Genomic DNA, 63,086 nt, shown 5'->3' with positions numbered 1-63,086 from the left:
CTATTTTTAGGCGCATATGCGAGTAAAATGCTCGCACTGTACAGCCCTGCATCAGGCCAAGTGACAACTGTTTCTCTCTGTAACACTCATTGTGACCACAAGACGCTCACCTGCACCACTACTCATATACTGAATAAAATGAAAAGCATCCATGGTTGTCCAGTGGAGTTTTCATTTCTATCTGCACTCCAAACACAACCTGCATCTATTATATGTTAACAAGTTATGTAACATGACTGTCATGTTTCTTTTGGTGAGTAATATGTCAAACATGGCACCAGTCTGCCCTCAGTGTCACAGCTGGAGTTCTGGGTATTATCAGCAAGTCACATCAAGGATTTACATTTTATGATCTCATATGTATTATTATTCATATTCTGATATATGAGCATTTTGTTGTTACACAATAATTAATGGTCATAGTGTTCAGTGTCAGTTGCAGCAGTTAGAGTACAGTGTGTTTGTGTTTTCTCATGTTTTATGATCAAAATGCCAATTCAACATCAACAGTAGTAGTTACCAGCGGGCTCCAGCAGGGGGAGCATACAGCTGTTATAATAAGGGTTAATAGTAACCTGTGCTTTAGGAGAATGTGTATGATAATAAAAATAACATATACATAATTCAGAGTTATGATATAGAATTGGATGCTGTTTATACTGCAATTATAATACAATGCTTATTTAATCAGTCCCTCATTCAACAGCTGAACTGCTTACAGAGCGCGCACACCAATAGCGATAAATTCGCCTGTGGTCACTCACATTGCATCGCTGCAGTTGCCTGTGTGGCAGCGACTGCAGTGACTGAAGCGACCAAAAGCGACCGAAGGGCCGGCTCTTTCAAGCAGCAGGCATACGCCTATATAATAATCCATCCATCTATTACATCAGCTCCCTCTTTCACCATGGATCGCACTTTGGGCAGCCTTCTTTGTGTAGCATCGGCATACTTGTGATGGAAACGCAGGGCCCGTTGCCGTCGGTCCATCTGGGTCGATAAAGTTCTGAGAACCCGGCATCTCCACTGAGAATTTCACAGGCTGATTCAGGAGCTCCATTTTCCTCTCTTTGATTGGATTTTCCGCCCTTTTCTGCCTTCGGAATACAGATCAGCCCCCAATTGGCTGTCGCCGCGGTCGCGCTGCATCTCATTTGCACCAGACCAGGCTGAATAGGATCTTTCCCTCCGTCTCCGCTACCTGTGATGAATGCAAATCAGACGACGGGACTCTGGGTCACCTTTTCTGTTCCTGCCCTAAGCTTAGGATTTTTTGGCATGACACTTTCCACTTGTACAGTGTCATATACAGCAAACAGTTGACCCCTGACAGTCTCCTGATAATATTGGGCTGTTCTAAATGTTCTCTCACTCTTCCCTCATCACTACAACAAGCCCTCATGTTTGATATGTTCGTAGCAAAACAAGTTATTCTTAGAGACTGGAAATCAGCTTCTCCTCCTTGTTTTAAAAAATGGTTGAATGATATGGTTTCCTGTATTTACCTGGAAGAAATCCGATATACTTTGTCGGACACTCACCACAAGTTTCTTGAAATCTGGGGACCCGTTATTGAATACATTCGAAGTGATAAACTTGATCCCCTGGACTAGTTACACCGGACTATATTATTCTGTCTCATTTTGTTCTGTACCGATTGCATTGTGCTTTGTACATCCAAGCCTCTCCTTGAACTCTCTTGATCCTGGCTCTTTGGACTTTGTCTTGGACCTTAAAATCTACCTCTGTACTCTTGATTCAGTACGTGGACTGACTTGTATGACTGTATTTTTTTTTTTTTATGTTTATATTACTGTGGGCTGGCAGCTTGTCTTGTTTTGTTTTGTTTTGTCTCGTCTTGTTGTGCTCTGTGTATTTTGTTGTTCGCTTCTGTATGTTTTCTGTGTGGTTTAAACTTTAAAAACTTGACTTGTGTGTCCAACAGTTTCATCCTAGAGGTGTGAGGTCAGGCCTGGTGGCAGGATGACGTGACTGAGGGGCTGTTAAATATTCAGAGGGGCAATTTAGCTTTTTTTATTTACTGCTGCATCACAAACTCAGAAATCGAACACAGGAAACAATACTTGGTTTCAAGACTTGTTTCTCTTCGGCAGCCTAAAGTCTACATGAATGAACGTCACATAAATACCATCTAACGACATCAGCTTACAAATACAATACAACCATATTAACAGATGTATGTAATCTCCACATGACCTCTGAACAGTGGACTTGACCTTTCACATGTGTAGCACACAAGAACGGTGACGTCACATGACGTTTCAAACGGCAGTAAGTTAGTCAATCATAGCTAGCTAGCTAACGTTAGCTACACACTGATGGTGCTAACATGTTAGTGCTGGTTAATACACACAACAGCACATAAGGAGCTAATGTTAGCTACGTTGACTACATAACACAGAGTGATAAAACATTTCCTTAAATTAATAAAGCAGCTCATTACCTGTCCAACAGAGGAACAGCTATCACGGCGTTCGTCTTCAGGACTTCGATTCCATCAGTCGCCATCTTTGAACTCCAACATTGACTCTGGTTTCAGCTCTTGAGCCTCCAATGTCTTTTTGTCTGTATCTGCTCCAGCTCGTCTTTCTTTTCTTGCTCTGTTTGTCAGTAAGCTGCTGTAGCTACAGCTGCTAATGAAAAGTGTGTCTGTATTTTCTCTCTCATTCTGGTCCGTTAACGGCTGCAGCAGTGCGGTGAAGACACTCCGGTCACGCGCAGTGAGCGATGGGCGGAGTCAGCGCAGGGTGGGCGGGTCAGGACAGGATGATTGACAGGTAGTCTGTCCATACAATATCCTCGGGCCCTAAATTTGATTGGATGAAGTTCTAACAGACCTGTTGCTGTCAGAGAACATGGATTGTTTTTCTCCATATTATCTTATATTCTAACGGCTGTCTGGATGTTGAGAGATGTTATACAGATGACACCAAAAAACGCTTCTGAACAGAATTACCAACTCCAGCTTTCAGTAGATTTAGTTTCCCTCCAGTTAAAGTGTCAAACAGCTGAGTATCTTTCACAGGAGGCAGGTTTGTGTAGCTGGTATGAGGCCGTCCGGTGGAGCTGACTGGGAGCAAACAGGATAAACAGGTCATGATGTAATCAATAACACTGTAATGGAAGATAAAGGATCTCTGCTTGTCTCTGTTGTTGTTCCTGAAGACATCTAACATGAGAGTAAAATGAAGCCTCCTCAGCTGCAGTCATGTATTAATGTCAGCAGGTGGCTCCAATGGTTACCAACCTGTGACAACATGTGGCTCAGGTGCTGCTGCTGTTGCTGCTGCTGTAGAGAAGATCAGATACATCATCAGCTGTGAGCTTCAATTTGATTTACTCTCAGTCTGTGCAGGAAGAGGAGGATCAGTGAAACATAAAGAGTGTGTTGCTCTTGGTTTCTTCACCTTACTGACAGCTGACAATATCTTGGACTTTATTAAAGAGTCTTATAAAACATAACCTGTATTGTTTGTAGGCCTGTAGTTGATTTTCCAACACATTGCTTTGTGTTTCCAGTTTGACACAAAGTCTCTCTGAGTCTTCTTGAGAAAACATGAACTGAAGACACACTAAAACACACGGACTAAAGTTATTTATGATCCAGATGAGTCCAGACAACACAACAAAGCCAACGCAGCATAGTCTTTTGAAATGTGATTTATTTGACTCAGTCAGTGAATTTACGTCACAAAAAGACGTAAAATTTGAGAACGAAAAAAGTGTAAAAAAACAGTGTAACAACCTACTTTCATTCAATGCATTCCTTTCACATGTTTATTCATTGCTCATACAAAAACATAAATCACAAAAGAACACAAATCTTTGAATTTTTTTTAAAGTGCAAGTACATTTTTTTTTTAAATAAATGGATTAATACAAGGAAATATAAATATAACTCCAGTAGGAACAGCTGCCCTGCTCAAAGGTACTTTTCAACAGTTGTTAAAGGAGTGGAGAGTTCACACCCTGTTAATGTCGTCTCACATTTAGTCATTGTAATACCATAAAAAGGAGGACAGACCACAGATCAGTAGTCATCTTAACATTCTACCCCTCCGAAAAAACCACTTCTGTCTTCTTAACTACATCGTTTAATAGTATTAACTGTGATAATCAAAACAGGTGTGGAATTAATTACCAGTCACTTTTCCTCTTTAATTCATGTAACATTGGACCTTGAAATACAAAAAAAAAGAAGAAATTCCTCATATTCTAGTCTATTCAGTTAGAAGCAAGTCTGAACCTCAAGTTTCCAGCCTTGTTAACGATTAGTGAATCAGTAAATCAGATTTTAATAAATATCCTAGTACGACAAGGAATGTGTAAATCTGTTGCAAGGTAATGTCTACAGTTTGTCCCATAAAGAGCAATCAACACTGTCAACGGAAATTACTGTTGCATCATAAGTTAGGGTAATAAGTTAAGTAAAAAAATTCCGCTTTAGAGGCACAAAATATAACTTTATGCATCTTCAATAAATATATAAAAAAAGGTATTACTTTGTTTTTTATCTGAATACTTAAAGAGATACACTGCTCATGTCTCACTTTAAGTACTACGCAAGTAGTAATTTGATTATGCTAAAATAACGGATGTCTATGCAAATGTAGTTGAATGATATTGGTTAAAAAACATTATAAAATTTGAGCTACGTTGGTATGTTGTCCAACCAAGAGTAATCGACTATAAACAGGAAGTCACTGCAGCTAGCATATCTTATAAATTTTTTTTACAGTTTTACAGGCACAGAATACATCAAATTATATATATATATATATATATATATATATATATATATATATATATATATATATATATATATATATATATATATATATATATATATATATATATATATATATATATATATATATAATTTGATGTATTCTGTGCCTGTAAAACTGTAAAAAAATGTGTAAAAAATTGTGTAAATATCGTACTGTAGGTAAAACTATTTTCTGTCTGAATACATGAAGAATTACAGTACAGATGTTCACTTCTAAGTATCATGCAAAGCTACCTGATGTTATTTACTCAGTAAGTTAAATTTTACTGGCATGATGTTATGTAATTTGAGGTATTTTGTCTGATGCTTGTGAAATTAAATCTAAAAGTCAAACTGGCATGCTAACTTGGCCCAGTTAGCTACACAACAACATATTGGGTGTAAATACTTTGCAACAACTAGTTTCTTTATCAGGAATATATCCATATTTGTTCCTGAGGTAAGCACTGACGTGAGAACAAGGTTAAGTTTACTTAACTTACAGTTGCTACAATGAGCTTCTGATAACACTAAATGTAGGGGAGGTTTATGTCACTGAGGATCCCTGACGTAATTAAATAAAGTCTGTATTTCAGTTCACACTACAGGTCGCTCACAGTTACAGGTCGATGATGATGTTTGAAAACAAACTTTCTGTCGTCAATCGTGGGTCAAACGTGTAGCAGCCGTGTCTGTTCGCTCGCTGTAAGAGCTGAAAATGGCTGATGAGCTGCAAAATCTGATCAAACTAAAGTGCTGAATGTTCGGCATGTTTTCATAATGCCAAAAAATAATTAAAGTGTCATCCAGATCTGAAAGCGATCCTGCCGCTGATTATGTGTGGAGAGCTGCGATGAGGATTTACAGTTCTGACACAGCTCTTGCAGACTGAACTTCCCAATGTCAGAAACCAAATGTGTTGACGAAGAAAATCCATCCAGTTTTAAAAGTTTTTCCAAGAGGGTCATCCAGAAGCTTTAGGTGAGCTGTAAGAAAACACAAAGCAGAATACATAAGTTGTTGTTTCTATGGGAAGAATCTCAAAGTAAAAGTTCACTGAAAAATTAAAATTCAGTCAGTATCTACTCACCTCCATCCTGATGGAAAGTCCACTGAACATTTTTTGGAGCTTCACAATAAAAATCCCAAAAGTGACGCAGCATTCTCCTAAACAAGTGAAGTAACTGGGGTCATGATACTGATGGTTTGAATCACTGAACTGAAGAGAAAGATCCAAGAGAGGGAAGTATGGCACCCTCCTTTCCACTAACATCAACCCTTGAGCAAGGCACCTAGACTGGAGATAGTTTGCTTTGGTCGTCGTTCTGCAGAAACTGTAAGGACAAGTAACAGAATTTAGTCAGCCAGCTGTGATTTACACGACAAGAAACAACCATATATTTTGTTTTCTTCTGACTTACCTTTTGTTTTTGACACCCGTGTCTGTGCAAATATCTGGCGGCTACACCAACCGAGATTAGAAGGCCCAAGAAAACCACAGCTGCCACTATAAGGAGATGGGACCGACCACCTGATGTAAAAAAAACAAAACATTTTATTAACTGAAAAACAACAGATACACAAATACAAGCATGGTTCTGTATCTTGTATATAGGGCCAGGTGAACCGCCTTAAAAATAATATCACAATATAAATCCTGATATTCTGAAATCTTCAAACAACAAATTAAAAAAATCACATTATTTTGGGATATTGGATACCTCAATATCAATATACTGACAATACTGTGGGAATGACTATTGGTGCTTTCACAAAATATTAACACAATGAGAGTTTTGATGATTAATCAGAAATGGGGATATAATGACAACCTGGGTAAGGTATTAGAACAAGTGAAACAGTCACTTTAATCGAGCTCCGATTGGCTTTTGATACAGTGGACCACTCAATTGGAATCAACCCCCTCAAACATTAGGTTGCCATTAAGGGTTCAGCATTAAAATGGTTGCACAGTTTCTCTGTTTTAAATGGTGAAACCTGATCTTCTGTGGCGTCCCACAGTGGTCGATTCTGGGCCCCTTGTTATTTTCTATCTACTTGCTTCTTTGATCGTATTATCTCAAACATAACATTGAATTCCCGACCTGGCGATCTCAGACTACTACTTAAAACCAGGAGAGCAAGCAACAAGACGATAACGATTTAATATTGATATATTGACCTACACTGTGTTGAAATCCTTTATTTTAAAACATTTGCTCTACTCCTCACAGAGTCTTCTCACCTATAACAGTTGTGTTGTCTTTTGGTTCTGGAGTCAAGAAATCTCTGGGAAGCGGCTGTGTCTCCGTCGTTGTTTGAACAGAGTTTGGTTCTGAAAATATAAGATTTGTAATGATTTAGAACACAAGATTTTAAAAAGTGGTCACATCAGTTGTGAATAAAAAATGGTCCTCAAAGTTACTACTCACCAACAAAGAGCTCAACAACTGATTCCTTAATGTCGCTCTTTAACTTGGGGATGTAACATCTGTATCTGCCTCTGTCTTCCAGTGTCACATTCATGATCTTCAGAGATACGTTTCCATATTTCAGTTTGTCTGTGAACAGCTCCGTCCTCATCTCGTACGACTGGATCTTCATATCCGGGTCTTCTCGTCGGTCCCTGTAAAGGTGCACATACTCGACTCGGCTCAGTGGATCAGAGGGGTCCGGCTTGAGGTCGGGTTTCGACCACTCCACCGTCAGCCCCTCCACGTTAAACAAAGGCTCTATGTGGCATGGCAGGATGACATCATTGCCAAGAGCAACGACTATTGGCCGAGGAGACCCAATCACACGAGGCTGACCTGGAAAACAGAGCCAAAATATAAACCTTTTAATTTCCTGTATGAACTTTTTTCAGTGACGAAATTCAACAAAGTACATATACTGAAGTACTGCATAATTCTGAGGTATTTGTAGAGTATTTCAATTTTCTGCTACTTTCACTCGGTTTTGGAGGCAAAATTGTACTTTTCACTGGTTTCTAGAAAATTGCTGAGAAAGGCCAATTAGAATTGACTGTTACGTTTATGGTTCACCAAATATCTGAAGTGACAAAGAGGAAAAGCAGGTCACTAACTGGATCTACAACACGTCTGTACCGTTTGTGGTATGAATTGGTTGAATCATTCAAACCAGCAGCGGACTGATATGGAATCAGCAATTTCAAAGACAAATGTCTGATTAAAGTTCTGACACATCCTGCAAATAGCAGGAAGAGGATGTGAGTCAGTTACCCACTTCACTGTCTGTCGTATGAATCATGTCTGTATATCAAATTAAGGTACAGATTCCCACCATTGTAAAAAGCAGCCGAGGCAGACTTGAGTAAAACTAAAGCTGTTGTCTTAAAATATGACTTCTGTACGGGTGACACTGACTTCTACCAAAGTCTAATTATACACTGTGTACCATGAGTCCATTATGTTTATAGATGAAATAAATAGATATGCTACTTCGGCTCTGATACAACATGTAATCTACAAAGTAACTAGTAAGTAATCAAATAAGTGCAGTAAAGTAAAGAGTACAATATTTGGATACAAAATGTGTAAAGTAGTAGAAATATCACACACGAGTGAAATACAAGTACCTCGAAACTGTACTTGAGTAAATGTACTTAGTTACACTACTTCCTCTCTAATACCTGAGGAATTACACAGCAGATTCACACATGACACTGTATTAAATGGAATATGTTACAAAAAGAGTTCATTAACTCATTAAATCTACATTTCCCATTCAAGCTAAATCCACCAATGACAAAGACGTATTGTCAAAGATGTATAAATATTATAAATAAGACTTTGTTTTCTGTTACAGGATATTTGTTATTTTACATGCAACAGAACTTTAAAAGGCAAAAGATACATAATAATACAAAATAACTTTAGAAAACCTCAAGCTATCCGGAAACTATGGCAGGAAGCCTGACGTCACCTTACGTCCGTTACGTTAATAACGGTTTAACGGCTTTAACAGTTAAAACACTTTAACACAAACACATTAATGTTATGTTATATTAAACAGTACGTTGTCATAGAGTTCGTTATGAATACCACACTGTTAATAAACTCTGTTACTTCAGCCGGACATGTCTGGACACGACTGACTGATGTAAGCTGACAGCAACAGTTGAATGAATGAGTGACGAGCTAACTTAAGCTAATAGTAGCGTAACACGAATTTACCTTCAGCAGAAGTCCAAACAACCGTCAAAGTCAAGTGTAGGGTGATGGCGAAGACAGTAAGACACATGGAGTCCTCGAAGTGAACCACAAAAAACTGGAAAGCCAGACGAAAACTGGCGTGGGACGATGTTCAGACCGGTGCTGGAGAGTCGAGTGAGTCATGTTGGACACAACCTGACATCTTTATTTATCAGCGAGCATTAGAGTCCTCCTTCTTGTCTCTGATTGGTTACATTGTTAATCACTCAACAAGGAGAACCAACCAGAGACAGAGGGCGTGTCTTAAACAGGAAAGAAAACAGTTTTTTTCAGGAAATAAACAGTGAGTTCCATGGTAACGGCTCTGATTACGTTACGTAAATGACGTAATTACGCATGACGTAAAAATCATGTGACTTTTTTCCATATCTAGCACTCTATAGTATGATCTGGATGATGACTCACGTTTTTAACTGTGTCACTGCTGTATTAATATATGAATGAACTTGTGTTTCTGTATAAAGGTTTCATCTCAGTGTATTTACTCAACTCATAGACTTTATTTTCATCACTTTACAGCCACATTTTCACCTCTCAAATAACTTTTTGAGTCAGGTTATATAAACAATTACTGCTTCTTGGGCCATCAATGTTTCAATATATATATATATATATATATATATATATATATATATATATATATGTATATATATATATATATATATATATATATATATATATATATATATACATATATATATTCTAATCAATTATTTAATATTCAAAGCGCCACAGAATGTCCCCTCAGTCATGTTTAGAAGGAAAGTGTCCTATTTTGAGAACGATCATGTTTTTGTACCATTTAAAATGCAGTAATGTATATTAAAAAGTAAAATAAAGTGTTACTGCTGATGAAGATTACCTTTGACCTATTTTTTTCCTCATGACTTTTCACTTCTTTATCACATGAGCACTTAAAAGTAACAGTCATTGTTATTATTAGCTGACTGTGTTGTGTATGAGTCAGCAAGTTTAACAGAAGAATCCAGAAAAACAAGGAATCTCTTTTTAAAATCATGGTTTAAATATAATTATAATCATTTATTGTGATGTATCTTCACTCTCCAGTGACTGTTTCTTTCTTGTTTCTTGTTTCTTGTTCACTAAAATGAAAGTACGCACAATCCCTCTGGTGACTCCTGGTGAAGCCCACACAGAAAATGAAGTCTTCACTAATTAGAGGCTCTTTGTAACCGCACACTTAATAATCTGCTGTGTCATTACTGATGCACCCACACAGCTCAAATAGCATCACACTTCTTCATCAGTTCATCTTTTGGTTATCTCAGCAGTCGTGAGTCTGCAGGCTAAAGGTTAAAGGAGTAGTGACAAAACATTCAAGAATTAACTTCACGTCAAAGAACTTGTGTCCATTAAGTTTTCTACAACAATGAGCAGTTTTCTGTCCCAGTTTAAAAACCTTTTACGGCTGAAAAATGTAAAATTCAGGTCGTCAGGAAGGAAAACGGCTGCCGGGGTCACACACTTGACATTAAAGGTGTTAAAAAAAGAAGAACAGATTGAAGCAGGAAGCCGTGGCCTCCGTCACTAACTTTTATCAAAGGGTGTGAACCAGGCAGTCAGGCAGTCAGTCAGCAGCCGAGCAGCATGGAGATAACGACGCTCTGCACCGTCATCGGTGAGTTTCTAAGATTAAAAGTCAAACATCTGAGATAATTTTTTTGTGTTTTTTACGTTCAAGCAAAGTAGGAAGATGTTGATGAAGGTTATCAGTTCAGTTGTTTAGGAGAATTTTCCTTTAAGCGGCGGGAAAACTTTCTGCAGATGCCAATGATCAGGTAGAAAACTACAGACACTGAAACAGATGAACAGCTAGAAACAAGGAAAACAAAATACAAATTGATCAAATATGGTAAAGTTTTGGGAATTGTGAATATTCAGGACTGTACTCAATACAACACAACACAACGTAGAAGCGTTGAACGTAGAAACGGTTCAAAAATCGTGCAAGTAGTGCAAAGAAAGATGCTCCGATGTTCTGATGTTTTTGATTTTCGGAGTTCTGAGATCAATATCAGAAATCCAGTCATCAACTTTAAAATTATTTTTTTTCTTCGCGCGCCTCGAGTGTTTGTCCTCGTCTCCCTCCTGAGAATTCAGAGACACTACAACACGGCGTTATGTTTGACAGAACGACTGCTGACTGGAGCTCGATGTATTGATCATCCGATGGGCACTTCAGCTCTGCCGGATCGTACTTTGGACACAACAGGTTCAGTTTCTGTAAAGATTTCCATGCACTGCTCCCTTAGAAACCTTTGTCAGGTTACGATTCGATGCTGAGAAATCCCCTCTTTGACACTTTCATTTACACTCTGAACCCTCAAACTTTTTGTTTTGGGGGTTTATGTGACAATATAACATATTTTCGATGTGTCTGACCCCAAAATCACCAGAAATGATCTACTAATGCAACTTGACTTCATCCATCGACCACTGAGAGCGATTTTGTCTGAATAATTACCTCAGAGCTGACAAATAAATTAGTTTTACTGACATCTACATCGACTTCTGACTGTGACAAACGTATTAAAAAAAACACACTGCAACAGAACATCACCACAAAGACCATCTCTTTCCTGTCACAGTCAGATAATCGTCTGTGTCAGCAGACACAATCTGTAAGATGCAGCTTTATCTCCACACATGTTGGCGTCTCTCATTGTGGCTTCACACCGACACCAGCTGCTTCTTCATTAGTTTGGTCTTTGAAAGCAGCTTCTTTATGTACCGTTGCACCCTGCAGCTGCACATGTATCGACTTTGGTTCATGGACGGGCAGAGAGGACTCATTTCTTGTCTTGATTTATGTAATATAAACTATATAAACTCAACAAAATAACCTCAGAGCTTCACACCGCCCACGACACTGAATGTGGGGATTTTTTGCGGTGTAATGCTGTTGCGTTTTCTTATTGTTGAAAATAACATCCGGAGTGAAACAAGGAAGCAACATAAAAAAATTGAAGGTGACAAGCGTAAAAGGTCAGATGTTTTTTTTAGATTTTGTTGTGTGAGGTGGACTCATGATGAAAATCTCACTTTGCCTCCATCTGTTTGTGTCTTGCAGCCGTTCTCAGAGTCGTTCCCAACAGATCCCAGTTCTTCCAGTATGAGTCTGTTTCTCTGATCTGTGAGCCACAGGGAAACTCATCTGAGTGGACAATCAAGAGGAACACAACAAAAAACATTAATGAGGAGTGTCCCCCTTCTTTGCATAGAATAAATAAATCTTACTGCTACTTTGATGACGTCTACTCAGGAGACACTGGAGTGTACTGGTGTGAGTCTGCAGCAGGAGAGAGCAGCAACAGTGTCACCATCACTGTGACTGGTGGGTTTGAACATGACAAACTGCTGCACACAAGAGTCTTTACTGACTGTAGATGTTGAATTACATAATATAATGATGATCTGTCCCTCAGCTGGTGATGTGATCCTGGAGAGTCCTGTTCTTCCTGTGATGGAGGGAGATGATGTCACTCTGAGCTGCAGATCGAAGAAGACAGTTTCCTGTAATCACACTGCTGATTTCTATAAAGACGGACTTCTGATCGGGAGCAGCTCGACAGGAAACATGACGATCCACAGCGTCTCCAGATCTGATGAAGGACTCTACAGGTGTAACATCTCTGGAACTGGAGCATCAATAGAGAGCCGGCTGACTGTCAGAGGTGAGATTATGATATAATCGAGCTAGTTAATCAAAAGTATTTTATTTTTGCATCAGAAGTTGGCTAACAACGCTACTTAAACTTGCAAATGTTACAGCTCAGCCGAGAAGGATGCCATTAACTTTTAAATCCCGCGCTGAACGACAAGAAAAATAAACTTTTTACGTCACAAATAAAACAGTTTGCTCAGTTGCTAATGGGACAACGAATGTAGGTGATTCAAAATACAAATTTATTAAACCTTTTTATGAACTACTCTGACAAAAACTGATAAAACTGGATGGTTCAACACATCGAATAATATACTTACCTTGTAATGCTGTCCCGCATTGTCACTTTCAAAAACATCTTACCATAAACGACAAGAATATACATTTTACTTTCAAAGATAAAACATTTTAGTTATCTCACAGACAAAACGTATAAAACTAGACAGTTCAACACAAGCACTTATCCTGTGCAGCATCTGGATTTGCTAGAGTCAATAATCATGTGAGCTAGCAAATCCTTCTCACTAGGCTTAGCTGAGCGCTTGTGTGAACTACTGGCAGATACAGCCGTGGCTTGGATGTGACGACCGGCAAGAAAAGCTACTATTCGTTTAGAAACAACAATGGCGACTCCTAAAGACGTTAGCGTAGCAGCTATCACACCAGTTCTATCAGACCAGTAGAGTTTTTTCATTGAACGGCACTGAGGTTGATCTGATTGGTTGACGTTATCCTGTAGGAGACAAATAGTTCTACCAATTACCTGCCAAGCATTTTTTTGAAAGAACCTGCCCCCTTCTCCAGACAGTTTCTAGTGAAGCATTGCCAGATAGTTCTTTGTAACAAACATCTCGTACATTGGGTTAAAAACACTTTCAAGACACTCCCATCAACCCCAGCTATTTTTTGCTAGTTAGCTAATTTTAGCATTCTAGCTACATTTGGTGACTTTTCATCCTTGCTGGATGGTTCTGGTGTAAAAACCATCTGGCCCGTGCTCCCTTACTTCATTTTTTAGAACATTTTTATTTACGTCAACCCTGTGATCACATCTGTTTACTGTGGTGACTGCTTTAAACCTAAGTACATCAAAATGTTCTATTCCTATTATGTCTGTAAAGTTAAAACAAAGAGAAAGATCGAGGGCAGATTGAGACGGTATGACCACTGAATTCTGCTCAACACATAAAAAAAAGAGCATGCTCTACTTTAAAGGAACGCTTCAGCATTTTGAACAATGATGTTGAAGGTCGACTGAACACAGATGTTGACATCAATCACCATGTGGGAGGTGTGGTTTTCAAAACCTCTCCGAAAGTAGAAGACCTTGTTGTTTTGTTTGCATTCAGGCCAACCTGTGGTGTTTCTCTCTTGAAGCAGAGCGTCCTGATCCGCCTGACTTTACCCTCGTATACATTCTGCTTCCTGTGGTGGTCGTGTGCCTCTCGCTGGTCTCCGTGATGCTGCTCTGCCTCTGGAGAAGCCACAAAGGTCAGCCTGTTTTTACATCAGTTTAGTGGCATTTCGCAACCTGCTGTCTCAGTGTAACTTCCGTCCAATCGTGCAGTTACAGTGTGAAAGTTCAAAGTAGCTCTTAACTCACTCCACTGGGCTGTCTCTGTGACAACTGACCAGATTTACTCTGCTGACAAAGGCCAAGAGAAGCAGCCAGAGCCTCTAGAAGAAGACAGCGAATGTCTGATTTTGATCTTATTATCATCAAGTTGATCAAGACAGTGAAGCGACAACTGGGAGTGTCTCCACCTGCGTAACTATGTCTGAATTCAAAGCGAAAATGTTCTGGGAGGTGTTGATGAAGGTTCTCAGTCACCCAGGTCATGGTAAATCTATGTGCTGTATCCTAGGCAACTGGACTTGTTGAAGTGTGTTGAAGATGTTTCACCTCTCGTCCAAGAGGCTTCTTCAGTTCTAACTAACTGGAGGGGAACGCAGGCTTTTAAAATCTGTGTGGGAGTTTCCTTACAGAGTTGTTAAGGACACCTGTGAGCTCTGAGTTTCAAAGTCATTATGGCCACTTGTGGACTTCATGTGGTTTTCTCGTGTCAGGTGGGCCCAGCTGTGTAACTCAGTACAGCGTTGTAAGTGGGTTCAATGATCTTCGTCAAATCGCTAAAGATAAAAACAAGTCCAGGAGATTTTTGCGCATGGATTGTTTAAAAAAATTCACATTATATAACAGGTTGCAGGACTTTGCTGAATGTAAAAACAAAGAAAGTATAAAGTTTCATGATTCAACAGCAGCTTCAAAACACAGTTGGTTTATGGTCCAGAAGGTTCTTACTGTTTCTGTTTTACTGGAACTCACATAAAACATCTGGGTTTATGTGTTGAGATGCAGCTGATGTGTAACATTGAGGAGCGTTGTGTTGCAGGTAAAGATGATCCGGATGTGCCGTACACTGATGTCGTCGTCACACAGGAAGTGCAGCCACGGAGGTTTGGAGGTAAACAGAAGCTCACTCGAATAGATGCATGTTGAAACTTCACATTTCTTCCAACAATTTTCATTGATTTTAAAGTGTTACACTGTGACCATGATGTGCTTATAGGTCCTGTTAGGTTTAGACACAAAAACGACTTAGGTTTAAGAAAAGATCATGTTTTGGGTTAAAAAAAACCTGTGTTGGTCGCTACAAACACCACACAGAATATGTCCCAATGTCTTCTCAGAAATATTTGTTTTGTTCAACACAAACTCAGCTGTACACGTCTTGAAATCTTGTCAAAACACCGGAATTTGTCACCACAAATACGTCTCAAAATGTCTGAATGTCTCCTCAAAAACATTTAGTCTTTCACCACAAATACACCTGTAAATCTCCTGACGTCTCGTTTAAAAACAATTGTTTTTGCCACATCAGAAATAGCTAGAAGTATCCTGACACCTCGTCAAATATAGCACAAATTAGTCACCACAAACACAGCTTTAAGTATCCTGACGTCATTACAGTGCGTCTCAGTTAGAACTCTCCTCTGTGCCTGCCTGTCATTCCTTCCTACACAGTATGTTGTGCAACACTCGGCCATGTGCGTTTGTTATTGTCTGCCTGGAGAGGGAAGTCCCGCCCTCCTACAGAGCTCCTATTGGTCCATCACCAAGGTAACCAGTAAACAAACAGTTGGCAGATGCCAAAGCACCGCCCCCTGAACTTCAGCCTGCACTGCCACAGAAACTCATTACAGACGTCATGAGTTTACAGTTTTACAGCCGTTAGACTGACCGAGTTTCTATTTTTACCTTCAATGATTTGTAGACACGAATGAGATGAAAAAAAAAAACATAGATACAGAGCAAAATACGTCTAAATATTATGACTATAAAACAAACCAACAGCAGAATACAGCTACACTACAAAACTCTGCAACTCAAGGAGAAACCTTACAAATGTCTTCTTTGTTTGTTTCATTCAACCTTTATTTAAATCTCGAAAAATCATTTTCAATGATGTCGAAAGCACAAATAAAAAAACAGAATAGGTGCAGAAATGTGATAATAAACTGAAACAATGAGCATAATAACAGAGAGAATAAACAGAATGTGTACATACAAATAATAACAGATAATAGGTAATATGACAGAATACAAGTAAAACAGAGGTGTATAAAAGGTAAATGTCACACATAGTTAAAAACAGTTGAAATGCTGAGTAGTTTGAAATCAAAGTCTTAAACTGACCTATAGATGTAACTGTATCAAGTTTAATTCAATTCAATTCAATTGTATTTATTTATATAGCCCAAAATCACAATCACATTGCCTCAGTGGGCTTTACAATCTGTACAGTGAACAACATCCTCTGTCCTTAGACCCTCGATTTCAGTGCGGAAAAACTTCACGTTGATGGAAAAAAAACCTTTTAACAGGGTAAAAAAAAAAACAATGGAAGAAACCTCAGGAAGAGCAAGAAAAAAAAGCCCTGCAGCCAGTTTAAATGTATGTTGTAAAATGTTGTAAGTGTTTGGAGCACTGAGACTGAAAGCAATTTCCCCAAATGTAGTGTTTACCTTTGGAACTTGGATCTTTACACGATCACTAGTGGAGTAAGAGAGGAGACAGAGACTGTGTTTTCTGTAGGAACCTTCTCCGGCAATAATCAGTACTAATGGTTTGTATGTTTCCTTCCTCCACAGATTTGGAGGCTTCATCAACCTTCTACTCAACACTCAGGCTGGACTCCACCTGACAGAAAACAGCAGAAATGTTCTATGTGCTTTTTGAAGGAAACAGGAAAGACTATTAACTGTTGACCAAGAGTCACCCAGCTGGTTGAACCACAGAAAGACGTTGGACGGACGTTAGATTTGAGTTTGAAATTAAAATTGAGCTGATATCAAAACCCGATGTTTGCCATCAACATCAAACGCTGGAGAGATGTTGAACCTTGGTCACTTGACACCCAAATATCAACATCTAACGATGTGAGAGTTTGACATTATGAGGTTTAGCAGACGTTGGGTTTCTTGTATCAAAAAGACGTCAGCTCAAGAAGTCTTCAAGAATTTTGGTTGCTTAACATCACGACTTAAAACCAACCGAATATCAACATCAGCTGTTGTCAGTATACTGTAAGTCTTGACATTGAACTTTGGTAACCCAACGTCAAAGCCTCCAGTCAGATATCAGTGTCAGATCATGTTGGAGGCCATCATGGTGTGGACTGAGGTTTAACTGCCGTGACGTGGATCCTTTGAGTCCTGTATGTTGGGGGTTGGGCATACTTTGATCAAATTTCTTCTTGCATGTCCGAATTCTTGCATGCAGGAATTTAGAGGCCAGGTCGAGTCTTGTCACATCTCTCAAGGTATTTATGGTATGACAGGGCACATTATCGCTGTGAGGTCTCCTGTCATTACGCGTAGATGAACATTGCATTGTAATGTGATCAATGTTACTTACATCAGTGTCAGACTCATTAAATGATGACGAGCTAAGAGACGACAATGATGAGAGTGTGTCTGTTGGATGACGTGAGAAGATAATCTGTATGTCCAGGATCCTCTCTGTCGACAGATCTGTGTTTGTATATAAACTAATTACATTCAACAGCAACATCGACCTCATTCTTGTCTGTATCAAGGTGAAGACGTCCCATGAAACCAGACAGAGGAACCTCCCACCTGTCTGCACAGTGCTGAGAGGTTTCACAACCGGGCCGACAATGTTCTGGTTTCTGTACTGATATTAGAAGCACTCGTTTAGAAACAATCAGCCATTTATCTCAGATGCATCATTATAAAACTGCATGTCATCAGCGTATGAACACAACTCTGCACAATGAATACAGTTATGGTTTAGATCAGGACGTATTTGATCAAAGACAGCATCAACGAGACTGAGAAGTTTTTGGTACATGAAGCTAAAGTCAAGCATGGCATGAATTCTTTGTGGATGTTGCACTTTGATCCATTTAGAGAGAGTAGAGGGTGCAGCTTTCTCAGATTTAATCTCTGATGAGTCACTTAAAAGTTGGGTTCTCATGAATGAGTAGTGATTACCACTGATGACATCAGCCTCACATTGGAAAGTATTTGTGTGTCCTATTAATAGCCAACAAACAGGTATTTCTCCATTCCTTGTTGTTGGAAGTCTGCCACAGGGAACTCCTTCCTCTTATCTTAACACAATCAACATACCTAAACTAAACACTGAGTCACACCTATAACCTGTCAATGAATAGTTATCTAAAATCAGTTTCTGCCACACTGGCATCTCAAAAACTCAGTTAATCCAACCATGACGTCATCCTGGTTAAAGGACACTCATAACTGCCTCGAGCAAGCGTCAGCAAATTAACCACCAGAGGATAAACCAGTGTATAATAAAGATGTGTTCCCCTCAGTAAAATCCAGTTGTTCTCGAACATTTGGGACATTTTTATCTGTATTTGTGGCGACAAAGTCAGGATACTTTTAGCTGTGTTGGGGAAACAAAACTAAATATTTTGGGACAATACATTGGGACATTTTTAGTCATATTTGTGCTGGATTTTAATTTTATTTTTGACAAGATTTCAGGACATGTCTGTACTTTTAACGATTAATTCAGGATGTATTTAGCGAGACATCAAAACTTCTCCAGCCGTGGTTTTGCCAACAAAACCGAATATTTTTTAAGAGACTTTTTAAGAGATATTTCTTAAGAGACAGATTGAATGGCATTGACATATTAAAATAAAATCACCTTGCCTTGTCTCCTCCTTCCATGTCTCCCAGACTCTTTGTAATGGCTCAACAATGGCCATTATTTCTTTGTTCACCGATTCAGGGTCATTGAAACTGTACACAGAGTGACATCTGCTGGTAAAACTTCAGTATTGCATTTATATGGCAAGAATAAAAACACACTTTACACCATAACCATCATTAATACACCATAAATGTATAATTAATTAAACTTCAGTAAATATTAATTTCACTGTTAACAAACAATGACATACATGACCAACCACTAATTAACCAATTTATTGTAAAGTTGCAACCGAAGTTGATAACTGATTTATAAAATATTTAATTGTCTGTGAACAGTGACTATTAACTGAAGTTAACCATTAATAAATTATGTTTTTCATACTGAATCAAAGAAAACCATCAACATATAGATTAACTCAACAATGTCACCTAACATATTCTGTTAATTTAAAGGTTTTGATTTCAGTTTAAAGAAGTTTATAAGAATCTACAATGCAAAACACAAACAACGTCTGTGGATTCAGAACAAATACCGTGATAATTTATAGACGAATTGGCACATCTGGTCAATATATTCATGCTACTGGCTGCAGACTCTTGTTATGATCTTGTTATAAGTGCGCTGATGTTCCAGATTTCAGAGTAAAATCATAAATGAATTATAATTCAGCCAAACTGATTGTTTTTGTCTGAGACACAACCTTTCTGTCTGTAGAAACAAGCACTCTGGTGGAAATCAGCTCCTTAAAACAGACACTCTTTATGAAAACATCACATCCAGAAGGTCAAATTTATATATTTTGTCAGAATGTTTAAGTGCAGAAAAACAAAATATCACATGAAACATTTAAACATCAGTTTCATGTCAGCATTACACATAAGAGACGATAGACATACATTTTAACAACAGGATAAATAGGTAAAAAAGATATATATTAACATGTTGATGGTTATATTGATCAGCATATAAAAAGGTTGTTTAAAGGGAAAAGTTCACCCATTCACCAGTCACCATATCTTCACACGGGTTAAAATGGCTCCATACTGCTCGTCTTATGCTGTCAAGCTCCAGAAATGTCTATGTGTGATATTTTTGTTGTGACCTGTTCCTTTAATATAAGTCGTCCTTCATCCCAGCACCAGACGATGAGAAGCTTCCCCTGTTGGCTTCAGCTCGAACTGCAGGACAAACCAGAAAAGACAAAGTTTGGAGTCGTTGTTGGCCCCCCTGTCAGTCACCTCTACTAGCTGTCCTCTTGCTATTTTTTCACTTCCTAATTCCTGCCAGGGTAGTTGTTGCCGTGACAACTGCCTTTGGCCTTGTCGTCCACAATCAGGTCATGACATGTTTTTTAAATCTTGAAAAATCCCCTCTGAACATTTTTTAGGGCAATCGTTCTGAGTTGAGGGTAAAAGGGAAAGCTGATTTAGTAGGTGTGCTAGTAGCTTAGCTTCAGGGCTGTTGTTTAGACACTCACTTGGGCTTTTCACAGGGCTATCTTTAGCTCAAAGCTAACAGCTGACCCTAGACTGACTTGCACTGCTTAGCCCAGTGTTTAGTTGACTTTGTAGGTATAACTCCACAACCCTTACTTGGTCCGGGGCTAAATGCTGTGTGAAAAGCACAATAAGTTCCTTTGTATTGTCCCCAAAGCCCCCACGTGGCATCTGTTCTGTTCCTTAGCTGTTTCTTAGCTGGTTGCTAACGTGTAAACACAATTTATGAGTCATGGTGTTAGTCTGTTCAAACAGCACAAAGTTGGGAACATGCGTCCACTTGAAAACCTGGATATCAGTTAGCATGTTACCACTTAATGTGTGAAATTAGGTGTGTGGTTACCACAGGCTGAACATATTTACACGTTTTGTTCTCCAACATTATTAAACGTCCCAAAGTTTAATTACGAAGCTCTTCATGTGTTAAAAACAGTTAGCGGTTGTTAACAAGTGTCTGAATGAAACTACAGAGGTTGTCTGGGACATTAAACGTCCTCACAGTGAACACGGAGACTCATCTACTCACTAGTCCGTCTTTACAGGCCACTTTAGTTACACACTATTCTAACTCTGACTTTACAACTTGTACATTGATCAGTTTATAGAAAACCTGGATAGTAATTGTGCAGTAAGACTCTTAGTGACCGTGATGTCGTCTGTTTGTAGCCTAACATTAGCTTCTTACTGCTACACATTTAATTTAGCTTCAAACATCACAGAGTGGTGTTCATCTGTGGAGATTATCTGGATGAACAGAACCTGAAAGGATCAGAAATTTGAGATTATTTTCTTCAATAATCCAAAATACAGTTCAATAATCTAACAGAGGAAACCAGTGTGATGCTAAATTCCGTTAGCCACAAAATACATCACCGCTACACCATGAGCACAGCACATCCACCGCAAATATCAGATAATAGAGGTCAGTTTGATGATAACATCAACATTATGTGACTTCTTCACCACTTGAAGGTGATTTATACACATGAATAAACACACACAATGTACATTTTATTCTCAATATAAATGTATTTATTAGTTTGTTAGCAATAATATGACCATATTATGAAAAATTAGACTATAATTTGACAATTTCTGATATAATAATCATTATAAACACATAAACAGCACATTCTGACCAGTCATTTAGGCAAACAGTAAGCTGAGTGCAGACAGGAAGTGAAAGATGAAACTGTGAGCACTTCCTTTAGCTGTATGGGTCAGTACTCTAAAGGTCAGTACAGAGATGACTGTTTTCTGTTACAGGTTTTCTTACCTTGAGCCCACTTCCTGTAGGTGTATATAGCGAGGGTGAGGATGCCAGTGTAGAGGATGAAGAGCAGGATGGTGCAGAGCAGTTTGGGCTTAGACATGAGAGGAGGAGTCGCAGTCGAGTTGTTCTCAGGCTGATGGACTGTGAGAAGGACAATAAGAGTTTCAGGTGTTTGTCACCGCTTTCATTCAAATTTACAAAAGGACAAAACGCAGCTTTTAAAACCTTAAATTCCAACCATGTTTGTGTTCCTGAAGCTAACCAGACGGTAAATATGCAACATGTAAGACTTTTAGTTTAAAACATTATCAACAGAATGTGAAGAAATAACAGTTGTGATGTTACTTTAAAGCCATCTATGTGTTGCAGAGATGTTAGCATGCTAACCAGCTAGCCCCAGGCCTGAACACCTTGTTATCCCAGTGCTCCAAAGCTCCAACTACTTGGTTATCTTAGGAAAAGTTCATACTGGATTAATATAAATATTTCACAACAGTAAACATGTGTTATAAATGCTAACGTCTCTCCAAGCATAACTGTCCAGTCTTTTTACTGAAATAAAACCAATGTCACCTTTGACTGTCAGCAAACTCTGAAGTGACTTTCCATGTCTTGAGTGTCCACACTTGTAGGAGCCTTCGTGAGACTTAGACACGTCCCGGAGGATCATCTTTCCTGCAGGCTCAGTACCGATAAACACATCGTCTTTGTAGAACACCGCGCTGAAGTTTGTAGTAATCTCAACTTGGTCTTCCTCCTTGTATAAACAACTAAGGGCGACCATATCTCCCTCCATCACAGGAAGTATCGGGCTCTCCAGGATCAAAATATCATCTGAAATAAAGAACCACACCTGACAATTAGTTTACAGTCTGTTGATGTAAACACAGCGTTAGACACAAATGTGGATTTACCTGTCACTGTGAAGCTGACCGTGTTGCTGGACCCCCTCTGCTTAGACTCACACCAGTACACCCCAGTGTCTGATGGGTAGGCGCTCTCGATGATGCAGGAGGACTCACCTGGGATCCCCCAGCCAAACTTACACACGGCCGACGTCTCAGTCGAGGTGTTTCTTTTCACTTTCCAGCTGCCGGAGTTGTCTGGCGCTGTACATGTCAGAGTGATGTTCTCATACCGAAAGAACTGAGATCTGTCGGGAAACACTCTCAGCGTGGCTTCGACTGGAAAACCTGACAAACAGGAAGTAAAAAAAATGTAATCCAGTGATTACACAGCTGATTATTAGTGTTAAATCTAGACATTAACGTGGTGGTAAAATATGAAACTGATTAATCAAGACTGCACAAGTAAAAGACAAAAATAACAGGAAACGCAGCGTTGGTGATAAAAATATTCACATGGTAAGTCATAATCATCAGATGAAAGTCAAAATGATGACATCAAACTTTAAAATTACGAGAGAAAAAGTCATTGAGACGCTAAGTGTAACTCTGAGGTCAAAGGTCAACATTTTGGGACGAAATGTTGTAAAGATGAGATCAGTTGCGATTAAAGGATTAAAACTCTAAGTGATGAGAAATAAGTCACAATTATGAGAACAATGTGATTATGAAGTCATAAACTTGAGATAAAATTGCAAAATAATGACACCAAAAGTTAGAATCATGAGATAAAAAGCTGAAATTTATGATATGTTATATGTTATGATATAAAATGTCAATACAATGACATAATTGATCTAATTTGGCTTTTTATCACAAAGTTCTGATGTTCTTCCGATGATTTTGCCTTATTTTGAAAACCTCTTAACAGTAACTTTTTAATCTCACGGTTTGAAGAGAAAGATGAGTCAATGAAAGTAAAGTGCTTTAATGGTTGGTAGATGATGCAGAAGAATAAAGAGCAGTCGGCAAATAGTTTAAAAAAAGGTTAAATTACTTACAGAGCATCAGGCAGAGAAGTGCGATCTCCATCTTGTGTCACTTTGTCTTCCTCTTTGTCAAGTTTCACAGGGTTGTTAACCACATCCTGACAAACACAGGAAATCATGAAGGTAAGTTTTTTTTTCTGTCCTGAAAGTAACCCATGACGTGAACTTGCTCTAAGTTTTCAAAATATTTTTGTCCATCATCAGATTTTAAGGGGATGTCAGCAATTATTCAGTTACAAAAGCCTTCTTTGCAAAGTTATGTTGCAGTACCACTAAAAGCCTCCGCGGGAGATGTTTCACCGTTCGCTGATGATCTTTAATCATTTATCCCAAATTTCAATCCTTCTTCTCACCTGGACCACCTGATTCAAAATCTCAACCTCATTATACAACAGGTAATTCTCTTCAGCAGAAACCACTGAATTAAACCACAAGAGAGCCAACTTAAAGTCTCATTTCATTGAAACAGGATGTGGAACAACCACACGAACCCTTTCAAAAGAAACACTGACTAGAGACACAAACACAGACCTGAAATGAACTTAAGTTTACAGCTGATCCATATCTAAACAAATCATTCTGAACACATGTGAATACACAGGTTCTGAAGTATCTGTCTGTGCGACTTCTGAAGTGAATATTCCTACAGTGGCCTGCAACTTAAAGGAATAGTTCACCCAAAAATGAAGGTTTGGTCTGATGTGGGTGTATGAGCTCAACCACATTTCAAGGATGTGATAAAGCTCATGGAGTAGGCAGGCTTTTCTCTTTTTTTTTGTCAACAACTCTTTATGTGTGAACAACAGATAGTGTATTAGCCTTACCTAGCTTGGTAGCATCCAGCTAGGTGGGGTTGTTCAACTAACTAGGCTCACTTCAGCTTTAGCCGAGAGTTAGGTGGAGTCACTATTAATGTTTCATTTCCAGTTGTTTTTTCCATTTTAAATCAAGTCTCCAGCTGCTTCAGTTGTTTAGCGGAATGCTGCAACTCTGCTTTACTGTGAAGCTCCAGAAATGTTTTGTGGAAATTTCACCTGACTTTACATCAGCATTTAAATAAGTGAATATTTCCGTGTTTTGAGTGAACGGCCCCCTTAACAAAACACGTGCAAATAGACAAAGCACCTTCTGAGAACATTTGCACTAATTTCACAGCACAGACAGGATTCAGAAACAATAAACGGAGAAACCACGAGCAGATACAAGACGGCAACAGCAAATGTTTCCAGGGGACGCTAAGACTTTGAAAACACTTCCAAGAATCTCAGTTGCCTTCTTCAACCATAATGTGGTTAATATGGTAAATGGACACGCATTTCTATAACAAATATCTATATATATGTTCTAAATATGTTGTTCCATGCTGTAGGAGGAAATGAAACACTGCAGTTCACAGATCCAAGAACACCTGACCACAGGTCACCATGACAACACACCAGAAGACAGTGAAAAAAACCCCAAACACATCGTTCCTCTTAGTAATTTCTTTTCCCTGTTTGGGAAACAAAGATCTGGTGTCCACACTACATTGGACCACCTCCCTGTTACTTCATCCAACTTTAATATTGTTACAATTTTATTAATCCACTCAATCATTCGATAACATTCAGAAATGTTCCGTTTGAACTTTTCTGTGGTTTTGCAGAAACGTACACAGTTAACATTTATTCTGGCGACTGGGTTGCTGTTTCTTTTAAGTTTCTCCATAAATGTTAATGTGTCTGTGCCATGTAAACCACTTTGAATTGCCTGGTGTCTGATGAGCTGTCTAAAAATCTTGCCTAGCCTTAGGACGCCTTCTACTGGAGTGATGGAAGACCAGCAACTACCTGCTGTCAACTACCTTTACAGGATACACTCTTTGAATGGAGTTGAAAATGAACATCATTCATGAAAGCAAAGAAACTGTTTGATATTCACAATATTGAGTGACTCCTGTAGAAAAATCCATGTACACACTTATACTTCACAGCCTTTGTCGCTCTTTACTTTCTTCCTTTTGAAAATGAATGAAAGTCACGTCCATGTTGGCCAGAGCAAGAATCTACAGATTACATTTAGGACTATTCCACCACCTGCCCTGATAATAGGCCAGAATCAGTGTCAGTATGGAGGAATATGATGATGGATGCATGACGAACGCTGGGGAAAATTAAATTGACATCTATGGAGTCAAAGTCACTCCCCTTCCAGTTTCCCTTACTTCACAGAAACTTTGTCTGGTAGTGAATGAAGAGAGACAACTGTTCAAAAACTGCATAGTGCACCTTTAAGTTTCTTATCTGTCCACACCCCTTTCACACAAAGTGACGCAGGAATTTAAGCCAGTGCTATCAAAGAGAAAGTGAATGTAATATTGTAAATGTTGACGAGGCACACTGACGTAATCAAATCCACCATGTCACCACATTTCCATACTCATCACAAGTAAGATGGCGTTGCCAACACTCGTCGCGTTGTTGTCCTTCCTCGCCGTGGCGAGCGTCTTCGGTAAGATTTAGCCTCAGAAATCAGTCTTTCTATCTATCTTTTCTATCTTTTTTGGCATCTGCTGAGTTCATCATGTCATTATTTTGACCTCATATATGAACAAAAGAAAAGAAAAGAAAAACAAACACACCTAGTCTAAATGTTAACTCTTATCTTTTCTCTGTAGTCTCCTAAATCAGAGTGGATTTGTGATAACTTTTCCTGAGAGGTACAACAATAAAATCACATCATGTTCACAGCTCATAGTGGGCTTTAAATGCTGTTCTTCCTGTTTAGAGGATCTGATAAAACTCGTCGATGAGTCAGCTGGAATTTTCCATTGATGTGAGGTTTAAACAAGTCAGATAATAAAGAGATTTGGAGGAAGTGATTATCACTTTGATACATGTGTGTACAGCAGTAACTTAGAAGTGAGTTATCAGAAGTGAAACATCAAACTACACAGAGAGATGCCTGTTGTGTTCCCTCTGGAGCATTTAGCCATGCTAAATAACACGACCTGCTTCTGACCTGTTCTGTTCTGGCTCTGAGTCGGTGATGCATTTTATTTGCCAACATTTGTGCCCCTTTGGTGTGGTTGAAAATAAGTGACATATGTAGTGACAATAAGCAGTACTTATTTCAACTTCACAATCATCAAATTATTATGAGCACTATTGTCATTATGGTTGACAGTGTATTCAGGGACACAGTAAGAATACTTACTTTGATACTTAATTTGAGTGAACTTGATTGTTATGGCAGCTGCATCAGTGTGTTCAGTAACACAGTATGCAGCTGTGCAAACTTGTCAATACCATTTAAATTAAATAGTTTTGACTGGATTTGTTAATATAATGTGATGTGATGTATTAAGACTACTCAGATCGTACACAGCAAACTAGTATTTCAGCTCTGTTTCTTCTTTCTTATTTTGATATAATTGACTTCGACCAATGTATCATGATGCGTATCGTATTGAGAAGTCCTTGCGAGTTCCCTGCCCAACTCAACAGCAATGACTCCGGCTCGATGTTGTCTGCAGCTTTTTATGTAGTGAAGCTGCCACAAATGATGAAAAGTTAGTCTGTGAGTCTCTCGCTCGGTCACCGTCACCTTTCTTTACTTATCCGCAAATGTCTTCAGTCTCTTCACCTCTGTAATGGCTTCTGACAGAGACACATTCACCTGGTTAGAAGACACTGTACCATCAACTTGATGTAGAAGCTGTTATTTTGACGATGTTGCTGAATGTGATCTCTGTTTCCAAAGGACAGTCTGATGTGATTGGCTCAAACAAACCAGTTAATGTTACAATCGGTGATGATGCCATTCTGCCATGCCACCTGGAGCCTGAATTTGATTTGAAGACCCAAACGGTGGAGTGGAGACGTGATCAAACTATTGTGCATGTCTATCGAAATAGAGGTGATGATCCAGCTCTTCAGGACGAGAGCTTCAGAGGTAGAACTTCTCTCTTCCCAGATGAGATGATCAGAGGAAACATTTCACTGAAGCTGACCAACGTTACGGAACAGGATGCAGGAGAATACAGGTGCTTTGTTCCAAATCTGAAAGGTCAGATCAAGAAAGGCTACGTTACTCTCATCGTAGGTGAGCACAGATAAACAGAACAATTAGATTTCAAAAGTTTTGTCACATGCTAGAAGTATTTAAGTTCTTGAACAGTGTACAAAATTATAATTTACACATTTTCAGCAAAGCCAGGGGAGAAAGGAAACAAAGAAAAACAGAACGGTCATCCTCGTAAGTAAATATGTTACTTAAAAAGCTTAAATTAGCTCAACATCTACTCCAACTTTGAGTCAGAATTTATCACATATTTTGATATTTTATTTCATTTTTATCCACAGAACCACAACCAGCAAGTGATGGTAAGTTAAGAAAATCCAGTGTTTACTGTACATGCTGCTAAAAAATGTATCTTGACCTCCCTAGAAATGACTGCAAGAAATGTGATTGGTCTGCTTGGTAGGATCACGTTTTCCGGTATCCCTTTCAAGGCTTAGCGGTGGTGCAAATATCAGTGATTGCGACCTGTAGTTTCTCCAGTAAACACACCACCCTCTTCAGCTGTTGCAGTCCATTCTGACCAGCTGACATATGTCGAGCAGCAAATGCAAATTTAACGCAACCATAGTTTGCAGAAACATACATTGCTAACACTTTAGCCTGATGACTAGGATGAATATCTGATCATATTTTTCTCACCTGATTGTTCTGATACTTCAGGTTGATGTTCTTAATGATAATACTGTTGTGTAATGAAAGAGCGTGTAACAGTATTCATGGGACAGGCTGCCACTCCAAGTCTTCATTATGACCACGAACAGCAGAAGTGGGTGTAGAAAATGTATGGATGGATGTTATCCAAGAGCCCACAGTGAAGAAATAATGTTGACATATTTCCTCTCTACTTCCAGGTGCTATAATTGGCCTTGCAGCTTTCATTGCTACGACTGCTGTCATTGGATTTGCTATATTCTGGTGCCTGTATGGGGCAGAACACTAGATTACAATTTTCTTCTGTCTTAATTTTCCAACTCAGGTTTTATGCCTTTGTAGATGCAATAGTTGGCTCTTGTTTTCAATCTGTCTGCCCCATTCTGGCCAACGCAATATCTCAGCGACACCTTGAGGGAATTTCTCTTGGCACCATGGATGTGCTGATTAAAGTTATTGGTCAAAGGTCACTGTGACCTCACAATACACAATTTTAAGCTTAACTTCACTGTGACATGATAATGCACTGCAACATCACTTTTCTATTCCATTTTTTGTATACAATATGTGTTCTCATATGTCTGACTTCTGTATGTTTTTGTATATTTTGCTTTATAACTGTTTTATTGTAGTGTGGTACATTTTTTAAATGTGTTTTTATGTATGGTGCTCATGTGGTTATTTGATGTTTTTATGTACAACCCTGTGTGGGAAGCTTTCTGATATCAGGCTTCAATTAACTGTGATTTCAATTTGACTTGACTCGCAAAATGCTGAATTATTCTAGGATTTAACATTGATATTTATGGCACTTTATAAAGCTAATGCTATTATCAAAAGGCACCTACAATAATTCTAACATGTGGAACAAAAACAGCAATAGACAGCTCATGTTTATATATAAATACAACGTTATATCCGTCTAAATGATCAGATTCAGTAACCTTAACCTCGTCTCCGTGCTCATGTGTAACACAGTATAACCTTATAACATATATCACCTATAACATGTAGTTTTCATTGTTATTCTGTGTAAGGAGGCTTATGAGTGGCTTTGTTGGGTTCTGTACTACAGGTTCACTTCACTATGGGTACATTTGCATTGAAAATTCATTCAAATACACAAGCTACAAAAATAGATGCATGTGTTTTTTTTGTTTTTACATATCACACAGAGCAAGTTTGCATGTGATTTCTCCTACACTTCACTCCACACTGGAGTTTATAACCAACCTGAATTAGTCCAGCAAGGAGTGTATGCTCCCATACTAATAATAAGCAAGCAAGTTAACTGCTCCTTTGTCAACCCCATCATGGCTCAGTCAGCTGTTTTTGAGGAATCTGATGTTGAAAGGATAAAAAATGCCCCGTCACCTTCTTCAACAGGGACAAAGTGAAACTCTAGTCAATCTCTTCCTCATTTATGTTCCTCATCCAGCAGCAGTCCTGACACAGACTTCAGAGGAACTGACTGTATGACACTACTGTCTGTTCCCAGGGTTACCAGCAACCAGTGCATTTGTAATGACCTTATATGTAATTTCTTACTTTGTCTGTCAAAATTTAGACTTGTTATCTCACAGTTGTGACCAGTTATTACTCATTATTTTAACTAGTGATGTCATAATCATGACCATTCATCTGATCCATTTTTTTCTTTTCATCTAAAAAGTTTGATTTTTTATCACTGAGTCACAACGTAAATATTTTCCCATCAAGTTTAGCATTCAACCTTTTGGTTTTCTTTAACTGAAACCCCCTATAAGAGTTCAGATTAGAACTCAGACTCTGGCCACAGCTCAAATTTTGCTCATCAGAGCATAAAACAAATCATGTTATAAAAGTTAAACTGTTGGCAGTTATTCATTTCTTGCGTCACCGAGAAACAGAAAGTAAAGTTTCCAAAGTGTGTTTTTGACAACGCGCCACCGAGAACACGGAGGTATTTCCCGAACAATTGACTTGACATCATCTTCAGCGTGAGATCAGCTGTAGAGACACACACAGATCTGTTGCTGAGAAACGAGGATGAAGTTAGATGTCGTGGTGGTGCTGTCGTGTGTGTCTGTCTGCCTCACAGGTAGGTTCCGTCAGAACCGTGCAGGTAAACCTTATTCAGTCTTTCAGAAAACTGTGTGGTCAGTTCAAAATGTGTCGATCAACCAATCAGTTAAAAAGGTGAGCTTGACAATTTGTTAATTCCTAAATGTGTTGAAACTCTGGTGGATATATACTTTTGCTGCTCAGCTGATTTGATACTGGTTCTTCACGACTCACTGGATTTTCCACTCAAGTGGGAAGAGAGGACAGATAAGGGGAAGTGATCATGTGGGAAAAAAATGTAAACATAATTTTTTTTTTTTTCATGTACAACATTTGCCGAAATTAAAAGCAGGCCCAAATAAATAAGAATGTGTTGAAGACTGCGTTTCACAACGTTTGTACGGTTCCCTCGAACGTCACAAGTTTAAGAATTGAGCCTTTTTTTAAGGAAGTCCGGCGACGACAGACTTTTACAGCAATAATGTCGCGAAGAAACTGACACTTTTCACAAGGAATGACACATCTGAATGTTTTGTATTCAATGCCGAATTTACAAGAAGACACCAATGAGTTCAAATCTGCCGGAGTCGTTTTACAAAGTTGTTCACGTTTCTCCTTGTGATGCAATAACTGTTAAAGTCACTCGATTTATAAGGGAGTCTGGGAAAATGTTTCTTTTAACCTGCGTATCATTAATCAGTATTACTTGTGATATAAATAACGGTTGTTGGCGATGTATTATAGACCCCTAAAGATCTGTGATGAGACTACTTTAATGGGAGATCAGACCCTGCATTAAAAGGACAATTCACTCAAAAATATTTTTTGTTCTGTTTTAAAACACATCTCCAGCTACATTAGTTCCCTTAGCAAAAAGTAGTTTATTTAAGTGTACTAAAAGTATACTTATTTTATATTAAAACTGAGGCAGTATACTTGAAGTTTACTTTTTATATACTACATTTTATATACTTAAGAAAAGTATGGTGAAGTATAATTGGCTTATACTGAAAAGTATAAAGAATAGTCTAAAACTAAGTACATTAATACTTAGACTTATACTTTGATACTAAAGTTTATACTTGTACTTCAGTATACTGTGGACTATGGCGCAAAGACTCTTGGGTATTCTGTTGTTGTTGGTGTAATTATGGTTTGTGAATGTGTTTGTGAATAAGATGATGTGTAAGATGGTTGCTGTTTAATTGACATCCTTGTTCTGTGGTTACATTGTGTCGAATTAACAAAGATGATAACAATGTTGGCACCGTGAGTGAAGGGGTGTTTTCCGGGAGAGACTTCCTGTCTGTTAAGTAGTGAACATGTAAGATAATAGATGGTAAATCTCTTGCTTGTGTGTACTAATACTTATAATATCTTGATGTAAGTACAGAAAAGGGTTGAGTCATTGAGTGATGCTTACATTTAATTTAGCAGAATAAAAATGTTTTTCACTACACACATTTGCTTTGAGGTATCACCCTTGTTGTATACTTTCATGTTACTAAACTAAAATGTGGACTAGAAGTATATACTTAGTACACTAGTAGTATATAGATGAGTGTACTTGATGTATACTTGAAAGTGTACTTCTGTAAACTTAAAATGACCTTATAAAGTATACATAAAGTATACTTTTATAATGTAAAATGTTCCAATTTAGTCCGAAGAAGTATCAAATTAATATACTTTCTAATATGCTACAAGTACATGGTCCATAGTGTACTTGCTATACTTATACTTATACTCAAGCATTCTTGAGTATGAACTTCAAGTATACTACTTTTTGCCAAGGGTTGTTTTGTTGTGAAGCTCAAGAAATGTTTTGTGCACTGTTCTCTTATATATTTTCCCAATATACGTTTTTTCATTATGTTGATACTCACTTTATCAATGAAATTTTGCCCAGCTTCATTTAGTCAAACTGGATTCTTTAGTTTATGTAAAACAAAACACAACACAAAAACCAGGTCAACAAAACCACAACTGAATTGAGGGTTGAAAAAAAAATTAGATTGAAAGGGCACCAGCATGCAGAAAGTTATGAGTCAGTGGTGCAACATTTCTAAACCCTGGTAAATATTAAAGCTGTGGCCGATAACATTATAGAAACCAGCAGAAAACAAGTTAAATTCAGCCAACCAAGACTCCTAACAACAAAGCACTTCCCCATACAACACGATTATAAAACCACATTTCCAAGACTGAAACCTCCAACTGCAAACAAGGGCAATTTTTAATTTCTGTTTTATAAACTTTTCATCCATGACGGTTTTATGTTTGTTAAACGTTACTCAAGCCGAGGAAGGCAATTTAAAATCACAAGTTATCACAATGCAAAGTCTGAGGGCTGCGAGGGAACCTTTGCATAACCAGGAAGCAAATCCAATAGACTGTTAAATGCTACAGTCATCTTAACAAGAGCAAAATAGCCGTCAAGAATGTACATAAGTTTGAAAATGTTGCTTCCACAGCATCTCTTTTTAGTGATCAGCAGCTGTGTGCTTTGTGGCACTTAGGTGGCTGAACGACAGTTGCTGCAACTGCTGCTCACCTGTTCTTTTGGTCATGGACTGTGTGTTTTGTGCTACTGAGTTAGATAGCTGCTTAGTGACATGCTGAAAGGCTGTGAGTTGTGACTTTAGCACATCATTGTCATCATGAACTGTATTCAACTACCTCAAGTCTCACTCACATGTAAAAAACCACCATATATTATCTGATGAACATAAACAGTGAACATGGCAGTAATTAGTACTCAATACTAATAATAATTATTATTATTGTTATAATATTTTTTTTTCCCCACAGGCCAATCGGATCCTAAACAGGATGAAGGCAAGTAAAACATAGTTGTCTTTTCCACACTGTATTATGTTCATGCAGGTATCCACCCAATCGCGTTCTTTTACGTTGTTGTAAAAAGGAAATGCACTATGGTGAGGTAAAATGATGAAAAGATTTATGTTGTGTCTCGTTAAAGAAAACCACCATATAATTTGCCCAAAGAGCCGGGTTGAAGCTACAGTAGGCGAGGATGTCACTTTGGACTGCTACCTCCATCCTCAACGAGATGTGACTACAGAACAATTTGAATGGAAGTTTAACAAGAAAGAACGTGCCCTCGTCTACAGAAGTAAAGGTTTTTCTGCAACCGATCAGGCAAAAAAATTCAAAAACAGAGCGTCTCTTGGGAGCAATGGGAGTCGAACAGAGGGGAAAATTCCACTGATAATCAAAAACATTACGAAGGCTGATGAGGGAACGTACAGCTGTTCGGTTGGAAAAAGGCGAAGATCCTGCGAGATTCGACTCATTATTGGTAAGTAGTGCAGTGTATCTTATACTTGATGTGTTGATGAAACACAGTACAAATACTGTAAATTAATCACACAACTACTGTGAACATCTTTTTAGACCAATCTCATCTTCTGTATATTTATCAGATATCTACTATGTATATATATATATATATATATATATATATATATATATATATACACATACTGCACCTTTGACTGCAGACCAGCTTTTTGTTGGTCTTGTTGGTTTTGTAGATGAAACCCTTAGCCTTGATCAAATATGTGATGATGAAGATGTGTTCAGTGACACAGTGTACTTCTGCCCCGGTTGGCTGGATGTAATTGGTTAACATGAACCAATTAAAGTATTCATGATGCAATTGTTCTTTCTTCCTTTTTTCCCCCTGACAGAGCTGCCAAAGAAATCTGGTAAGTAGTTAAGTTTGTTCAACAGTTTGCATCAGTTTTGTCTTTATCATTGTTACAGGTTTAAATATTCATTTAACGTTTGCATAACCAGGAAGTCAATTCTTACAACCCAGATTACCTATTTGCGTGTTGGATGGTTCAATCACTGCGTCCTTCATTAATCTTTTCATTCTGGACTCCTTGAAGAGCATTATCCTGCTTATACTACAGTCACTTACCAACCCCCCCCCCCCCAAAAAAAAACAAAACAAAAACAAAACAACCATTAATATATTTCCGATTATTTTTATGTGTTTTGCCCTTAAGATAAAAGTTTTTCCCCAAGCACTAACTCCCTGGCAACACATGAGACTAAAAGGACCAATAAAATAAAATCCCATAAGTTTATTATGTAAAGTAAATAGGACAGACCTTAGATATGACTTCACAATTCATCCACTAGGCACTGATTGACAAGATGGGTCACAGGTGATACCATCAGACAGTTTGAGTCCATGCTGCTAAAACATTTTCAGAATGATGATGAAATAAAGTGAAATTCTATACAGTTTATCTCTTCTTTCCTGGGTAACTTTGTCAACTTTTGTCAACAGTTGATAAAGAAGAAGTGGTTCAATTCCCCAGCATGACACCCAAATGTAAGTAAATAATTTCAAAATGTTCTAAAACTGCTCATGTAGAGCACATTTTATAAGATACTGGAGTCAAGCCTGAATGAGAGGAAATTACAATGTTACAACTAAGGTACAGTATTTGTCAGATGTACAGTCTGCAGGCTACCAGCTTTATCTCAGCTACCTTTATTTCAAAACATTTGAATAGAAACCTGGCCATAGTTTTAGCTCTGCCTTCATACTGTGTACTCAGAGAAAACTTGTTTTTTCTGTCATTCTGTCCCCCAATTTCTCTGTAGCGACAGATCCACCAAAGGACAACAGTAAGTGCTTGAGTTTGTTCAGCTGGAAAAATTTTGCCTTTATCAGTGTGGTCTGACATAACAGATGAGGTCATTATTTGTAAGGATGCTCCAAATGAATGGCCACCATCCCGGTGTTGACGGTGTGACGAAAGAGAGCTTCTGCTCAGAGTGGCATGAAGGGCTAAACAGTGAACTGCAGTTTAATGTGACAACACAACAAGTTAGGACTGTATATATTTACTGAAACACATGCTGAGTGCAGTTTGGAGGTGAAAGTACACTACTCAAAATGAGTTAAGGATATTGTCATGTTTCACATAATTGTTTATCTGTGACATATCTGATTTTATATTTTGTGGTATGAGAATATTTTTGGTCATCTCCCCCCCAGACAAAGAAATATTCCACTATCCAACTCTGGAAATATGCTGTTGGGCATGATAAATGCACCCATACTTCAAAATCCCTAACTCATTTTGAGTAGTTTACTCGGAATTTATAGTTATAGGCGATTTACATGTTTTTACCAAACTTACGCAACGGAAACAGCAAATTCCCAGATTCTGTAGATAACTTTGAATATTTTGAATCAATAACAAAAAAGCTTTTTTATTTGCTCTATATTTTAATGGATAATTAACAACTAAGATGGCAATATAGACACATCCTTTCTTTTGGTAATCAGTAATTGACCTAAAAAAATCCTGATCGGCACACACTGAATCATCTGTCAAACTGGCTTTCAGTCTTGTGGATTAACTTTAGAATTTCTCTTATTACTTTCGGGTTTGAGACACATTTCGAGACTAATTGGTGAACATAGTGCCGCATTTAACAGCTAAAGAGACAGACAATTCCCTCAGCGGATGGTGGAGAACAAAAAAATTAAAATCATTTAGATATTGGAATTCATCAGGTGACACAATTATGATCATTTTATTGTGTTGCTCTGATATTTCAGGAATATTCTAAATGGTATTATTGTTCAGGAAGAGATACTAATAATTTTGGCAACACAGACTCATGCCTATCTCTGTGTGCATTGTGATCCCTGAGCAGAAGAAGTGGGTGGAAAAAATTGATGAATAAACGTTGCACAGTGTGAAGAACAAATCTTGACATATTTCCTCTGTACTTTCAGTGCTCACCATAATTCTTGCTGTTGGTATTCCTACTACGCTCATAGCAACTGCCAGTGCCGCCATTTTGTGGCATTATTGTGGAAAGACCAGTAAGTCTTTTTGTTAATTTTGGGGTGGGCTCACATGTTTTAAGTCTGTCTTAAAACAATAGTCAAGTGCTCACTTAGTGTAACACATTTGTCATGTTTGGCACTGATAAAGACAACTTGAAATAACTGTGAACATATCCTCTAACATGAAACCTACAATTTTCCATAATCAAAGCTGCACTAGAATCAGTTACAGTGTCCTAAATGAATGTTTTTTTCACAGTTTTGCGCAAATGTATTGATTTATTAAATATCACTTGTTCTTCTGTAGTCATAACACACAATATGTTTTTTGGAGGGTATTACTTTCACAAACACAGAGCAAAAAAATGATAAGGGTGAGCAAAAAACTTTAGTCATAACATTTGTTATACAGGCACACTGTTCATCAGTTGTTTTTGTGTATTTATAACACAATGGAACACTATTTTATTTTCCACAGACACTACACCAGAGCAAAATGATCCTGGTGAATGAAACAAGTGATGCCTTACTGTATCCTTTGATATAAGCCTATTATGACTCCCGTATCATTTGTCTGGACAGTAACACAGTTTATTCATAATAATAAACAAATTCAGCTTTATACTAAGCAGCTGTTTCAACTTAAAGATGAATTAGATAAGACCAGATCATTTTAAGTCAATAAAGTGTCAGTTTGTTGTAATTAAGGTAAAACCTCATGTAGTTTTGTGTTAAAGCACTAGTCAAGGAATCAAGTTGAGGAACTGTGTTGTGTTTTGGTGTATAACCTGTGTGATATGAAGTGCTTTGCAAGTGTGAGACACTTTGTCTTGTAGCCCCTGAGGAGTGGCCGCTGAACAGGGGAGGAAAGCCAAGCGGCAGTCAGACGTCCCCATCACCAGAGCAGTCAGGTAGGATTGTTCAGCCAGCGTTAATATCATAAAGAGTACGGTCTGGCCTTTGATGATTAAAACACTCCAGATTGAGGTCTTTGATAAAGTAGTTTTACTCATCCCGACTTGACGAGGCTAATAACAGAAATTAGCTATTTTGAATGATTAATAATCTGTTTGTGCCATTTAGGTACACTAGAAAGGAGAAGAGGCAACAGGTCATCGAATGAGAACAAGTCTGGGACAATCGAAGTGAAGAACATGTGAAACACCAGCGAAAGTAAAACTTGAACCCAACTATTGTTTGTTTGACACCAACAAAATGTAGAGAGGTTTTATTCCATCCAAATATTTTCTCATCAGGGGCCTCTACTAAAACAGCACATTTGATGGACTTTATAAGGGCCTGCCACCCATTATCAGCAGTGTTTACTTGTGTTGAATGTTTTCTACACTATGAAAATGCAAAAGCAATCAACAAACAAACAAGCTAGCCAATTCCACAATAAGTTGACTATGTGTTTTAGTAGTGCATCAAACGGCAACAAAAACTGCCATATTAATCTGAAATGTCCACCATATCCATTTCAAAAACACGTTAAGGCCAAAATACAGTATTCCATGATTGAACGGTGAAAAAACGGCAAAAATAACAGAAATCATGGGTGCTTTTTTTTCATGCTATTATTGCAAAAAAGAGATGATAGGTGCTTCTGTGTCCATCCATGCTTCAACAGCCAATGGGTGATCATGTAGACAAGTAAATAAATAACTTTGATTAATTTTTGCTATTGTTACTCTCAAGCATAAGTAACATGTGGACCCATTACCCAGAGGTCAATTTTCTATATATTTTTTAATTATTTTTTAGTGTTTGTAATATTTTCAGCATGATGATGATTAGTTTTTCTTTAATGCTGTGATATTATTAACATTAACATTAACTGGTGGAGACATTATGTGTCTCATTGAGTTATAACATAAATCTTTAAATGTATAATATAAACAACATATTCAAAATGTATTACAGCAAGTTTGCATCTCTTGTTTTCTTTAAACTATGAAACTAAGTCCTCTCCGGAGAAATTAACTCTCAACAATGCATGCTTGGAAGTATGTGATCATTAGAGATGGGCAGTAGTGACGGGAAACGGCAGTTCTTTTTACTTTACTGAATCTCTAGAATCCGTTCATCAAAATGATTCGTTCAAAAGATTCATTCACCAAATCGTTCAGTGCTTTCCAACTCCCTGAACTGACAAGCAGCCAAACGATCCGTCATTCAGTTCATGATTCAGCCCAGAGGTTCACGTTCACTTAATGAGGGACGGTGCGTTCAAGGACTATAGTACACAATCATTCGCGGGAGACGCAGCGCTGCTTTGAGTGGTATACATGCACTGAAATTATTACACAGTGAAAGTGTCCTCTGTGCACAGTAAAATGTGACGGCAGGCTGAGGACGTGAGTTACGTTACCTGCTGAGAATCAAGTTCACGAAAATCACTTAACATGATGCTACACGGATGTTAGCAACACAGTGCTAATTTTAGCCGTACGGTTACTGAATGTGAATCAACTCCTCTGCCCTGAGTGAGTGAGTGACACATCACCACTTTCAGCACAGTACGTGAACGAGAATCACGTCCTCAGCAACAGTTCTCTGTGTGCAGTAGGTTCGCGAATCATGAACGAATCATGTCCTCACAGTTCTCTGTGTGAGCGCAGCAGTTCCACTCCCTGCCGGCATGCTTGCAGCTGAGCTCAACTGAACTGAGAAAGGAACAAATCCGTTCATGAAGTGATTCCATTCACTTCGTTCACTCAAAAGATTTGTTCGTTTGAATGACACGTTCGCGACCGACACAACACTAATGGGCAGATGATACGGAAACCGTGAGACACAGTCACTGTTTCAACACGCTCTGCCAGAGCTTGTATGAAGAATAACAGTCAACTGATGATGTCTGAAGCTTCAAACGTGATAATTTTGAGAGTTTGTCGGCTAAACGATGCTGTTGGCACATCAGTGGATCTGAAAGGGGGAAACTTAGAAATGTCACGATGGTTATTAGAAATACATAGTCATATGTAACATTATTCTTCATATCAGGTAATGATTTAATAAAAATAAGGGTAAGTTAATATATATTTCTCTCTGAACCTGTGTGACTCATATGAAATATCCCATAAATATAAACATTTAAATGAAAAACATGAGCTCACAGTGACAATATTTCATGTCAACAAAAATATTATATATCTAATCTTGTTAGAACATATTGAGGTCCATTTTACTGTAATGTATTGCGCTACAACATCTATATTAATGCAGCATTTCTAAACAAATCCTACTGTTGGGACTCACAGATAAAGTCGTTCACTGTGGATTTCAAAATGGACGCTGAACTGAACTCAGTTTCCCAGAATTCCCCAGTATTCACACCTAGGCACAAATTCAGCTTTGGGCTACTATTGGTCAGGGCGACAGACCATTACTAGCTGTTATGGTAATTTTGGTTGTAGTTTTTATGTTAGTTATTAATCAGAACTATAAACAGTTTAGTTCCTTTTTCTGAGACTGATTTGGTGAACTGGCCAGCTTTTCCCTTCTTCAAGGTGCCTTGAAGTGATCGAATGTAAACTGGATCTTATTATTTATCCTAATTGATAATTATCCGCGATAATCATGAATTATTATTGATAGCCAAATTTAACCAAAAACTCCCTATTAATGTTGCACAACGCACTACATATGGTACCCCATGTGAGGAAGTGTATATTACACTACATAATCAATTAATAAACAACACAAAGGTTTCTTGAACTGTACACGTTCAGCCTCAGTCTTTAATGGCTGCTTTACGCCACCAGATGTCACTTCATCTGCCCATCACTTATGATCATATCTCATCGTCGCTAAAAATATGTTATTATTTTCTATCAAAGACAGACAAAATAGTTGGCAATCTGAGAAGAAAGCAATGTTTATAGGTAAACAATGTAAATGCTGTTTTTCATTATTCTTTAATTACACTGTGCAATCAACGTTTACTTCATAGTGACAGCTCACCTCTAAACCGAGCCACATACTACCTAAGGAATATGTTATACCACCATCAAACTATCAGTAACAGCAAAATGTACTTAATGTAAAAAGTAAAAGTATTCATAGTGCAGTAAATTGATATTGTGTGTTTGTGGATTAATATTCCTGCTGCATTAATGTGTATGTGTCATTTTACTGCTGTAGATGTTTAATGTCACGTTCCTTTACACCCAGCTGAGTAGTTTAACGTACAGCGGTGCATCTTCTTCATCTTATGTCTTCGTCTTCATCAATGTTGTTGAAATGTATAAAAATATAAATGTTTTTCACTGCACAGGAAAAGTTATTATCGTATAAATAACAGGTGAAAATCATTTGTACTGACACAAAGTTCTGCTATATCAAAACCTGCTGTGAAAGGTGATTGTAGTCAGTAACAAAGTACATTCACTCAAGTACTGTACTTCAGTACAGTTTTGAGGTTGTTATACTTTACATGAGTATTTTTATTTTCTGCTACTTTTTACTTCCACTCCGTATTTTGAAGGCAAATGTTGTACTTTATGCTCCACTATATTTATCTGATAACTTTAGTTATTTTGTGGATTACACTCTGCATCTGTGGGACATCAATACGCTTATTTATCAACAATCAAATAAGAAAACACACTGACTCTGTTCATCAGAAAGAAAAAAACGGCAATAATCAGTCAATTAACAATCATCAGTTAAATTACTTTTGATACTTAGTGACATTTAATTGCAGATACTTTTACTACTTTTACTTGAGTCCTATCTATACGTGTCGCTTTTCACTTTACTGTTGGGCCTGTACTGGTTGTTTTCTTTCTCCTGTAGTTTCTGGGCTTTCCTCCTCAAAAGTGTCGGCGTGTAGTTTGATGATAAAAGAATTCTGCGGAGGCAAGCCTGGGTGGAATGATAGAGCAATCTTTATTGAAACAGAATCTGAGCCCTGGATCAGTCTGGATCAGAAGTGGCCGCTTTCTGATATTATCAATTCTGTGGAAAAAGCAATGCCAAAATGCTCCGCCCTCTGCCCTATCAGAACTCTTATCTGCCTTTCGTTCTTAGGAGATCTACCAAGTGCCACCCCCTCTATCTTCCTGTGAGGGCCTTTTTAGAGTCCCTTCTCAAGTACACCCACTTCTTCTGATTGGTCCCTTTGCCAATTTATCCAATAGACTAAAAGAGGAGTTGACCTGTTTCAGGCATCACCCACCATTTGGCATGCAGGTCAAACTTAGTTAAACACTTTATGATCTGTTAACCTCTGACCCCCTCACGGTTGGAAGCCAACCCCTGGACCTTCACTCACACAATGAAAATAAATTAGTCATGATTGAATCTAGACTGAGTACATAAGAATGTATTGCCCTCCAGATACCTCACTCCCTCTGCCAGTTCTGTCTCTGTCTCTCTCCCTTTGTTGCTCTCTACTGCCTTCTCTTCCTTTGTCTGTTTGTTTACCTTCCAGGATGACACACTTATACAGGTGTTATTCTGGATGACAGCATTTAAGGAGGATTAAGTGGAAGTCTCACTCTCTCCGGAGCCACTGCCCAGCTCACATTAGAAGGGGATGTTTTTCCCTTTGTCTGCTTTTTGCCTTTTCCCCCTACTTCTTTTTCAGTGATGGGGTTTTGTTTTGTTAGTTTGTTTGTAGTGTAGTTTGGAGATCACAGTAATCCAGTTTAGAGTCGATAGTTGGGTGCAATGGCACACTGTGTGGCTGGTTCGATGATTTCCCCTTTTGTTTATTTCAGCTGGGATCTCCAACCTTTTTTTGTAAATACTTTGCTTGAGCTTCTTTGATTTCAAAATAAACTTTGGTTCCATTTTTTCGACGTCTGAGCATCCTTTTAAATAGTTACACCCTCTCTGCAAGTATTTTGGTTAACATTACCAAAATACTATTTTAACTAATATCTTTACTTCTACTCAGTCATGACTTTTGGGTACTTTTTGCAACACTGGCTGAAGTGAAAGTTGTGTTTTGCTTTGTTGCTGTCAGCCTGGTTGTTGAGACTCAAACCTTGAACAGGATCCAACATTTTTTATGTAGACAGTACTCCTCACAGCTGCTGTATCTGTGAAGAGAGCTGACACCGTGAAAAAACAAAAGTGTCCAATAACAGAGTGAGGATGATCTGATAACAAAGAGCAGACCTGATGGAGTAACACTGTGTATCCTGACATGTTGGGGAAATCTTTGATTTTATTTCTTTGAAACAGAACAGAATACTCCTAGTGACATGGGTTAGGGTTAGGGAACAGATCAACCAGCAACACTGATGAGGTTATACTATCTGCATTAGTTTGAATCGAAACAGAGAAATGCAAACTGTAAAATCGCATCTGCACAGCAGTGAAGTCTGGACATTTTGATGGCCTGAAGTATGACAACACAGGAACCTATTGTAGATATTGAAACCCCCTATAGTCCAATTATGTATTTAATGAAGCTTTTTTATATATATATCATGATTATTGCCTTTCCAAGTTATTTTGAAGTGTCTATAAATTTGTTCCTTGCACTGATTTATTTAATTTTCATGTTGTTGGGTAGGTTTAAACAGAGACTTTGGATTATTTGCCAAACTCAAACACTAACACAGGGTGTATATTCCTTCCTCTAGGATGTGAGCCTAAATAAACAATGCGAGTCCAGTCATTATTCCACACTGCCATGATGCTGAACTCCTCCACAGTAAGGTAAAGCTGTTCATCCACTTTGAATGGTTCCATGAAGTACCATGAAGTGTAGAGGATGATGGAGTCAATGTTTCTGGCTTTGCTGTTCACCTGTCTGAACCTAACAGGTAGGTTTTTATTACTCACACAGACAGTTGTTCATTCTGAAGGTAAACTGCTACACTTCTGTAGCTGCAGATCCACTCTGAGCATTTATATTGACCTGTAATAATGTGATGAAAATGGCAGAGCTTAAATTTAAAATGATGTTGCTCTAAAGCTAAAAGCAGCCTGTTTTCTTGTCTGTGAGAGAAGAAAATTTAATCAGAAAACTGATTTCTTTTTATCCGTGTATTGTAATCCTCAACACTGGTGTGCAACACAGAAACAGGAATTTTCCGTTCAGTCTGCATCAACTGCAGTCAAGTTTAGGTTCAGTGTATAAACCAATACAACAACTGATCTGCAGTTTCATGATGTCCAATGAAACATGTTATATAGAATATTAAGAAGGTATTGTATCTTTGTAATTCCCATTGTGAAATACAGGAAGCCAGAACATAACAGTAGCTTGTTCAGTCAGTCTCTGTGTACCCAACAATCTTTTCCAATACCAAGTTGTTGCTGTGTTTACAGTCATCACAATGATGATAACTTATGGTGATAATTACTTATAATTTATGGCTCCATATTAAAGTACATATGTATGAATTGCTGTATAATGCTCAATTAAGGGCCTGAGTGTTGAATACATTGAGCAGATTTGCCTTTTGGATTCACAATTATTTTGAGACATCATACATTTTCTGATGTGAATTATGCTGATCATGTGTTGGAATATACTTTGTTGAGACTTCTGTTTTGTTGGTGTTATTATGATAGTTATGATGATCGGATGTCTGATAGTGTGACGTGATCTGTAGGAGTGGTATGCCCTTTCATTTATGACAGGTGAACAGGTGCTCACCGGAGCACCGGGCAAACAATTTTCAGCCGCACAACAGAAAAACCTTCGTCTGAGGCCAAATTCATTTATGATCATTCTGTTATTGTCCTTCAATTAAGGCCAAATGTGGCACTGAGAACAACAACGTTAATCTACATGGACAGTAAGCTGCTGTTTGTTTGATGAGTGTGTGTCAGAGTCTTGACATGGAGAATTTAAAGTAAACTACCTCAAAACTGACACATCCAACCTGCACCACCCTCTCATCAGACGCCTCCGTCACACCTGCTCTGAATCATCGTCTTCTGCTCAGCCGGAGGAGATAACAGCTGACAAAATGCTGCGTACCTTTTGTGTTTTAGATTACCTGCCCCAGGCTCTTCCCAGCCTGTTGTCACACCTATTTCTGCACACGAGTGCTGGCGACTGTTTCCTGCTTTTTAAATGAATACCTGTGCTGCTGTTCGACCCACCTATGTCCAATGAGTGTGTGTGATCAGGAAACTTTTTCAGAATGACAAACTGAATTCATTGTCTTTGATAACATGTATAATAAAGTGCTCCTGTCTGTTTGTTCTTCAGTTTTATGTGTGGCTCACACACTGCTGATTGGTTCACATCAACCAATCGTAGCCCTGGTTGGTGATGACGTCCTTCTTCCATGTCACCTGGAGCCTCCACTGGATGTAACAACACTATCAGTGGAGTGGAGACGTGGTCCAGCCCTGGTCCACGTCTATAGAAGTAGGGGGGATGATCCAGCTTCTCAGGACCAGAACTTCAAAGGTAGAACTTCTCTCTTCCAAGATGAGATGACCAGAGGAAACATTTCTCTAAAACTGACAGACGTCACTGAGCAGGATGCAGGAAATTACACCTGCTCTGTTCCCAAACTGCAAAGAAGCTATGTTACACTCGTTGTTGGTGAGTACAGATAAACTGAAGCATATTGAAATGAAATGAGAGAAAATATTACATTACATTTTCAATGTTTCTGTTGTTAAAACTCTGCATATGTTTGGGTTCAGTCAGGGTTCAGAAAACAAAAACACCTGTTTTGGTTGCTACAAACAAGCTGCAGATGGCCTGACTTACCATAAACTTACAGAAGATGATTAGGCCTTATGTAAAAAAAAAAAAAAAAAAAAATAGGAATTGAGACACTTCTAACAAAAAGTTGGAATTCTGAGATTAAAGTCTCTCTGTTTCTTTCTGGCACTAAATCCTGCACAATGGACCTTTAAGATAATTTTTTTTTGTTTCCTCAACAGAAACTCTTCTTGTTGGCTCTGATGTTATCTCACACATTTTAACATTTCATTTCATTTTTCATCCACAGAGCCACAACCAGGCCGTGAACGTGGTAAGTAGATACAGTGATGTGTTTCCTGTACACAGATATCATCAGTGTGTCATTAAACAGGTGAATTCTTCAGCAGTCAGGTGTAAAAGCAACATCTGCTGGACGGCTGTTGACCCTGTTCACGAATCAGTTCACTATTAAACTGGCACTATTAAATGCCAGTCAAATCAAAATACTGTTATCACGTGAAAACAGTCTGCCTCTTAAAGTAAGTTCCTGAACAGATGATCCATATTTGAAAATGGATGAATGTTATCTTTGAAGCCCAAAGTGAAGAACAAATCCTGACTTGTTTCTCTGTTCTTTCAGGTTTTTACGCCACTTTTATAATTATCATTGCTGCCATTGCTGTGATTGTACTTGTTGTTATTGGCGCATGTCTGAAGAACAAAAAGATCGGTAAGTCACAAATTTCTCCTCTTTTTATTTCCCGTCTGTCTTAAAACACTGCTGCATCTGATAACATTTAAACATTATATATATTATTATATAGAGATACATATATATATATTTCTTATTTGGACACCACTGTCATGAAAACAAATCCCAGCTTTCTTTAACAATTTATCAGATGTAACGTTACATTAAGTACAGTGTACAGTGCTCAGACTGTCGAGGTTATATAAAACTCTAACACTCTCTGAAACAGAGTCAATAACTTCAGGCAGCAACATGCTAACAGCTAACACTCTGTCTAAATGGATAAATGTTTTGATCAAAAACTGGCTCTATCAGGCATTACTGTGAGAAATAACAGCACTTTGGTTGTTTTTACACAGTAGAAAGACATTTTTTTTCGGAAGACCAGGCAGTCCTCTAAAAATGTCTTGTGAGTGATGATGAAGAGAAACAGTTCCTGAGGGTCAAGTCAAAGCTTCATGAGAAAGAGGAGAAGATCCTGCTACAACAGAACATCAACATGTTTCCATAGCAGCCCTGCCATTTACACTGTCAGTGGTCTCACTATGGCACTATGACCAGTCCACTGCAGCCTCAACTAACAGCAGTCCAACATCTGGAAAATTCCTCTAGAGCAAGGATCCAAACGATGGCAGGCTTAGGCGTCGACATTTCACACCCTGCACACTGGACCTGGAGTTCAGTTCAGTTGTTGAGTAAATATTCTAAGTTCCTTTATGTCTTTCTACTCTGCACTCTTTACTGGCTATATAGACAATTTGACGAGCAGTGACAATAAGAAGTACTTAAAAAGCTCATTATTTCTGGGTGGCATTCTCTGAATTTATGCTTTAATTTCCTAGATCAACATGAATGTCTTTACTGTTCAGTTTCTATATTTTTTGTTTTTATTTTGTGCCACTTAAGAAAATGGTGTTTTTGCTCCATTTCATATAAATATTATCTTAGAAAACAACACCGAAATGTATTAAAGTTTCCAAGTTAATGTTGGAAAAACAAAGGAACTTATTTAAACCAGCAAACCCAGTCTCATCAGTGATACTGAGTGATCAAACTGTTTGATTATGTGAGAACTCACACAGATGACAAACTGAGTTTTTTTTGGTTTTATATGTAAGAGAGTCAGTCAGAGACTGTTTTAATCAGGAAACTGGAGAGGTTTAGAGTCAGTGTTGACCTCTTTATAATATGTTCAACAAAACCACACAAGTTTCCGATCACACTTCAAAACACGAGCTGATTGAATGAAACTAAACCTGTTAAAGTGAACAGTCCTGCTTGCTTACCTGTTTGCAGTATTCTAACATTTTTCTTCTTTTTCACAGATTTTTGTGTCATTTTGAAATAGTTTCATTTAAAATCTTACCGACTGTATTTTAAATAGTGAGAACTGTTGTTCTGTTTGTGATTTTGAAACTGACAGAATGTCCTGTGTTTGTTTACACTCCTGAGAAATAATCTCACCACCACCGACCCACACAGTGTTGTTATGTTTGTGAGGTATATGGTGTTAAATTTACTGTTATTGTGTCATAATTATGTTGTTATCCAGTGAACGATCTCATAAATTCTCAGCATTTCTAAACAAATATATCTGCTCCATAATTAACACAAAGGTTTCTTGGACTGTACACGTTCAGTCTCAGTGTTTAATGGCTGCTTTATCTTTTAAAGCCAGCAGATGTCGTTGCATCTGCCCATCACTTAAAATCATGTCTCTTTAGAAATGTATTATTTTTGATCAAAGACAGACAAAAAAATTGGTAACCTAAGAAAGAAAGTGAGGTTTATAGGTAACAAATGTAAATGCAATTTTTCTTTATTCTGTCATGAGACTGTACAATCAAAGTTTACTTCATGATGATTCAACAAGGTTAGACTAAAGCACTTCTCTGTGCATCAAACACAGAGTAAACAATAAAGCTGGATGTATGTTCTCTGATTGTAAACTTAAGGGCATCATCAGGAATGTTGTTTTGTTTCTCATGTGGTCACTGTCTTTTATCATTGTTTATCATGTTTTATATGTTGTGTTTTCTTTTTGTATGACTGCAGCAATTGATTGTAATCTCAGTGTGACTTTCTGGTGAAAAATGTATAAAAATGAATATTTTTCACTGGACAGGAAAAGTTATCATAAAAGTAAAAGATTTGTTCTGACACAAAGTTGTGTCACATTAAAACCTGCTGTGAAAGGTGATTGTATCCAGTAACTAAGTACATTTTACCCACTACTGTACTTCACACAGGTATTTTTATTTTCTGCTACTTTTTACTTGTTTGTTTCTTTGATTTCAAAATAAAACTTTGGTTCCACTATTGTTCCATCTGATGACTGAGCATCCTTTTAAATACATCACACCCTCTCTGCTAGCATTTCTGTAAGAGGGTCCTTAACATTACAAAAATATTATTTCAATTTGATATATTTACTTCTACTCAGTCATGACTTTTGGATACTTTTAACACTGGCTGAAGTGAAAGTTGTGTTTTGTTTTGTTGCTTTCAGTTCGGTTGTTGAGATTCATTTCTATCAGATGTTTCTCCTCAAAGCTGCTGTATCTGTGAAGAGAGCTGACAGTTTAAACACAGAACAGAAAACTGAAAAAACAGAGGTGTCCAATAACAGACTGAGGAGGATCTGATAACAAAGAGTTGACCTGATGCAGCTACACAGTGTGTCCTGACATGTTGGTGAAATCTTTGATTTTATTTCTTTGAAACAGAACCATCTTATTATAATACTATTTTGAGGTACTGTGAGGGAAAATACTGACCGATGAAGAATCTGCATGTTTCACTGATAAGAGTGTTTACTCTGTCATGTCATGGGACATTTCAATACAGGTATGTAAACATGGAAACAATGTTCTTGTGCAGAGAGGGTATGTCAGAGTCAGTGGGATCTGAGCTCCAATAACAACAACCATTAACTACAACCAATAACTATTCCTTATTCAAGGTAGAGAGTATTCCTGTTACATTAGTGTAAAATCAGGTTAAAAGAGTTAAAAGTTTTCTTGACGAGCTACGTACCATACTCTCACATTTCCTGTGTTTGTCATGGACATGGCCCAAGTAATTAAGTGAATTCACGAATATCCCTTTAAGAGTTGTCACATTGTGGCGAGGTGAGATTGTAGGTGGGAGGCCACCAAAATCTGACTTACTGATAACGTCACCTGCAGAATTTCACCCCAGGAAATATCTTATGGAAATCTGACAAGACCTCAATTACATACTGGACAGCACAAGTTCGTTTAACTGAGATAAGACAGAGACGTGGTTCCAAAGTAAAGAGCATTTATTAATTGAAGTGAAATAATAAATAAATGAAAATATCTGTGGAAAAGGGGGTTAATAACTCAAGGAAAATTAATCCAGTTATGAAAATATAACAACTTCATTTAAGTATTCTTTTGTAAACACAGTAAAATTGTATCCCTTTGAAACACATTCCAAAAACAACAAAAGAGAGTGGACAGAAGCCAGCTAAAGGGAGGCAGCCTACTGTAGGATGTGTTCCAGGAGTGCAACAACTTACCCACCACACGTGCTCACAGCAATCGCCAATCATTCCAATCACTGCAAACTGTGTCCCGGTGAACTTTAACACTACCAACAGTGAGGGAACCACTCCAACACCTGGGTGTGTTCAAGAGCCAGCAGCCTAATTAACATGAGGAAACACTGGTTTCCCCATCACAACATCATGAGGTGAAACTTACAAAAACTTTGTGGAATGGCTATGGCAAAGTTTAAATACCTGATGCCTTTTTGGAAATTGTAAAATGTGTCTGTTTGTCGTGCCATTGCTGTAAAAGCCTGTTTTTTGTGTGTTTTTGTGCGTCCTGTCACAAGTGTTTCTTATCTTCCAGCAGCTGTTTGAACTGATTTCACCATTCACAACAAATTTAACAAAGAACTTAACATTTTGACATGACACATTTTACATATAATAATTGTGACAGATTATTTTCAGTGCTGTGTTGCCACTTTAACTTTAAAAGATCTGAATACTTCCTGCTCCACTGCAGTTTCCTCTGTGAATCAGCAGAAAGTTTCTCATAGTGCACAGCGCCATCATGAGGACAGACAGAACACATCAAAAGCTGTCACAACAGACAGAACAGTTCACAGACCAAGTGAAACTCCTACAAGCCTCGGATCATTGTAGTGACTGAGAAACATTGTTGAAACACATTGGAACTATGAATCTATTTTTATTTTTTGTCAGTTTTACAGCAGAGGAAATATTACACTGCTTCAGATGAGGGATGGATAAATACTTTATGAACTTTGTTCTGCATTCACAGCTGCTGCGTTTAAAGAAACGTCACAACTTGGACAAACCATTCAACACAAGTGTTCATACAAGTCAACATAACTTTACAATCAGAGGACAACATTAATGTGTGTTTACTCTGGTATTAAAGTTCTGTGTTTTAGTGCTCCTCTCTATCCTTGTTGAATTGTAGCACCGTGGATCATCAGTTTGATGACGGTATAACATATTCCTTATGTAGCACGCAGCTGGTTCAGAGGGAAGATGTCGTCATGAGGTAAACGTTGATTGCACAGTCTCATGATAGAATAAAGAAAAATGGTATTTACATTTGTAACCTATTGACTTCACTTTCTCAGAATTCTGACTTTTGTCAGTCTTTAATTAAAAAAACTAAAAACTAATACATTTCTAAAGATACATGATACATCAGAAGTTGAAACAAACACAGGACATTGTCAAACTCACAAACAGAACAACAGTTCTCACTATTTAAAATAAGAACAATTTTAACTGAAAATATTACAGAATGACATGACGTCAGTAAAAAGGAGTAATGTGAGAACCAAGCAGGACTGTTCACTTTCACAGGTTTAGCTTCATTCAATCAGCTCGTATTTTACAGTGTGATTGGAAACTTGTGTGGTTTTGTTGAACATATTCTAAAGAGGTCAACACTGACTCTAACTCTCTTCAGTTTCCTGATTAAAACAGTCTCTGACCGACTCTCTTACATATAAAACCAAAAAAACTCAGTTTGTCATCTGTGTGAGTTCTCACATAATTAAACAGTTTGGTCACTCAGTATCACAGATGAGACTGAGTCTGCTGGTTTAGAATAAGTTGCTTTGTTTTTACAGTAACTTGAAAACTGTAATACATTTCGGTGTTGTTTTTTCAGGTAATATTTATATGAAATGGAGCAAAAACACCATTTTCTTAAGTGACACAAAATAACAATAAATAAATGCAGAAATTAAATAGTAAAGACATTCATGTTGGTGTAGGAAATTAAAGTGTAAATTCAGAGGATGCCACCTACAAATAATGAGCCTAAGTACTTCTTATTGTCGCCTCCCATCAATCAAAGTGTCTATGAAGCCAGTAAAGAGTGCAGAGCTGAAAAGACCGAAAGTAACTTAGAATATTTACTCAACTACTGAAAATTAATGGTCCAGTGTGCAGGGTGTGGAATGGAGTATAATATTTAGAATGATCTTTTCATCAAGTGTTGTTTGATCTTCATTGAAAAAATGCCAGAGCTGCAAAGTGGTTGTCAGTCGGCTCTGATAAATGACGACACTTCAGCCTGCCACTGTTTGGATCCTTGTTCTGGAGGAAGTTGTCAGATGTTGGACTGCTGTTGGTTGGAGTAGACTGGTCATGGCAACAGAGACCTGTAGAGAGCCTGATATCCAAAATGGCAGGGCTGCTGTGGATACGCCTCATGCTGATGTTCTGTTGTTGGAGGATCTTCTTCTCTTTCTCATGAAGCTCTGTCTTGACCTCAGCCATCTCTGTGGTCAGCTTGTTAGTGGTGCTGTTGTCAGTCCAGGGAGGCTTCACGAACTGTTTCGCTTCATCATCACCGACTGCACTGTGATCAGACGTTTGTTTTTCTCCTGTGTTAAAACAAAAAAAGTCATTAAAAGTTATTTCTCACATGTCTAATGTCTGATGAAGCCGGTTTTTGATCAAAAGTCCATTTTGACAGAGCGTTAGTTGTTAGCATGTTGCTGCCTGAAGTTATTGTTTCTGTTTCAGGCTGTGTTAGCTCAGAGTTTTAGAGATTGTACAACCTCGACAGTCTGAGCATGCACGTTTACTCCAAGACATAACACTGTACTAAACATTACTTTTCATCTGACGAACACTTATAGAAAGCTGGGATTTGTTTTTATGACAGTGATGTTCAAATAAAAATAATAAATATTTATCACTATATAATGTTGTTTTAAATGTTATCAGTTGCAGCAGTGTTTTAAGACAAACAGGGGAAATAAAGAGAGGAAAAATGTGTGACTTAATGATCTTTCTGTTCTTCAGAAATTCGCCTTTAAAAATGACGAGGGAAATAACAAGGGCACTCACAGTAATGACAGCAATCACAACTATAAAAGTGGAGTAAAAACCTGAAAGAACAGAGAAACAAGTCAGGATTTGGTCTTCAATTTCGGCTTCAAAGGTAACATCCATCCATCTTCGAATATGAATCATCTGTTCAGGAATAAAGCATAAATTTAGAGTCGGTCCCGATGAACCTGTCAAAGCCCTGAAATGCTCCTCTGACATTAGGAGGCAGATTGTTCTCTAAAAAACCTGATCACCACAAGTCTCCAAGTAAAAAGAGTATTTTAATTTGACTGGAGGCTAGAAAAATAATGAACTAATAATAATAATTCCTGAACAGAGTCAACAGCTGTCCAGCAGATGGTGCTTTAACACCTGACTACTGAACGATTCACCTGTTGAATGACACACTGATGATATCTGTAGTAAACACTTACCACGGGCTGGTGGTGGCTCTGTGGATGGAAATGAAAAAAGGTGTTAAAATGTGTGAAAACATCATGGCCAGGAAGAGTTTGTGTTGAGGAAAGACTTTAAACTCAGAATTCCAACTTCTTGTTAGAAATGTCTACTTCTTGTTAGAAATGTCTAATTTCTTTTTCTTTTTTTTTTTTACATAAGACCTAATCCACTTCTGTAACTTTATGGTAAATCAGGCCATCTACAGCTTGTTTGTGTCGACCGAAACAGGTATTTAAAGCCAAAACAAGATGTTTTCTGAACCCTAACTGAACCCGAACATATGCAAGAGAAACACTGAAAATGTAACCTGAACTAATGACATTGATAAAAACACAATGTTTGAACATATGTGTGGTTTTATAGAAAACACTTTGACGATATTTATTCTGGTGCTGGAGTTGTGAGACAAGGTGTGTTCAGTTGCCACTCAATCTTACACACTTTATATTTTCACATTTTTATATTTTCTCTTATTTCATTTCAAATTGCTTCAGTTTATCTGTACTCACCAACAACGAGTGTAACGAAGCTTCTGTGCAGTTTGGGAACAGAGCAGGTGTATTTCCTGCATCCTACTCATTGACGTCGGTCAGTTTTAGAGAAATGTTTCCTCTGGTCATCTCATCTTGGAAGAGAGAAGTTCTACCTTTGAAGTTCTGGTCCTGAGAAACTGGATCATTCCTCCTGTTTCTATAGACGTGGACCAGGGCTGGACCACGTCTCCACTCCACTGATAGTGTTGTTACATCCAGTGGAGGCTCCAGGTGACATGGAAGGATGATGTCATCACTGACCAGTACTTTAACTGGTTGGTCTGAGCCAATCACATCAGACTGTCCTGGGGAAACAAAGATCACAGTTAGACTTCCTGATGAAGCATCAGTAAACAGTTTGTGTTCCCACAGAATGATCCCATTCTATCTTTTTGACGTACCAACAATAAGTTCCACATCAGCATCCTTCTTCATTGCAGGGAGAGAACATTTGTAGGTTCCAGCATCAGACAGTTTCACAGTAAATGTTTTCATGGAGACGTTTCCACACGGCGGTTCATCCAGAAACAGTCTTGTGCGTAAATAATACGATGGATCTTGTTTCTGCCGTCCATCTTGGTGATAATGGACATACTTTGGCTCCAAACCTGCTTTGGACCACACCACTGTTTCATAAGTGGCACTGACTGCAGGTTCAAGGTGACATGGAAGAAGAACATCATCACCAACCAGAGCTACGATTGGTTGATGTGAACCAATCAGCTGTGTTTGAGCTGCAAGTAAAACTGAAGAACAAACAGGAGACAGAAGCACTTTATTATACACAGTGGCGTGCACAGACATTTTGGGGGGCAGGTGCTCAGTGAAAAATAAGGGCACTTCATGCGGCATGTAGAACTGACGGCTGCCTTATTATAGCAGTGTGAGATTTAAAAAATAAGCCTACTGCTTCCCTGCTGTAGCTGCCGAGAATAGAATAATAATAGTTTTAGTAATAACCTATTTTTTAAGGTTGAATATAGCCTATTAAGGTAAATACAAGATTACTGCAAGTCTTGTAACATAGAAATAACTTGTTGGTACAAAATAATATAATTAGCTAAAATAGCTTAATGCCTAATTTAGTACAGTCAAACCACTTTGTGTAGTTAAAATAAAATGTAGACAGCTTTTGAGATATTTCAGTAAAATTAGAGGAACAGTTCAACTTTAAAATCTGAGCTTTAAAATGCCCTAAACAGTGAACATGACTCTTGACTCTGACTGTAGTGGCAGATTCCTCTTCCAGTGTTTTAAAAGCCACCTGAATGATACGAGCTTGACTGGTGATCTGACGCGTGTCCACTTTCATTCATTAAATAACTCCATTACTCACAGGTCTGCAGTTGATGTCCCATTTATTTTGGCAGATGAGGATTCCATAATTTAACATCAACACAAGAAAAACTTATCCCGTGGTTCACGTTCTTCGTTTCACGGTCAAAAAAACTTAATGCGTCCGGCTCGTCTCAACCTGAACAAAGCCAAAGGCTGCGCTGCACACCTGCGCTCGCTTACCTGTATAACTAAGACTCCACCCATCGCCTAACATCTTCCGGACAGGTATAGATAAATCTATGAATTAACATAAACGACCCACTTACTTATATTAAAATTAATACATTTAAACAAGATTTATCTTTATGATTAATCATTTAAACTAAAGCCTTAATTTGCTGACTTAAATATAAACTCTTCAAATAAGTTTGAAATGGCTTCTACACTGACCTTTCATCTTCATCTTCCTCTTCCTCCTTGCTGCTGGTGGATGCTTTTATCCAGGAGAGCAGAGAGCTGCTCCCCTGGGCTGCCTGCTGTAGCTCCCTTTCTCTTTCCTTTCTTATCCTCTCCTTTCTAGGCATTATGCTGCAATTGGTAAATAAAAAGAGACCAACAATATGAATAAGACTGTTTGGTTATATTTCAACAAGGCACAGGACTACTTTTTCTGCAGGCAATTGGGAATTGCCTGTTTGTCATTTAGCAGATACATTACTGTAAGTGTTAATTATGCAGCCTAATGTGAACCTACACAATAATTTACTAAATATTCATCTTAAGTAAGTATACTGATAGATTCACATGCTGTAGGATACCAATGACAAACTCTACCGGTGGTCATCATCACGTCATATCTATTATTTATTTTGGGTAGCGTCTAGCTTGTTAAGCAGGTGAGCAGTCGGCTAATTTATGCCCAGCTGTGTGGCACTGAGACAGGCTACTTCACAACAGAGACAAATAAATGCAAGTTATAGCTTGGCAACTGAGGCTTAGGGGGCAAACAACACACTCAACTCCATTCATTTCTCTGTTACCTGGCTGGTGGGCAGGGGACGAGGTGTGTTTGGGCTGCAGATACAACGTGACAGAAATAAACGTACCTCGCTGGCTGCACACACAGAGAGGGAATGAGTCCACTTCAGAAATCTTTTGAGCAGTAAATATCTCTGCAAACTTAAGGTTCAAACTTATTTTCGGAGGCTTGCACACTTCTCCTGCTTCATAACTTTTTTGTTCACTCTTTTCTTCCTGAGTGACGTGTCGCGATCAAATTCGCCCCACTTGCAACTCAGGTTGAAAATAAGTTTCTACTCATTCTTAGGCAAATAAAAATAATTATCCATGAAAATAAACAGTACAAAAATAAAATATATAACAAATCATTATTATCATTATTTGTGGCAGTTAAACTGTATGTTTTTTATATGCCTCATTAAAACCCCCATTAGATTATTTCAATTCTTTTTAAGAAATCAAGGTTGAGAACAGCTGCTTTACTGCATGCTCTATGAACAACAAAAAAACCCTAACGAAACAGACCTTTATTCAATAAGTTATTTATTAAACATTCAAAAGCAATTACGCTTTTGTACTTTTTTTTTTAGCACACATCTTTTCATCTTTCATCAGGTTTCCTGCCTAGCTTAGGTGGAGAATTATCTATTTGCCCTAAAACTCCAGGGGAAACAAACATGGCAATTGTCCTTCAGAAATAGGACCACAGTTCGACATGAACAAACATCTTCATGAATTATCTGGCTACCTTTGCCCTGAAAATCCAGGGGACACAAACATTGCAAATAGGACCCCAGTTCAATATGAACTGAACATAAGAGCACAGTAGCTTTAAAGCAGGCATGTCCAAACTATTCCACAAAGGGCCGGTGTGGCTGCAGGTTTTCTCTTCAACCAAGCAGCAGCACACCAGACCTGAACCATTTAATCAACTGATCTCAGTCTTCAGAAACTTGATTGTTCAAGCTGTGTGCTCTTGACTGGTTGGAACAAAAATCTGCAGCCACACCGTTCACACTAGTTCGGTTTTCCAATAATACAGCCCTGATACTACCTACAGAGGCGGATCAGGGCCGGAGTGAAATTTCACCCCTTGCCGCCTCCGATAGATTCACATTGAGACGGAGGCGGAATTGGTGTACTAAAGCCACCCAAAAGCCAGTGTGAATGGGGCTATTGAAACGATGTTGATTAATTGTAGGCATTTCGACATTGAAAAATCATCATCTATACGGTACATTGATTCAACAACAGTTTTTCAAACGTTGAAATGTTAACTGTGATTAAACATTGCATCAACATAGCTTTTCAACCTCAACCAAAAATAACCAGTCTGACCAAAATCCAACATTGAATTAATGTCTTTTGCTATCTGGGTATGCATCATATCTTGATGTAATCCATTGTGACCCACATATCATGATGCCTATCATATCAAGAAGTCCTCGGGGATCCCCAGTCAAACTCAACAGCAATGACTCTGGCTCGATGTCATCTGCAGCCTTTTATTTAGTGAAGCTGCCACCAGCGATGAAAAGTCAGTCTACGAGTCTCTCTCTTGGTCACCTTCACTTTTCTTTTTATCCGCCAATGTGGTCTTCAGTCTCCTCACCTCTGTCATGGTTTCTGACAGAGACACATTCACCTGATTACAAGACACTGTACCATCAACTTGATTTAGGAGCTGTTATTTTAACCCTCTGGCTTTGTTCGTTTTTACTGCCCTCTAATGTTGTTCGTGGCCAAAAATGGCCACCAAAAGATTGAGTATTAATTCATTTTTAATTTTTTAACCCCTCAAATGCCAATTTGTTTGCACAATGCGCTTGTTGGAAAACTACCACAAAAATGATCACTGCCTATCTTCTTAGTGCTACCGGTTTATCTTGTATTATCAATAACACAGTCTGAGATATGTAACTGATTAACACCAACATTGATTATTATGCATTGTTATTTTTGTGCAGGGAAGGCAAAGTAGATAAAAACTCCCTCTCAGCTTGTTCGTAGCCAAAAGTGTCCACCTCATGTTTACATTTCTAAAATGCTATAAAACTAATACATATATAAAAAAAAATCCACTTTTTTTTTTTCCAGTTTTTTAAATTTGCATCAGTCCTGCTCATGAAAACTAAAATTTCATTTAAATTCTGAATTTTAACCCTTTAAATGCCTATAAGATAACATAATGCTGATGATTTATAAGGGAGAATAGCATTAAATCAGCATGTTTTTACAAAATAATACATGCTACCTGAATTATTCTTTAACTATCATTGCAGCTAAATGTGTGTCAATAATAAGCAGTATCAATGATTTTTATGCTTCATTAGTTTTTTGTGCAGTGGCAGAAAAAACATAAAAACTCCCTCTTAGCTTGTTCGTGGCCAAAAGTGTCCACCTCCTGTTTGCTTACAAAATGCTATATACAAACACTATATACTGAAAATATTTGCTTCTTTTTTTAAATTTGACATCAGTCCTGATCATAAAATCCAAAATTTTAATCAATTCCAGAATTTTAACTGGGTCGTTTTCCCATGTAAATCTCCATGCTCCAGGCATAGGAGGTTGCCACATCACAGGTGAACCAGATTTTAATGCCATACTTTGCGGGCTTGTTGGGGATATATTGTAGATGTCAGTGGTATGCATGGGGGGTTGGGCAGTGGCCCAATTGTTGAAAAATGCACACTAAAGTGCCCTCTTGGGTGCCAAAATGCGTGCTAAAGTGCCCTCTTGGGAGCCAAAACGTGCGCTGAAGCACCATCTTGGGAGCCAAAACGCGCTCTGAAGCACCCTCTTGGGAGCCAAAAAGTGCGTTTAAGTGCGCTCTTGATTGGTAAAACACAACAAACTGCCCCCATGGCTGGTTAAAACATGATAAACTTCCCTCTTGGGAGCCAAAATCAGGCACTAAAGTGCCCTCTTCGGAGCCAAAATGCGCGCTAATGTGCCCTCTTCAGTCGCAAGAACGTGCTGTATGTGCCCTTTTTTTGCCTTTCGCCCCTGCCTTTCAAAAGGTCTGTGCACGCAACTAGTCGAAGTCCACAATGACCTATGAATGCAACAAGCTGCTCGTCAACACACACACATCAACCCCTGGATTAAATAAGAGGGGGAGGCAAGCAACCCACTTTTCCCACAGGATGCGAAATGCAGCGAGTTTATCATTCCTGAAGCGTCCTGGGTGGGAGAGCCTGTCATCAAAGCAGATGTTAGCGCTGATCTGAGTGAAGCTGTAGAGGGGCATCGTGGCACAAAACGTGGCCCGTCCTGTCTTGGCATCCCACATGCCACGTGTTGCTTCATGTCTTGAGCGGTAGATGCCAGCCAGAATCAGAATCCCAATGAAGACTCTCATCTCCACTTCATCCACATTCTTCCAATCCTCACACCTTCGCCTTCCATGCAGGTTTGTGTTGGTGCACAGCAGCTGTATGATCTCCTCTGTAATAAAATGGTCAAAGGCAGACCTCAGGTTGCTGATATGGGCAACTGCATATAGGGTGGGCCCTGGGGTGAAACCAGTGGATACTGGATTGTGGTGCAGGGTCTCTTCAGCAGTGGGAAACCACATTATTTTCCCATGACGAGACATCCACTCACCCGCCAGCCCCTCTGTCTCTGCCATCAGCTGATCGGCCTCCATCGCTGCGTCTGTACCGTCCTCTTCCCCTGAGGAAGAGGAATCAGGCACTGGCTGGAAGTCGTCATCAGTGGTGTTGCTGTCATCCTCTGAGGAAGGTGTCCCATCATCTTCAGGAGAGGACGTGTCCTCATCTTGGGTAGAAGATTTCTCCTCCTCAACCGCAGAGGATTTCTCTCCATCTTTACTCTCTGAGCCCATCACATACTCAAGTGCTTCAGTCAGGGCATATGACCTTCTTGCCATCTTGCAGATAAAGAAGGATCTGGGAGCTGATAGGCTCACTTATAGCATTAGTACTGACTGCACCTGCAAAAACTCCAGGACAGATTTATAAACAGTGTCAGACTTTGTTTTTGTTTCCCCAGAGGCCAGAGGTCAAGATGACCTGTGATCCTTTTTTTTGGAGAGCAGCTATTTGAGTATGTAAAGGCTATTGTGTAGTTGTGTGTGGCATTTTTTTATGAAAAGATCAAAGTTACAGGTGTTTTCAACCTGTGCATCACAGCCAGGTTTGCCTTGGAAACTCAAAGCTCAATAACCTGTACCAAAAGAAATTCACCGAAACTTGTATGGTATGATACACTGTAATTTATGTCACTTTATCTTACTAATACAATTTTTTTTTTCATGCACAAACACACATCATTACCTGACATCCTTAGGATCACACCTATGTCAAAATTGTGTCATTCATTTGCTCCATTGGAGTGCAAGAAGCCATCATACGCCCCTAGTGGAAACTAAGAATATTAACTGAAATTGCTCCCTTGCCCAAAAATGGACAAATGACACAATCTGGTAAAAAACATTAAAAACTAAAATTTTCAAGTATTGAGTTTAGAATGAAAGCCATTTTACCTAAATTATATGATTTTATACTGTAAATCACAAGGAATTAAAAAATGTGGTTTTCATGGGTTTCAATTGGCCAAAAGTGTCCACGATAGAGCCATAAGGTACAATTGTAGATACACAGTATAATATTGACATATTTAAAGAGCAGGTTTTGAAAATTGAAAGATCAGCCAAAAATCCAGACCCTTGGGAAATATCATTCCATATGCATTAACACAGCTAAAATGATCAACAAAAAGGAAGTGAGGTGGACACAAATGGCCAGCATAGAGTCCAGAGGGTTAAGGCAAAATAGCTACGTAATGTTTTAATGACGCAGATTGCGATCTTTGTTTCCCCAGGACAGTCTGATGTGATTGCCTTACATGAACCAGTTAATGTTACAATCGGTGATGATGCCATTCTGCCATGCCACCTGGAGCCTGAATTTGATTTGAAGACCCAAACGGTGGAGTGGAGACGTGATCAAACTATTGTACACGTCTATCGAAATAGTGATGATGATCCAGTTCCTCAGGACGAGAGCTTCAGAGGTAGAGCTTCTCTCTTCCCAGATGAGATGACCAGAGGAAACATTTCACTGAAGCTGACCAACGTTACGGAACAGGATGTAGGAGAATACATGTGCTTTGTTCCCAATCTGAAAGGTCAGGTCGAGAAAGGCTACTTTAATCTCATCGTTGGTGAGTACAGCTAAAATTATACTTTCAAATGTTAATGTTTTTGTCACATGCTAGAAGTATATAAGTTCTTGAACAGTGTACACAATTACAGTTTAACACAATATTTCAGCAAAGCCAGGGGAGAAAGGAAACGAAGAAAATCGGAATGATAATCCTCGTAAGTAAATATGTTGACTTATAAAGCTTAAATTAGCTCAACATCTACTCCAACTTTGGGTCAGAATTGATCACATATCAGCGAGTGATGGTAAGTTAAGAAAGTCCTGTGTTAACTGTACATGCTGCTAAATGTATCCAGCACTGAAAATACTAAACTTAGATACCATGTTGTTCCTGATAAACATTGTAAAAAAGTTAACAGAAATATCAAAAACTATCCATAAATTCAATAAAGCTGACACATGTAGGCTACTGGGGTTTTTCCACACTACTTTTGGCTGTGCTGATATGTCTCCATAACCAGTTTAACTGTGTTGAGTTAAGTATGTCCTCTGCAAAGATGCATATCTTACATCATAGCCTGACCTCCCTAGAAATGACTGCAAGAAATGAGATTGGTCTGCTTGGTAGGATCAACTTTTCCAGTATCCCTTTCAAGGCTTAGCGGTGGTGCAAATATCAGCAATTGTGACCTGTAGTTTCCCCAGTCAACACCACCCTCTTCAGCTGATGCAGTCTATTCTGACCAGCCGACTGCTGCCCTTCTTGGGTAAAATCATTCCTCTGGTGCAGCTTTTCAGTACTGGAGTGTCTCCAGGCAAGAAAGCAGACAGGCTGGTTGTCTGAAGTGCTGGCTGACACGTGTCGAGCAGCAAATGCAAATTTAACGCATCCGTAGTTTGCAGAAACGTACAATGCTAACACTTTAGTGTGATGACTGGGCTGAATATCTGATCATATTTTCTCAGCTGATTGTTCTGATATTTCAGGTTGATGTTCTTAATGATAATACTGTTGTGTTATGAAATAGCTTTTAACAGATTTAATGGGACAGGCTGCCATTCCAAATCTTCATTATGACCACAAACAGTAGAAGTGGGTGTAGAAATTGTATGGATGGATGTTATCCAGGAGCCCACAGTGAAGAACTAATGTTGAAATCTTTCCTCTCTTTTTCCAGGTGCTATAACTGGCCTTGCAGCTTTCATTGCTACGGCTTTTATCATTGGATTTGCTATATTCTGGTGCCTGTGTGGTAGTGCCGGTTCTAGACAAACTTTACTGGGGAGGTCATGGTTGGGCCAGTGTTTAATCAGAGGGGCACATTAAAAAACGGAAACAAATGATATTTAAACATGAAATACTTTAATTTTGCTTTACATTAGAATCATACAAAAGTTTATTTTGTACATAAAGAGTGCATCGACTGAAACAATGAGGTACGGCCATCAAACATTAGAAATTCAATTCAGTAGGAAAATGCTGCAAAAGGACCCCCTGACCCCCTCATACCAGTCTGGCTTAAAGCTCCGTCTCCTGTCCCCCATCAAAGTGGTTGGGAATATGTTCAACTTGGGCTGCACTGCTACATCGTTCTTGGACTTGCTGATATCTGTGGAGAGAATCACAATGAACATAGGGCACAACTATAAACAACATCAGGGATCAGGAAGTGAGATGTCTCACTCCTTCTGTTATCAGCTCAGGGGAAAAAAAAAATAAAAACAATGCGTTTAATTTACTGTTGTATGCATGTATTTTAAAATGTAGGCCAAGTATTTGTTTATATTTTAAACATAAGAATCACATATCAATGACACAAAAAATAAATGATGGCAGAAAGTATCATTGTATGGACACACTGTACTATGAATTGTAATGACACTGCTTTGCAAATGGCCTGAACAAGAACACCTGTTCTACATCACAAACCTGATGGTGCAGTACTTGATCTATATGGATCCACTTGTTGTCCCTCTGGCTGTCCCTCTGGCTGTCCTTGTATGTTTTCTTCCTCCTCACCCTCTGGAGTGTCCCTCTCTGTGTCCTCACTTTCATCACCTGCCTTCTTTCCAACCTCCACCAGCTCCTCTGGCTATCTCTATACTGAGAGCACTTAACTGTCCTGATGAACTAATAAGATATTTGATTTCTAATTAGAGAATTATTCAGTATAATAGTGTCTCAGTTTATTGCACATGTTGGGTAATTATGGCGTGATTTAGATATTTTATGTGCATGGTTTATAATGAGGATATATATCAGGGTTGTCAACATTAACACAATAATAACTGATTAACAGAAATTCCTGTTAATGCTGTGAATGTTTTTGACACGTGACAACTCTACATGTGACAAACTGTCAACAGCGATGGGTAAGTCTGTTATTGCTTGTTGGACTTGAGTTAGTCATGTTACACTCTCAGCATATTTTCTTGAGCATGCAGTACCTCTGAGGTTACTCTGGAGAATATTCTGAATGGTATTTGTTGTTTTAGATTGTTGCAATAATGATAAACATATATTTGCATAAAGCATATTTGTCCTCTCCCATGTTGTTAAGAGTATTAAAATCTTTAAAAATATCCCTTTAATTCATTTAGAACAGATTAATTTTGCAAATAATCATCATAATCTTACATATATGAAATATATACATGTATATATACACAAATATATACATGTATATATACAAATATATATATATACACACAACAACAATAATAGTACAATTACTACTT

The 63,086-nt window shown here is 38.3% G+C and overlaps 7 protein-coding genes and 1 long non-coding RNA gene across 14 annotated transcripts; 5 read left to right on the top strand and 3 right to left on the bottom strand.

Annotated features, from left to right (window-relative positions):
* Positions 1-4,910: 4,910 nt before the first annotated feature.
* On the bottom strand, positions 4,911-9,228 carry LOC115589135 (myelin-oligodendrocyte glycoprotein-like). Its single transcript, XM_030429864.1, has 6 exons — positions 8,986-9,228; positions 7,222-7,599; positions 7,035-7,124; positions 6,211-6,320; positions 5,880-6,123; positions 4,911-5,775 (listed from the first exon to the last, which is right to left on the bottom strand). The coding sequence occupies exons 1-5, from the start codon at positions 9,050-9,052 to the stop codon at positions 6,082-6,084; spliced, it is 687 nt and encodes a 228-aa protein (XP_030285724.1). The 5' UTR covers positions 9,053-9,228; the 3' UTR covers positions 4,911-5,775; positions 5,880-6,081.
* Positions 9,229-10,620: 1,392 nt separating this feature from the next.
* On the top strand, positions 10,621-17,780 carry LOC115589072 (low affinity immunoglobulin gamma Fc region receptor II-like). 2 transcript variants are annotated; one of them, XM_030429758.1, is made up of 6 exons: positions 10,621-10,663; positions 12,116-12,379; positions 12,471-12,719; positions 14,090-14,200; positions 15,103-15,174; positions 16,862-17,780. In XM_030429758.1, exons 1-6 carry the CDS (start codon positions 10,633-10,635, stop codon positions 16,912-16,914), a joined length of 780 nt encoding a protein of 259 aa, XP_030285618.1. In that variant the 5' UTR covers positions 10,621-10,632; the 3' UTR covers positions 16,915-17,780. The 2 variants fall into 2 exon arrangements, with proteins under 2 accessions (XP_030285618.1, XP_030285617.1); XM_030429757.1 differs by having other exon boundaries at positions 14,087-14,200.
* Positions 17,781-19,031: 1,251 nt separating this feature from the next.
* On the bottom strand, positions 19,032-23,657 carry LOC115589073 (Fc receptor-like protein 5). The gene is made up of 5 exons (XM_030429760.1): positions 23,596-23,657; positions 22,604-22,882; positions 22,263-22,523; positions 21,693-21,830; positions 19,032-20,098 (listed from the first exon to the last, which is right to left on the bottom strand). Exons 1-5 carry the CDS (start codon positions 23,624-23,626, stop codon positions 20,031-20,033), a joined length of 777 nt encoding a protein of 258 aa, XP_030285620.1. The 5' UTR covers positions 23,627-23,657; the 3' UTR covers positions 19,032-20,030.
* Positions 23,658-26,014: 2,357 nt separating this feature from the next.
* LOC115589332 (V-set domain-containing T-cell activation inhibitor 1-like) lies at positions 26,015-27,794 on the top strand (the record flags this gene model as incomplete). Its single annotated transcript, XM_030430176.1, has 3 exons — positions 26,015-26,073; positions 27,325-27,666; positions 27,772-27,794. Coding segments are annotated over exons 1-3 (423 nt in total), but the record flags the coding sequence as incomplete, so codon positions are not given.
* A 14-nt stretch (positions 27,795-27,808) lies between these two features.
* Positions 27,809-28,781, top strand: LOC115589880 (uncharacterized). Its single transcript, XR_003985618.1, has 3 exons — positions 27,809-27,819; positions 27,927-27,947; positions 28,497-28,781. It is a non-coding gene; the product is annotated as an uncharacterized LOC115589880 (long non-coding RNA).
* Positions 28,782-30,227: 1,446 nt separating this feature from the next.
* LOC115589832 (uncharacterized) lies at positions 30,228-42,889 on the top strand. 2 transcript variants are annotated; one of them, XM_030431007.1, is made up of 11 exons: positions 30,228-30,376; positions 33,151-33,177; positions 33,323-33,661; positions 34,053-34,070; positions 34,664-34,708; positions 34,984-35,007; positions 36,131-36,220; positions 36,663-36,689; positions 37,021-37,095; positions 37,268-37,357; positions 42,784-42,889. In XM_030431007.1, exons 1-10 carry the CDS (start codon positions 30,325-30,327, stop codon positions 37,342-37,344), a joined length of 774 nt encoding a protein of 257 aa, XP_030286867.1. In that variant the 5' UTR covers positions 30,228-30,324; the 3' UTR covers positions 37,345-37,357; positions 42,784-42,889. The 2 variants fall into 2 exon arrangements, with proteins under 2 accessions (XP_030286867.1, XP_030286866.1); XM_030431006.1 differs by lacking the exon at positions 42,784-42,889 and having other exon boundaries at positions 37,268-37,942.
* LOC115589860 (myelin-oligodendrocyte glycoprotein-like) lies at positions 42,866-47,888 on the top strand. Its single transcript, XM_030431047.1, has 5 exons — positions 42,866-42,966; positions 44,367-44,708; positions 45,124-45,147; positions 45,457-45,546; positions 45,927-47,888. Exons 1-5 carry the CDS (start codon positions 42,915-42,917, stop codon positions 45,965-45,967), a joined length of 549 nt encoding a protein of 182 aa, XP_030286907.1. The 5' UTR covers positions 42,866-42,914; the 3' UTR covers positions 45,968-47,888.
* Positions 47,889-49,832: 1,944 nt separating this feature from the next.
* Positions 49,833-55,424, bottom strand: LOC115589855 (myelin-oligodendrocyte glycoprotein-like). 5 transcript variants are annotated; one of them, XR_003985605.1, is made up of 7 exons: positions 55,302-55,424; positions 54,646-54,783; positions 53,319-53,663; positions 52,894-53,222; positions 52,360-52,377; positions 51,985-52,069; positions 49,833-51,474 (listed from the first exon to the last, which is right to left on the bottom strand). XR_003985605.1 is itself a non-coding variant. In XM_030431041.1 (5 exons), the coding sequence occupies exons 1-3, from the start codon at positions 54,656-54,658 to the stop codon at positions 52,957-52,959; spliced, it is 624 nt and encodes a 207-aa protein (XP_030286901.1). In that variant the 5' UTR covers positions 54,659-54,865; the 3' UTR covers positions 51,984-52,069; positions 52,360-52,377; positions 52,894-52,956. The 5 variants fall into 5 exon arrangements, 2 of the variants coding, with proteins under 2 accessions (XP_030286901.1, XP_030286900.1); XR_003985604.1 differs by lacking the exon at positions 51,985-52,069 and adding an exon at positions 51,944-51,984; XR_003985603.1 differs by lacking the exon at positions 49,833-51,474 and having other exon boundaries at positions 51,984-52,069.
* Between the last annotated feature and the right edge of the window lie 7,662 nt (positions 55,425-63,086).

The sequence above is a fragment of the Sparus aurata genome, chromosome 10, assembly GCF_900880675.1.
Source record: "Sparus aurata chromosome 10, fSpaAur1.1, whole genome shotgun sequence".
NCBI lineage: Eukaryota > Metazoa > Chordata > Actinopteri > Spariformes > Sparidae > Sparus > Sparus aurata.
This window is presented reverse-complemented; position numbering and strand designations above follow the sequence as displayed.

Bases quoted from the DNA above. Each gene is read 5' to 3' on its own strand.
- LOC115589860 (XM_030431047.1), top strand. From the start codon at position 42,915: ATGATGGAGTCAATGTTTCTGGCTTTGCTGTTCACCTGTCTGAACCTA. The intron at 42,967-44,366 runs GTAGGTTTTTAT...TTTGTTCTTCAG, and splicing joins CACCTGTCTGAACCTAACAG to TTTTATGTGTGGCTCACACA. The intron at 44,709-45,123 runs GTGAGTACAGAT...TTTCATCCACAG, and splicing joins CTATGTTACACTCGTTGTTG to AGCCACAACCAGGCCGTGAA.
- LOC115589135 (XM_030429864.1), bottom strand. From the start codon at position 9,052: ATGTGTCTTACTGTCTTCGCCATCACCCTACACTTGACTTTGACGGTT. The intron at 7,600-8,985 runs GTAAATTCGTGT...TCTGTTTTCCAG, and splicing joins TGTTTGGACTTCTGCTGAAG to GTCAGCCTCGTGTGATTGGG. The intron at 6,124-6,210 runs GTAAGTCAGAAG...TTGTCCTTACAG, and splicing joins ACGGGTGTCAAAAACAAAAG to TTTCTGCAGAACGACGACCA.
- LOC115589855 (XM_030431040.1), bottom strand. From the start codon at position 54,275: ATGGGACATCAACTGCAGACCT. The intron at 53,664-54,253 runs GTGAGTAATGGA...TTTGTTCTTCAG, and splicing joins GGGACATCAACTGCAGACCT to TTTTACTTGCAGCTCAAACA. The intron at 53,223-53,318 runs GTACGTCAAAAA...TTGTTTCCCCAG, and splicing joins TGATGTGGAACTTATTGTTG to GACAGTCTGATGTGATTGGC.
- LOC115589832 (XM_030431007.1), top strand. From the start codon at position 30,325: ATGAAGTTAGATGTCGTGGTGGTGCTGTCGTGTGTGTCTGTCTGCCTC. The intron at 35,008-36,130 runs GTAAGTGCTTGA...CTGTACTTTCAG, and splicing joins AGATCCACCAAAGGACAACA to TGCTCACCATAATTCTTGCT. The intron at 36,221-36,662 runs GTAAGTCTTTTT...TATTTTCCACAG, and splicing joins GCATTATTGTGGAAAGACCA to ACACTACACCAGAGCAAAAT.
- LOC115589073 (XM_030429760.1), bottom strand. From the start codon at position 23,626: ATGGAGATCGCACTTCTCTGCCTGATGCTCT. The intron at 22,524-22,603 runs GTAAATCCACAT...TCTTTATTTCAG, and splicing joins GGTCAGCTTCACAGTGACAG to ATGATATTTTGATCCTGGAG. The intron at 20,099-21,692 runs GTAAGAAAACCT...TTTGTCCTGCAG, and splicing joins CTACAGGAAGTGGGCTCAAG to TTCGAGCTGAAGCCAACAGG.
- LOC115589072 (XM_030429757.1), top strand. From the start codon at position 10,633: ATGGAGATAACGACGCTCTGCACCGTCATCG. The intron at 10,664-12,115 runs GTGAGTTTCTAA...TGTGTCTTGCAG, and splicing joins GACGCTCTGCACCGTCATCG to CCGTTCTCAGAGTCGTTCCC. The intron at 14,201-15,102 runs GTCAGCCTGTTT...GTTGTGTTGCAG, and splicing joins CCTCTGGAGAAGCCACAAAG to GTAAAGATGATCCGGATGTG.